Source organism: Zingiber officinale, chromosome 1A (assembly GCF_018446385.1).
Source record: "Zingiber officinale cultivar Zhangliang chromosome 1A, Zo_v1.1, whole genome shotgun sequence".
Lineage (NCBI taxonomy): Eukaryota > Viridiplantae > Streptophyta > Magnoliopsida > Zingiberales > Zingiberaceae > Zingiber > Zingiber officinale.
The window spans coordinates 156,396,946-156,469,034 of NC_055987.1; the positions used below are offsets into that span (position 1 = coordinate 156,396,946).

The 72,089-nt window shown below is 37.8% G+C and overlaps 2 protein-coding genes across 2 annotated transcripts; one reads left to right on the forward strand and one right to left on the reverse strand.

The window, feature by feature from the left end:
* Nucleotides 1–9,932: 9,932 nt before the first annotated feature.
* On the forward strand, nt 9,933–28,348 carry LOC122005584 (serine/threonine-protein kinase UCN-like). The gene is made up of 2 exons (XM_042560674.1): nt 9,933–11,156; nt 28,298–28,348. Exons 1-2 carry the CDS (start codon nt 10,047–10,049, stop codon nt 28,346–28,348), a joined length of 1,161 nt encoding a protein of 386 aa, XP_042416608.1. The 5' UTR covers nt 9,933–10,046.
* Nucleotides 28,349–28,755: 407 nt separating this feature from the next.
* On the reverse strand, nt 28,756–29,403 carry LOC122005598 (heavy metal-associated isoprenylated plant protein 47-like). Its single transcript, XM_042560698.1, has 3 exons — nt 29,316–29,403; nt 29,119–29,197; nt 28,756–29,024 (listed from the first exon to the last, which is right to left on the reverse strand). Exons 1-3 carry the CDS (start codon nt 29,322–29,324, stop codon nt 28,756–28,758), a joined length of 357 nt encoding a protein of 118 aa, XP_042416632.1. The 5' UTR covers nt 29,325–29,403.
* Nucleotides 29,404–72,089: the final 42,686 nt, after the last annotated feature.

Below are 72,089 nucleotides of genomic sequence, written 5' to 3' on the forward strand. Positions count from 1 at the left end.
TACTACTGTAAAACCCTACCTTACCAACGGAGAGACCCCCTTTATATACCACCTCTCATAACCTCTGCAATCATGAAGTGACAAATAATGTCAAAGATTGTCGAGTAAGGGAAGACATACAGCTTGGGATGATGTGCAGTAACCAACCGAGGAATCTTCAGTTACCCATATGTGCACTTCTTTTGTCTTTTGTAACTTGCGCCATTAATGAGGTGGTTGAAGGAATATGTTGCCATAAGTTATCAACTGATGGTAAGCGTAATTACTTTCGAAGAAGGTTTGGGTGAATGCTCACGTTATAATAGATGAATATTATTTGACCAGTGGTTATTATTCTGATAGGTTGTTGAGATTTTGTAACCATGTTGTTTGCTGAGTGTATCCCGGCCGTGTCTCTAAATCGACCGACTGCATATCCGTTCTTCCCTTAAGCTACTCGGTTATGTACTGGGTGGTGTTGGAGATCTGTTCTAGAAGTAATTTGAAGTTAAGTCCCTAGGTTTGATCGGTTTTTTGGCCGACTGACTATATACTAGGATACTTGCCTTTAAGAAATGGGGAACTGAGTTCCTAGAGATTAGATTAGTACTTTAAGCCGATCGCCCATATGAGAGAAGACTCGTCTTTGAGGTGAGAACCTGAGATCTAGAAATCTGGCCAAGTTTATAAGGAGAACTGCTTTTCTATATGTGTAAGAGGCAAGCATGCTCAACTGTGTAAATCTAACCGGAGTTGTTATCGACGGGCTATATGAAGGAGAATTGGAATGTGAGGAGACCCATAAGGTTGACTGATAATTCGGTCGACCGGTCATATGTTGAAAGTCTTGTACTGAGGGGGAAGTTGGGGCCCCTTATTCTAGCTAGACTTATGATTGGTTGTATCTGTGATAAGTTAGATGCCCCTTAAACTCGGTTAGATATAGACTACTTGGATATAGGTCTTTATATAGTAATTGGATACTAGGTTCTCTAAGTCCGACCGGCTCATAGGCCATCATCCTCCCACCAAAGGCCTTATGAAACATCCCTAGATATTTTTTTTTTTTACCAGTAATCAAACAAGGAACAACCCTTTGAACCTTTGCGATAAAAATAACCTACCCCAGGTAAACGGTAGCATCACAAGCAAGAGGTTATTAAAAAGGAACAAGGAAAATACCAATACAATTCCTTAAACAAATGAAAAGGGACACATGAGAGAACAAAGCCTATTCAACACTCCTAAGACATCCGAACAGTGTCATGCATCCATCCCGCCTCCTCGGCTACTCCATCTGCAAGCCGTCCAACGTATCCGAGGAGACATCTCTCTCACCTGTAACGTAGGCATCATGAGTCTACGAACCCAACATGTACAATCCAATATGAAAGATATGACATCCATAAAATAGTAGGAACAGTAACTAGTAGGCATAGAACATAAACTCAATTACAAAATAGAAAGGGAAATACGGTACGTAAAAGAGTCTACATAGCTAATAAGGGTGGATATGTCACAACGTGGTAACAACTATTTGAGCCAGTCAATCAGTACCATGACCCTAGAGGTACCTCCTAGAGAACATGCAGTCATATAGTCGAAGCTAACATAAATAAATTATCAGTCAAGTTTGGAAGTGTTAGAATGTATACTAAAAGTCTAGCTTTTTGTATAAACATTTATTTTGAAATGAGAAACACATTAGTCAAATGTCTACATTTAGTTAAATGCAGTTGTCCATTTAATTTATATTGTAGATAACATGGTGTGTGGTGTCACACAGAAGATCATGTTATCAGTTCCTTATAAATTATAAATAGAAGCTCACAACCAAAATGGATTGGGGCAAACCATTGGAATGGTTGTAGTGTAATTTGGTACTAATTTATCTTGACTATAAATTATACTAGTACACTATGTGTGTATAGAGCAGGACCATTTGAGGTTGTTCCTTTTATACTGACTGCATAAAAGAACAAAATCTCTGTTATTATAGATGTGCGTACTCTTAATCCTGATATAATAACAAACACATGTACTTAGTGTTTATTTCTTTAATTTATCAAAGCGTGAGATCTATTCGTTAAATCAATAGGCCTGATAAGTTGGGAAATAATATTATTTATATAGTGTTTTGTTGATTAAGAAAGAAATTGTGCCCTATTTATTAGGATGATGATGTCCCCTTGAGGAGCTCATAAGGATTGTCATGTAAACCCTGCAGGTGGACTTAGTTTCGACATGACAATGAAGTTGAGTGGTACTACTCTTGGAGCTAGATGTTAATTAAGTGAGTTGTCAGTAACTCATTTAATTAATGGACATTTGATATCTTAAACACAGGGAGATTAACGCACTCATGATAAGAAGGAGCTCATAATATACACTACAAGAAAAAAGCTAAACAACAACGCTTTTTTGGCGTTGTCGTATGTACTTAAAAAGTGATGTTGTAGATGGTGTTGTAGAAAGTCATATCAAAGACAACGCTTTAAAAGCGTTGTGGTTGGTCACAAAGACAACGCTTTTTAAGCGTTGTCTTTTCGTTCTTAAAAAGCGTTGTTATAGATGCTGTTGTAAAAATGCACATATCAAAGACAACGCTTTAAAAGCGTTGTGGTTGGTCACAAAGACAACGCTTTTTAAGCGTTGTCTATTCGTTCTTAAAAAGCGTTGTTAAAGATGCTGTTGTAAAAATGCACATATCAAAGACAACACTTTAAAAGCGTTGTGGTTGGTCTCAAAGACATTGTTTTTTAAGCGTTGTCTTTTATTACTTAAAAATGTTGTCTTTTTTAAAAAATAGTGTTTTTTAATTAAATAGCAAAATTATAAAAATACTCAAAATTTACATATAATTGAATATCCACAACCACAATCATTTTTATAATAAGACTATTTAACAAATAAATAAAACTTTATATTATACAAACAAAATGTATACATATTGATCCACAAATTAAATTTGTATCATACAAGTTATCCTTAACTTCATGACAATAATTTTTCAAACACACAAGTTTTACAAAACCTCATCATTGACTAACCCCTATTGTTGGTGTCCATCGCATGGAATTGCTTCTTTAAGTCCAGAATCTCTTCTTCTGAAAGGCTTTCAGCTATCACTCTTAGAGCCATCTTCTTCAACTTGTCATCAGCACACCGGGTTGTAGGCAATCAAGAAATTTTGTATGAAAACTTTCATACATATAAATCTCGTACTAAATAATATGTCAATGTTATATATACATGTAATTCATACAGTAAGTGTGTTTAAATAGTAAACGAACAGTTTTATTTAGGGCAAACTTCTACTCAAGCTCTTTAAACACTGCATAAAAATAAAAACATTGGCATTAGTTCTGTGCTAAATGAAAATCATATTTAGAGGAAAAAGCGGAGTGTTGTAGATGGATATATTAACCAAGCATATTAATGTTTGACCTGTCTTTACAAGTTCTAAGCATATATATTAACCAAGCATATAACCTAAGAGGAATAAGTTACAAAATGCTACTTGATGTTTGACCTGTCTTTATTGGATTTTGCGGCCCCGGTCTTCTTGTAGCTAGGCACAATGTAATACTTGATGTTGACTCTACCTTTGCAGTTGTTTCGCTTGAGGAGTGGCAAAGAATGGTGGAGTAGAGGATGGATTTCAGGTATTCATCCGTGCCATCGAGGAAATGACTCCAGTAGGTGACTAGCATGTTGACCAGGGCATGCTTGGAGAAGATGACTTGTTTCAGAAGCTTTTTAGATCAAAGATACAAAGTGCATTGTTATAAAACTAGATGCACGAACACTTGCTTATACGGTTCTTGAAATAAAATACATTCGTAACCGTCACTAGCCCAAGCTCAATAAGGAAAATTCACGGTAAATGTGCATAGTATACCTCAGATACTGCAGATGATAGGGAAGGCCAGAAGACAGTTTGACGCAAATATTGAGATTGCCCAAGCCAATCCATGGTACTAATCCTGACAACTCCTCCAAATCGCACTGACTTGATTGTGTCCACCCATCCTTGTTCATCAGCTTGGAACCTTTGAAATGAAAGCTGCATTGGGTACATGGAAAAAACAACAAAAAGGGAGGATAAATGATAGCCACCAACCTAATTGTTCACAAATATCTGTATAAGTTATTAAGGGTGTTCATAGAAGTTGATCCTTTAGCCGTGTCTGTTAGATGGTCAAATCTAGGCGCCAACTCAAAAATGTTGGCGTCCAAGTGTTAGTGTTCAACTACTTCTGATTTTCTTCATCTTTGAATTGTTAAATACATAGGGTATTTATAGGAATACTCAAGATGTATCTAAATAAATACATGAACCAATATTAAATGACATACATTCATCATCCGAAGAGTCATTCATGAATCCTCCAATATTCATGCTCCAGATGACCATACATTAGATTATAAGTCCAATTAATTTGATTGCAAGGTTGTAAACAGTCCTTGAGGGCTATTGATAGTGATTCCAGTACGTATTGGAAAATAATGGAACAAACCTATGAAACAGCTATCAAGGGATTCACTTCAACTTTCCTAAACCAAAGAAGAAACAGATGGATTACAAAAGAAAACAATTTGCACCATCAAACTGAAACTTATAATAAGCCTTAATAAATTAATGAAAAAAAAATTGTTTAGAAGTTCACTGAGAAACATATGAAAATACAACAAATGCAACTGCAAAAAAAAAATAAAAAACTAGTATCCAATTAACTTTTTTTATACTTTCGGATCAAAAGGTCAAATTTATATACTTTGGTTCATGTTCAAGCAAGAGGATAACAATCTCATCGATTAGTATTTCCTTTTAATATAGAACACTAAAAAGAAGGAATATCAATGATGAAACAAACCTGAAAATGCGAGCTACTGAGGCAGCGAGCAATCTGCTTGAACAAGGTAATCATGCAGCGTTGGAACTCTGTCGTGAGCATCAAAGACCAAATATTACCAAATATTAAGATCACTGACAAACCAAATAATACCTTATTTTTAACAGCTATCTAGAGGATCTCGCTTTTTGACTTGAAGTTGGTTCAAAGAAGACAAATCAAATATACAAATACTAAGATGAAAGCATAATGAAGTAGTTAACTTTTCTACTTTACCTGATTATAAGATCTACACTTCTTGCTCGAGATTTTCTGCACGGTAATTATTAGAAAAACAAACCCAATAGTGGAACAAAAGCTAGATAAAGAAACTAGATAATTTACACTGATAGAACTTTACGAATAACATATAATACATTGCTTTGTACTTGCATATTAATCCAGAAAACATCCTTTCACCTAAGTGACAATTTTTCCAAAACATCATCATTCACAAAACATCATCATTCACTAAAAATTTTCACAAGTTTTTAAACTTCAGTGACAACTTTTCTTTGGGGTCAACTGCTCAAGGTCGATCTGGTAACTATGCACTGCATCAAAAAAATTGGCATTAACTATGATTCCACCAAAAAAAACCACCATTCTATGAACTTAAATCTAAATAGAATTATGGCAACTATCATTCCATACCTATTCATAAATATGATCTTGTATGCACTCCGCCAACTCGGACCGAACCTCATCAATTTGTTCACGAGAGTACCCTATTTTTGTGAACTGTGAGCATACACAATTTATGTTAATGGAAAAATAATCAACACTGATCACTTTGCAATTTTAAATAGTTTATGTCAAATAATTTGAGATAAGCTAAATAATGTTACTATTGATTGCAGTGAATCTCTCTCAATAGTCTCAACTTCTTCAATAATTTCTCTCATAAATCGCATCACAAAAAAACCACATTGTTTCGCATCCGGTTGTTGAGGAGCCTATATATAGTAATTAGAGTCAAATTGTTAATGAAAATTATACACATTACAATATATGTTAAACAAAAGTACACATACCTTAACTACTTCCCACTTAACATTTTTCCTACCTTTCCTTCCCTTGGTTGAATTAAACAATTTTAAGGCCCTTCATACGTTAAGAATATTTGTTAAATAAGATTTTTATTATAATAAATATTTACTAAAAGAAATCTGAACTCACATTTCCATTACGTATTTTGAATCATCATCGCGAATGCGGCAACTTAGGGAATCCAGCAGGTAAATAACATCCTTGTAAGGTTCAATAACACTAAGATTCCAATGGAAACTAGGCAAATACATAGGATTAGATCATAAAATTGAATAAATTATCGAAAGGAAGCAATTGAAAGTGATGTTTTACTTCTTGCTTACCCGACATTACATGGCACTAACACTAGTTGATCTGTTGATGCACTTGTCAGCTTATCTGCTAAAAGAGTTGCCCTTTGATTCAGGGTTTCAAGCTTAACTGATTTGTCTTGTGCCGTTTTTGCCAGATATGGGAGTTTGTGAGGATTCATAAATCTGAATTTCTTTGTCTTGGTATCTTTCACCATCTTTTTATACAGACACCTATCATTGCAAAGAAAAAAATATTTAGATACTAAATAATAAAATTTAGATACAAAACACTCATAATAAGTTGGAAAAATAATGATCACTCATAACACTAAGTTATGGCTGATGATAGTAACATCCATATATGAGAACTTACTATGAACAGTCTTGCATATTAAACATACAGAAATGTATACATGCAAATTCTTTTATTTCTTGAGGACAAGCACATTTAAGATACTTAAAAATATACAAGAAAAAAGATATGAGCAAAGTACTTCCTGTCTAGAAGAACAAATGACAGAAGGCAAACATTAAGGGCCGGTTGAAAATGAATGAGCTATATTTATGTAAAGTGTACCACATCAATTGATATTAGTAAACCTCTCAATAGAAATGATGAACTATTAACTTAATGAGAATAACATGGTATGAGAAAATTACTAGAAGTTGAATTTTTCAAGAGTAAACTTGTTCACACAACAATATTAGTAAACTTCTTGCAGTTCAAATCAGGGATTTTCTGTCTTGCTAGATATTAGAATTTCCCAGCAAACATAAAGCAATGTAGTAATTTCCCAGCATAAGTAAAGCAATGCAGTTGCAACTGAGAAAATAATATTTAGATACTAAATAATAAAATTTAGATACAAAACAATCATGTGGATTAAAAAATAATGATCACTCATAATAAGTTGGTGAAATTGTAACAATAAACCATAATAAGTTGCTAAAATTGGGAAGCAAACATGTGATGAAAAAGTTGCTGAAATTGCTTAAATAAACTTACTTACCATATGTAGGCAACGATCAAATTTCCTGAAATTGACTCCAAATGATACAAAGAATTGATGTCCTCAAGGTCAAGAAAAAGTTCACAATCTTCATCAAACACTTCATTATCTAAGCACATTGATATACATTTTCCTCCATCTAGAGCATGCTTACTGTAACAATATAACATATGTAATGCTCTTGGGACACTTGTTGACAAAGTAGGTTTTGATTTTTTTCGTTCAAACTTCTTCCTTCTAGGCTTCTAATAATTTCAAATATAAACAAGTTAGATAGCTAGGTTGAATAATAATAAAGTGGCAATATAATTAGAAATATAATAATAAAGTGACAATATAATTAGAAATATAATATCTCATATACCTCATCTTGCTTCACAATCTGTTGTTCAGGCCAAGCCACAACAGTTCCTATGGCATCACCAATTACTTCACATTCACTTGGAATTGGATATGGCAAAGGAACAGATTTGTCCACTGCTTGATCAATGGAGACTCGAATGCAATTCTTGGGAAATGGAATACCATGAAGCATTTTTTCCATGCCATTGAAACAAACAATTGTACCATATGCAGCAATATTTGAGCAAGATTCCAATGTCAATGCAACTGATTAACCCTAAAATATTAAAAAAAAAACATGTTGATTATATTTAGTTTATAATGCTATAATAATAATGAATATCACTATAACTTGTATTTTACCTGTAAAACTTCGTCTTTACCCACAATCTGTACGTCATCTTCTTCAATATTCTTCTGATGAAACTTCACCGAGCAACTGCCTTTGTCATCAATTGAATTGTCCCATGCACCCCTTTTATGCATTAATGCTTCAAGTTTTTGGATGCGTACATCTTGTTCTAAAATTTGCATCTTCGCCTCCTTCAACTCCCTTTTATGCTCAGCGATTATATCTAGGGTAACATCATATTTCTTCCTTGTTCTACCAACATTGAAATAGATTGTTGGGTTGATATGACCTCCGATACCCCGGACACGCCCAGAATATTCCTGAGTTTCAAGTGCCTTGGTAAGAATATCCTCTTTTGCTCCTTCGCATTGCAGCTTACCCTCCCTCTTTTGCTGTATATATTCATCCTGTAATGCAACATTAAAAAGAATTATCAGTACTTTACCAAGGATAATTACCAAGGATATGCAATATTGGTTTAAAAAATACTGATGTCCAGGCCGATTCTTCCCGTGATAGCTCAAGTCAAGTGCTTAGTAAGTCATATTGAACAAATATGAAGTTGACTTTGAAATATTTTTTCCTTTTTTGGCATTCAATCATATATTTACTTCTGCACAGTTCTAAAAAAGGCACATATTTGATTGAGCAATTGACTACAAGTTTAATAAAATGACAAAATTTTAATAAATTTTCACTACACAAACCCATAAAGAGAGGACCACCACATAATTGAAGCTAATTGTCTGGAGTTACAGGAAAGAATAATCAAAAGTAAAGTTGTTCCCAACCTCTCAAGTTCCGATTCATGAATCTTATGCTTTAATTCAAACTAAAACAGCACAAAGAGAATGCTCAAGGAGACAAGGAGCTTTATTTGTCACCAATCAAGTGGGAAAACATAATAGAAGCTTCAGAGCAGTGGTCTGGGGAACAACTTTACTGGCCCTTGGGTTACTAAAGCTTACAAATTGCTTACTGCCAAGAACGTTTCAAACCTGGTTGATTTATCTGCATCTGTTCTATAGAAACTCTAGCTATCACCTCTAAGTTCTCAATGCATTCACCATTAATTGATTGCAGCAAAAGGAAACCACTGCATGTAATAGACTTTTCGACTTGATCTCTTCTCCAAGTAAGAACATTTCAAACCTAGATACCTAGTAAATCCACATCTGTTCTATATAAACCCGTCACCTCTAAGCTCTCAATGCATTCATTCACCATTTACTTCCTCAATACATGCTCTAGTACTGAGAATTCAAGCTATGCAAGGAATGGCTGTTAAACTCCTCATTGCACTGCTTGCCTTGGCTTCCTCACGCAAAGGGTATGCATGCATGCAACTTTACTCTCGAAAACTAGAAGATATATTGAAGTCATTATCAGAAGAACATGAAAATTTACTTACAATCTTGTGTACTGTGTCCACCAAATCTTCACCTTCAAACTCTCCTCCTTTGTTGGCGCGTCCTTTCTTCCACATAATAGCTCTATTGATGTCATTATCATCACATAATTCAGTCCCCTACAACAAAGAAAAATCAAATAACAAATGTGAAATAATTTAATGTGAATCAATTAGAGGGTTCTTAGAGGAAATATATTTTAAAAATACTTACAATTTCTTCAGCAAAGCGTGCATACCCTTTGCGTGAGAGTCGATGAGGATATCTATTTTTTTTCCTTCGCTCTTTTTGTTGATCACTGAGTTTCTAGTTATTTCAAACAGGCGACATATCAAATTTGAATAATACATAATGAATTATGATCGAATAGTTTCAAAAGAAAAAATTTAGAATCTTACAATGAAATCTTCAGAAATGCGACTAATGACAAACGCACGCCAATCTTCTCTTGTAATTTCAAAGCCAACAGGTGGCTCATTCAACTCCTCAGGTTTGTCACGCCTGCTTAAAATAAATTTTTGGGTGAGATGGGTCTTGTATTGCCTCCACTTACTGTTTGCAGACCTCAATTTTTGGGTGAGAGGAACACACAGAGCTTGAGCACTTGAGCTGCTTCAAGAAGAACAAGAATCGAGCGAGATGTGGAAACAGAGACCATTGAGGCAAACACTCAAACACGTTACCTGCATTGTATAGGTTGGTTGATCCAAATTCAAATGGATGAGGAGGTGGTGTTGGATTTGAACCAGATCAGGGCGGTTCGCGTCCTGGGCCGTGGAGCCATGGCCTCGGTCTTCCTCGTCAGCGCCGCACCCGGCAGTCGCCTCCCCACGCTCTTCGCCCTCAAGGTGTTCGACAAGCAGTCCGCCGCCAAACCCCACGCTCTCCGCCGCGCCCGCTGGGAGCTATCCCTATTGTCCCGCCTCTCAGCCGCTCCCGGTGATCACCACCACCCGTTTCTCCCTTCCCTCCTTGGCTCCGTCGAGACGCCGGACCTCCTCGCTTGGGCGATCCCCTTCTGCCCCGGCGGCGACCTCCACGCCCTCCGCCGCTCCCTTTCTCCTTCCAACGAGGAGGCGTTCTCCGCGGACGCGATCCGCTTCTACCTCTCGGAAATCGTCACCGCTCTCGCCCACCTCCACTCCATGCGCGTCGCCTACCACGACCTCAAGCCAGAGAACGTCCTCCTCCGTTCATCCGACCATATTATGCTCGCCGATTTCGATCTCTCCCGCCACCTCCCTGCCAGATCGACCACCCACTCCTCCCTTCCTCCTCCACTTCCCTCCGACAACCACAGCCACGCCCCCCGGAGGAAACTCACACGCGTGTTCTCCTTCGGCGCCGCGGACGACCAGATCAAGAAAGGGAGGTCGGCGAGAGTCTCCCCGGCGAGTCGCCGTAGGACGAGTTCCTCGTCCATCTCGAAATCCAGAGAAGGATCCGGTGGTGACGACGAGCGGTCGTTCTCGTTCGTGGGGACGGAGGAGTACGTGGCGCCGGAAGTGGTGCGCGGCGAAGGGCACGGCTTCGCGGTGGACTGGTGGGCGCTTGGGATCCTGGCGTACGAAATGGCATACGGACAGACGCCCTTCCGGGGGCGGAACAGGAAGGAGACGTTGCGCAACATTCTTACGCTGCCGCCAATGTTCCCAGGCCGGCGGCGCACCGATCTCACTGACATTATCGAGCGACTCGTGGTCAAGGACCCGGAGAGGAGATTAGGGTTTAGTGGGGGTGCGGAGGAGGTGAAGGCGCACCCTTTCTTCGATGGGGTGAAATGGGAGCTTTTGCCAGAGGTGGCGCGGCCTCCGTTCCTGGCGCCAGTAATTTTACCTTTCTTTCTTCCGTTCCTCCTACTCTCGAATCTGCTCTGCGAGGAAGGAACTAAGATCGAAGGGTTCAGAGGAGTTGAGGAGCCGTGAGAAGATTAGGAAGGGTAAGCTGACTTTGATTGAGGAGATGGGGAAATGCGAGATTAGGGATCTCGACTTGGAGGAGTTGGGCCGGCGTGAGGAGTTTTGCGTGAGGAGTTTGGGTCGAGATTAGGGTTCAGAGGAGATCACGCGGCAAGGAGAGGAGAAGGCGCTCGTGGAGAGGAGAAGGCGCTCGTGGAGAGGAGTGGAGAGGAGAAGGCGCTCGTGGAGAGGAGAAGGAGAGGAGAAGGCACTCGTGGAGAGGAGTGGTGAGGAGAAGGCGCGCGCGCGTTGAGGGTTTAGAGTTTAGCAAAGCGAGGGCTGCGAATTTATTTTAAGTGAGTTTAGGGGAAACATACACAACACTTTAAAAAACGTTTTTTAAAAAAATGTTGTCTTTGACCATAAACAACAACACTAAAGACAACACTTCATTAAAAACCGTTGTCTTTAGTAAAAAGTAAATACCATAGACAACGCTTTTCACTAAAAGTGTTGTAAAACAAAGAACGACAACGTTTTTATTAAAAAGCGTTGTCTATTGGGTGTTGTTGAATGCAAAAATTCTTGTAGCGATCGATTTAAGTTAGTCCTTCATTACCTAAAGAGGGAGTTTGCCCTCTAGGAAAGGGGGAGAATGAAGGAAACCCTCATTCATGCCTTGGCATGAAGGAAGTTGAGGCTATGAGATTAGCCTAACTTAAAGGTATTGTCAAACATCAAAAAGGGGAAGATTGTTGGTGCAATATTCCCTAGGTCAAGGTTGACTAAGCTTGAGAAGTCTCAAGCTTGAGTCTTGATGTTTGAGTTTCGATGTTTGACATGTTAGAGTGTATACTAAAAGCCTAGCTTTTGGTATAAACATTTATCTAGAAATAATAATCACATTGGTCAAATGACTACATTTATGATAAATGTAGTTGTTCAATTAATTTATATTGTAGATAACATGGTGTGTGGTGTCACACACAGAAGATCATGTTATCAGTACCTTATAAATTATAAACAGTAGCTCACGACCAAGATGGAAAGGAACAAACCATTGGAAAGTCGTAGTGTAATTAGGTATTAGTTTATCTTAACTATATAATTACACTAGTACACTTAAAGTGTATTGAGTAGGACCATTTGAGGTCGTTCCTTTTATACTGACTTAATAAAGGAACAAAGACCTCAGTTATTATGGAAGCGTGTGCTCTTAATCCTAATATAATAACAAGCACATATATTTGATACTTATTTCTTTAATTTATCAATGGGTGAGATTTAGTTCGATAAATCAATAAGCCCGATAAGTTGGGAAATGATATCACTTATAGTGTGTGTTGTTGATTATAGAAGGAAATTGTGTCCTAGTGATCTAGGTTGAGAATGTCCCCAAGAGGAGCTCATAAGGATTGTCATGTTAAACCCTGCAGGTGGACTTAGTCCGACATGACGATGAAGTTGAGTGGTACTACTCTTGGAGCTAGATATTAATTAAGCGAGTTGTCAGTAACTTACTTAATTAGTGGACATTTGTTATCTTAAACACAGGGAGACTAACACACTCATGATAAGAAGGAGCCCAAAATGTAATTTGGGATTGGTGCGGTAGTTCAATAATAGTTCTCTAGTGGAATGAATTATTATTGATAAAATTAAGTTGTGTGTTCGGGGCGAGCACGGGATGCTTAATTTTATCGGGAGACCAAAACCAATTCCTCCTCTCGGTCCCTATCGTAGCCTCTTAATTATAGAGTACTATACCTACCTATACCCACCTTCTTACCCATCCCATAAGGGGTCGGCCAAGTTAGCTTGGAGACCAAGCTAGGGCCGGCCAAAGTTTGGTTCATGGGTGCTTCAAGGTGGCCGGCCCTAGCTTGGGTTCAAGCTTGGTGTGGCCGGCCCAAATTAAAATAAAAAGGATTTTTATTTTTTTAAAATTTTTCTTATGTGGATAACATGTTTTAAAAGAGAGTTTAAAAATTTAAATCTTTCCTTTTATAAGATTCTACAAAAGATTAAGAGAAGAGCTAAATCTCTTTCCTTATTTGTAGATTAAAAGGTTGATTTTAATTTTGGTAAAAACTTTCCTTTTTAACCATGTTCATGATTTAAAAGAAAGTTTAAAAAATTAATAATTCTCTTTTATTAGTTTCTACAAAAGATTAAGAAAAGATTTGATATCTTTCCTTATTTGTAGATTAAAAGAGATTTTAATTTTTAGAGATAATTTTCTTCTTATCCACATGTTTAAAAGAAAGTTTTTAATTTATTAAATTTCCTTTTTATAAACCAATCATGAAGGGATTAAATTATTAGAGAAATTTTTATAAATTTCCGGAAACAAATTAGGAAGTTTTAATTCTTGTTTTAATTAAAACTTTCCTTGATTTGAGGCTTGAGGTGGCCGGCCATTGTATTTGAAAAAGAAAATTATTTTTAATTAAATAATTTTTCTTTTCAATGGAAAAAGAATTAAGGAAATTTTTATTAAATTTTCCTTATTTGCCAAGACCAAGGATTATAAAAGAGGGGGTAGAGGAGGCTTCAAGGGGAACGACTCTATTCTATTTTTCCTCTCTTTTCTCCTTGGGTGTGGCCGGCCCTTTCTTTCCTCTCCTCTCCTTTGTGTGGCCGAAACCTTCTCATGGTGGAGATAGCTTTGGTGGCCGGATCTAAGAAGGAGAAGAAGGAGAGAAAAGAAGCCTCTTTTCTAGCATCCCTTGGAGCATAGTGGTGGTGGCCGAACCTCTTCATCCTAGGAGAAGTTTTGATGGCCGAAACTTGTAAGGAAGAAGAAGGTGCTTGGTGGTTCTCATATCGGAAGATCGTTGCCCACACAACGTCCGAGGTTAGAAGAGGAATACGGTAGAAGATCAAGAGGTCTTTCTAAAAGGTATAACTAGTAATTTTTCTTTCCGCATCATGCTAGTTATTTATGGAAATAATACCAAATACAAGAGGCTTACGATTCTAGTGTTTCGAATATGTTTTTCGAAGTTGTGTTCTTTTTTTTTATTTTTCCTTGTGATTTGATTGTTCTTTTCGGTTAACCTAAAGTTATTTTAGGAAATTAAATATTAGATTTCTATAAAAGGTTTTGTCTAGTCGGTGGTGGTTGCTCCCATATCCAAGAAGGCCATGTGTCTCGCCACGTCAGTACTGGGAACCAATTATGGAAATTAATATTTAATGGAATTAATAACTTAAGGTGATTTGGGTCGAACGTGTTAAGTTCCGCAGGAGATCCAAGTCAAAACCTAAAAGAACAAATAGATTAAGTTTTGGATCAAACGTGTTAAGTTCCGCAGGCGATCCAAAATTTAATTTAAAAGAACACATGGTAGCTAGGAAAAGGTTCAAACCTTTGCACAAAATTTTTGTACAGTGGAACCTCTAGGTTTTCCGAGTAGCAACCAACATGACAATACATGGAAACTGATAATACTTAGAGATTGCAGGTGCAATCATTCATTTAGAGAGATTGTTGGTACAATTCTCCTCTGGTCAAGGTTGACCAGTTAGATATAAAGAAGAGTCAAGTAGGTCAAAACTGACTGGATACCTGACTGAGAAGTCCTGGTGAGTGAAGCCAGGTAGTGTGAAAATCCTGGTGAGTGAAGCCAGGTGAAAGACCTAGTGAGTGAAGCTAGGTGAAAGTCATGGTGGGTGAAGCCAGACAGATGGGAAGTCCTAGTGAGTGAAGCTAGGCAGAAGGGAAATCCTGGTGAGTAAAGCCAGGTGAAAAGACCTAGTGAGTGAAGCTAGGTAACAGTCCTAGTATGTGAAGCTAGACATATGGAAAGTCCTAATGAGTGAAGTTAGGCAGAAAGGAAATCTCGGTAAGTGAAGCCAGGTGAAAAGACCTAGTGAGTGAAGCTAGGCAGTATGAAAATCCTAGTGAGTGAAGCTAGGTATAAGTCCTGGTGAGTGAAGCTAGGCAGATGGGAAGTCCTAGTGAGTGAAGCTAGGCAGAAGGGAAGTCTTGGTGAGTGAAGCTAGGCACGTGGAAATCCAGGTGGGTCAAAGAAATTGACCAGACAATTGGTGAGAAGTCTAAGTAGGTCAAAGGGTTGACTAGATAATTGGCATAAGGAGAAAAGTCCAAGTGGGTCAAAGGGATTGACCGGACACTTAGTGAGGAGGCCTTAGCAGGTCGAGGGTGACCGAATGCTAGGAATGATGTCCCAACAGGTCATGGTTGACCAAATGTTGGGTTTTAGGGGGCTTGGGACTTGATTAGGGCAAATCAAGTTGAGCCAATCGATCAACTGATCGATTGACTTATGCCCAATCGATCGATTGACGATTGGGTGTGTCCCGCGACAAACTCTCCTCCCAATCAATCAGTGGATCGATTGGGAAGCTGAGTTTGTTGCACAGAAGCCCTCCCAATCGATCACCTGATCGATTGGGAGCCTCTAATCGATCGAGTGATCGATTGAGAGACTGGAATCGCGCGAGGGTTATTGAATCGATCGGGCAATCGATTCAAGCGATTTCCAGAGAGCACAGAGGCGCTCTGGATCGATCGACCGATCGATCCAAAGCCTCCCCAATCGTTTGGGAGTAATCCAATCAATTGGGATCCGACCGTTGGCGCAGGTTATATCCGTTGGAGAGCGTTCTTCTTCGCATAGATCACACGACTATAGTTCTTCACGCGATTCTTCTTCGATCTTCACAGCGTCTTCTCCACGACTCACCGCCATTTCTTGAAGCTTCTTGGAGCAAGGTGTTCTTGCATTTCCAAGGTCAAGAGGCAACAACAAGCAAGAAGAAAGGCAAGCTAGGGTTTCTACCATGTAAATCTTGTAAGGTTTACTGTTTTATCAGCTTGTATGTTTTTTCTTCTTGTGTATCTTTATGTGTGAGTCTTGTACAGGTTTCTCCGCCTTCGGTAGTTACCGTAGAGGAGTGTTTTCATAGTGGAGAGTGGGTGGCATGTGTGGATCCTTGGATTAGTCACCTTTTCTTGAGGTGAATACCAAGTAAATCCTTGTGTTAGCGTTGTAATATTTGTTTCTTGTACATTTCGCTACATATCATCACCAAGAAGCAAGACGACGAGCGCACGACGACCTATTCACCCCCCCTCTCTAGCACATTTCGACCCTAACACTTCTCTCCCTGGTGAAGTCTCCGACCAGTCAACCACATTGCCACATGCCCAGTGTCATCTCTCTAGTTTTCAGACAGGATCATAACTCATGGTTCTGAGGTAACTTTTTTTTTTATCATTAGTTTTGTTAATTTTAATATTATATGCATATCTAATTTTGATTGTTGACTTCTTTTCAGAAATAATGTAGATAAATTTATATTCTATCACCATCATCATATATCCAAACTCTTATTAAGGTATATTTTTTAAAAACATGTCAAACTTGTGTTTATTGTTGGTTAATCCTAGGAAAACGTATCGATTCCACTGTACAAAAATTTTTGTACAAGAGTAATACCTTTCCTTAAATAACCTATTGTGTTCTTTAGAAGTTAAATAAGGAATCGCAGACGGAACTTAACATCAATGATTCCAAATTTAACTTATATGTTCTTAATGGTTTAGATTTGAATTGCAAGCGGAACTTAACACTATTGATTCAAATCTACCTAAGTTATTAATTCCATAAATATTAATTTTCAAAATTGGCTTCCAGGACTGCATGGCGAGGCACATAGCCTTCTTGGATATGAGAGCAACCACCACCGCCTAGGAAAAGCCTTTTAAGGAAAACTAATATTTATTTCCTTAAATAACTCTAGGTTAACTAAAAGGAACAATCGAATCACAAATTCGAAAAAGAAGAAAACACAAAATTGAAAAATAAATTCGATTAAACTAGATCTAATTGCCTCTTGTATTTAGAATTCTTACAAAGAAAATAATTAGTATGATGCGGAAGAAAACTACTAGTTATACCTTCTCTTTGTAAACTAATGACCTCGAGATCTTCTGCCGTATTCCTCGCCTCGCATTGGACGTCGTGTGGGCGACGATCCTTCAAGATGAACACCACCCAAAAGAGTCCTTCCTCTTCCTCTAGAATTCAACCGCCACCACCACCAAGGAGAAGAGAGCAAAGGGAAAGGGAGAAGGGAGAGGGCCGGCTACCAAGAGATCACCCAAGCAAAAGAATAAGAGTTGTGTCTCATGAAGCCCCCTCACCTCTTCTTTTATATTACTTGCACGAGACAAATAAGGAAAAACTTTTTACAAAAAATAAAATCATCCAAGAGTTTTTCATTTTCCCTTTTATTTTTCCTTTCTTTCCTTTTGATTAAATCAATCACCAAAATTAATTGGATGATGATTTTATTATTTTAATATGGCCGACCACCTTGCTGGGGAACCAAGCAAGGTTGGCCAACCCCCACAAGAGAAAGAAATAAATAATTTTTATATAAAATTTTACAAGAAAAATTCTTATAAAATTTTACAAGCTCTCTTTCCTAAAGTAAGAGTTAAAAAAAGGAAAGTTCTAAAAATTAAAACCATGTTTTAAAATTTAAAACTTCTCTTATAAAATTTCCTTTTTTAACATGGTGATAGAAAATTTAAATTTTAAAACTTCTTTTCCTTTTTTTTCTTAAACTATGAGGATGGTTAAAAAAGAAAAGTTTTAAAATCTTTTAAACTCTCTATTTAAACATGTGACCTAATTCAAATAAGGAAAATTTTAAAAATTAAAATATCTCTTTTAAAATTTATAGTTTTCTACAAAGAGAAGATTTTAAAAATTCAAAACCACCCTCCCTTTTTGAATTATTGTGGCCGACCCCTTCATGCTTGGTCACCAAGCAAAGGGTCGACCCCTATATGAAAGGATGTGGCCGGCCCTTACTTGGTCACCAAGCATTAGACCGGCCCACTTCTTGGACACCAAGAAGAGCCTTACATTTGGATGGACTTGAGGCTATAATGAGGCTACGACAGGGACCTAGAGGAGAAATTGGTTTCGACCTTCCGATGAGCTTGAGTATCCCGTGTTCGCCCCGAACACACAACTCAAGTTCATCGATAATAACTCATTCCACCAGAGAGTTATTATTGCACTACCGCACCAATCCCAAATTACATTATGGGCTCCTTCTTATCATGAGTGTGTTAGTCTCCCTATGTTTAAGATTACGAATGTCCACTAATTAAGTAAGTTACTGACAACTCACTTAATTAATATCTAGCTCCAAGAGTAGAACCACTCAACTTTATTGTCATGTCGGACTAGTTCCACCTGCAGGGTTTAACATGACAATCCTTATGAGCTCCTCTTGGGGACATTCTCAACCTAGATAATTAGGACACAAATTCCTTCTATAATCAAGAACACACACTATAAGTAATATCATTTCCCAACTTATCGGGCATATTGATTTATCGAGCTAAACCTCACCCTTTGATAAATCAAAGAAATAAATATTAAATATATGTGCTTGTTATTATATTAGGATTAAGAGCACACACTTCCATAATAACTAAGGTCTAGTTCTTTTACTAAGTCAGTACAAAAAGAACTTACCTAAATGATCCTACTCAATACACTTAAAGTGTATCAGTGTAATTTATTAGTCAAGATAAACTAATACTTAATTACATTACGACTATTCTGATGGTTTGTTCCTTTCCATCTTAGTCATGAGCAAATTGTTTATAATTTATAGAGAACCGACAACATGATCTTCTGAGTGTGACACCACACTCCATGTTATCTACTATATAAATTAATTGAACAATTACATTTAACAAATAAATACAGATATTGACCAATGTGATTCTTTTATTTCAACAAATAAATATTTACAAAAGATAGGCTTTTAGTATACACTCTAACATTTATCACTTGGTGCATTTTTTTGATGAGTATTTTTGCACTTATGTGTATCTATTTTAACTTTAGGTTCATAGCAAAATTTTTTTTCATATAATTAGTTTTATCCTTTTTTTAATAACTTATCATATCGTATTTATTACAATATTGGATGATGATGAATGCACTATTGAGTATGATGTGAGATGTGTTGGTTTTGAGTAGGATGCAATATTTGTTAGGACCAAAAGTAGCTAGAGGGGGGGGGGTGAATAGCTCGTCGCGTTCGCTCGTTGCTCGGCGTTGCTTGTTCCTTCAAAGATGTGCAGCGGAAATACAAAGAAACAATCACACAACGCTAACACGGTTGGTTTACTTGGTATCCACCTCCAAAGGAGGTGACTAATCCAAGGATCCACACCACGCACGCACCCTCCACTATGAAACACTCCTTTTCGGTAACTACCGAGGGCGGAGAAGCCCTACAAGACTCTCGGTACAAGAAGAAGGAAAGGGAAACAAAATACAAGCACAAAGCTTACAATGAATGCAGAAAACCCTAACCCTAGCTTCTCTTCTTGCCTTTGATCCGCCTCTTGACTCGGAGAGCTTCCAAGAACCTTCAAGAACTGGCGATCACGAGCTTTGAGAGTGCTGTGGAGGAGCTGGCGAAGATCTGAGATGAAACGGTGAAGAGATGCCGAAGGAAATGAACGCCTGCGGCCTTTATCGACGCCAACGGTCGGATCCCGATCGATTCGAATATTCCCAATCGATCGGGAGGCTTTGGATCGATCCACGGATCGATCCGGCGCTTGTGCTTAGAAACACGGATCGATCCACGGATCGATCCAGCCCTTATCGCGCGCAGCGTCCCAATCGATCCACCGATCGATTGAACATCTGATCGATCCACGGATCGATCCGAGGCTCTGATCGCTTAGGAGAGCCCGGATCGATCCAGCGATCGATCCGGATCTGGATCGATCCATCGATCGATCCAACACTTGGTTTTGCCCAAACCAAGTTCCAAGCCTCTCAAACCAACATCCGGTCAACCTTGACTGTTGGTACATCATGCCTAGCATCCGGTCACTCCTTTGACTGCTAGGACTTCCCACCAAGTGTCGGGTCAATCCCTTTGACCCACTTAGACTTTTCTATTCATGCCAAGTATCCGGTCACTCCTTGACCTACTTGGACTTCCATCGATGTCCGGTCAACCTTTGACTCTATCAGATTTCCTCGTGCCAAGTATCCACAATCCTTTGACCTACTTGGACTTCCAACACCGATGTCCGATCATCCTTGATCCATCTGGATTTTCCTGCCCGGCTTCACTCACGGGACTTTCACCTAGCTTCACTCACTAGGGTTTTCCATCCGCCAGCTTCACTCACTAGGGCTTTCACCGCTTCACTCACCGGGACTTTCACCTAGCTTCACTCACTAGGGTTTTCCTTCTGGCTTCACTCACCGGGACTTTCACCGACTTCACTCACTAGGGTTTCACCTGGTTTCACTCACGGGACTTTCACCTAGCTTCACTCACTAGGGTTTTCACCTGGTTTCTCACCGGGACTTTCACCTAGCTTCACTCACTAGGGTTTTCCTTCTGCCTGGATTCACCACCAGACTTCCTGTCAAGTATCCGTCAACCTTGACCTACTTGACTCTTCTTCAATCAATTTCTTATTGTCAAACATCTAAACTCAAACCAAGACTCAGCTTGGTCACCCAGTCAACCTTGACCTGAGGGATGTTGCACCAACAATCTCCCCTTTTGATGTTTGACAATACCACAATAACACTTACAATACCACATGTAAGTTAGGCTAATCCTATAGCCTCAATCTTCATGCCACTAGGTAATGAACATATAAATTAAGCTCTTCATTCTCCCCTACGAGGGCATGAAAGCCTAACTTACACCCATTCATAGGTCCTTTCATTCTCCCCTATTGGCACACATCAACCCATCTTTGGGCACACATCAACCCATGCCCCAATTTTGGGTACACATCAACAAATCCATTTGTTGATGACTCTCCCAAGAGTTACTCATCATTGTTCACAACATCACTCGTTGTGATCAACACGATAATGAAGGTCCCATACCCTTTATTTATCCTTAACTTCTCCCTCAATGTAGACAAATACCCAACCTTGAGCATTATCTAACCACTTGAGTTCCCACTTGAAATAATGAGGATATCCACTCCCCATTTCAAGTTCAAAAGCTCATACATGAGCATTTTCTTTAAAGAAGGTTAACCACCTTCCAAGGTTCATGAAAAGTAATTTTTCATGTCTTTAAAGAGTCCCTCCCCCTAAAGACATGGTGGTGACTTCTGTCATTGCACCAACAATGACTTGGAATCCCTAAACCTTTAGGAAACCCAAATTTAGAAGTTTTGAGGTTCAAATACTCAAAATTTGAAACAAACCTCAACCTAAACTTCAATGAAGCCTTTCTTAACCAATCCATCATTGTTTTCACATGAAAACACCCTTTGTATGTATACAAATGTATTTTAGGGGTTTGGAATGGTTACCTAGACTCAAAGAGGTTCAAAGATGCTGAAATGAGCCTTCCCAGCCAAAATCAGCAACTTGGATCGATTGGAGTTGGGTTCCAATCGATTGAACCTTTCTGAATCGATCCACTGATCGATTCAGACTACCTGGATCGATCGGCTGATCGATCCAGCGAGCTTCTGCTCGCGGGAGACTTGCCTTCTGAATCGATCCACAGATCGATTCGGGCACTCCAATCGATCCATGGATCGATCGGAGCTCTGATAGTTGCTGAAATTCCATTACAGTCAACTTCAGAAACCCCTAGAAAATTCTACAAAAATCTAAAAATCATGAAATTTCGTGTAGACATTATTTAGGGCATACTTAATCATGAAAAAATAGCTTTCTATGAAAATACATCATATTTTCAAAGATTGACACAAACTTGAAAACTTGCAAAAACTTTAGTGTTTTTCTTCAAGTTTGTGTCTAACTATTCAATGGTGATTACTATCAAAAGATAGCCTTCACCAAGGTTTTCCAAAAACATTTTAAAAACATTTTCAAAACCAATATCCCATCATGTTCCTTGGGCTTAATGCACATGACTTATACATTAGCTTTCCCAATGATGGGAAAACACATAACTATGTGTTTTGATGAACCTAAAACTCAAAAGAATGCACTAAATCAACATCTTGAGTTTTGTTCATCTTTCTAACATCTCACTTGTATCTAATGTGCACTAAAACACATACAAGTCACCTTATAGTCCTTGTGAGATGTGAGATTTTAGTTTTGCCCTATTCTAGGGATCATGCATATCTATCTAGGCATTTTAGAGATATTAGACATCCACCTAGGATGTCACTTGTTAATAAGTGTTGTTAAATGCCATTTGTCCTTAATTACAAGGAATTAAACTTAATGCATGATTATGTTATGGCATACATCAAAAGAAAATAATTTTCAAAAGAAAATATCCTATTACTACATGATGTATGAATGTCATGACATGGTATTTTTGGAGTTTTCATAATAAAACATGAATGCAAAACTAGACATGATGTCATGGCATATGATGGGCAAACAATCATGGCAAGATTTAGCATAAATAAAATATACCTAGATTAACTATCTAAGTATCCTTAAAGTCTTAGCTAAACTTACAACTTAAACCTAGATTGCCCTAAAGTGCTACAAGAGAATGCCAAAGCCTAAATTGGCATTTCTAATTTCCTTGATTTAATGTATGCCAATTGAAAATAAACATGTCCTCAAATGTTGGCATATTCCATTTTTCCTCAAGAGTGATTACATAAATCAAGGCCCGGATTGCCTTAAATTTCCAAGAGAATACCAAAATCCCAACTTGGTATTTCTCAAGATTTTCCCAATTTGTGACATTTTAGATTAAAATCAATTCTTCCACCATTAGGCACATTTTACTCTTTCAAGGAGTAAACAAAGATCCACTTCATTTTCAAAGGTTAACAAAAAAACCTTGAAAATGCTCCTTGAGTGTCAATTTCCTCAAAGTTAGGTTAACTACCCTTCTAATCGGAGTTGACACTCTCTAACCCATCTATGGGGTAGAGAAGATGCTCCTAGGAACCCAACACCTATTGGTGCTCCTTGGATGCTCTAGGTACTCACTAGGGATAACTTCCCTAGATACCTTCCTAGTGACCTTATTGGGCTTCTTAGAAGCCTTGGTCACACTTTCTAGGTCAACTCTAGGGATAGCTTCCCTTGTAACCTTCTTTGTGACTTTCTTAGACTTCTTAGAAGTCTTAGTCACATTTATTACAAAAATACTCTTAGGGATGACTTCCCTAGTATTCTTGGCTTGACCACTAGACCTAGGGTTTGTTCCATAACTATATGGAACTCTATGGTAAGAGGGCACATCCTTCTTAGCCTTTGGTTTGTATCCCAAACCTCTATGGGCATTAGATGACCTTTGTGCTCCTAGACCTAGGCTATGCTCATTTTGCCCTTTTAGGATATTTTCCATCCTTTTTAGGGTCCTTTCCATTTTATCAAGCCTTGACCTCAAGACTTGATTTTCTATCACTAAGTCCTTAGTTTTAGATTTTTCATTTGATTCATGAGCATATTTGTTCTTGGGCTTGTATCTAAAATCTTTAGAGTTATTGCCCAAGTGTCTATCTACCTTCCTAACCTTAGGTTGGGTAGTTTTGGCATGTAGGGCCACATGTTTTTCCTTAAAGCCCTCATGCTTTCTATTCTTATGGTAAATTACATTAAAATGATAAAAGTTAGAACTATCATGCTTTTCACCATAATGTAAGGGGGTAGGCTCAATAAATGTTACCTTCTTCTTTATCTTGGAGGCTCCCCCTTGACGAATGCCTCCTTGAGCCTTGACCATCTTCTTCCCCTTGGGGCATTGACTTCGGTAATACCCTTTTTGATTGCAAGAGAAGCACACAATGTGCTCCTTGCTCTTCTTTGTTCCGGGGATGGTCTCCTTGAGCTTCTCCTTTCCTTTTTGTGCCATTTGGCCCTTTTTCTTGGCCAATTTGGGGCACTTGCTCTTGTAGTGCCCATGTTCCCTACATTCAAAGCATATAATATGATTTTTATTATTAATTGAAATGTTTATACCTTCGCTTGTAGAGATGGCATCTTTTCCTTTGGATCCGGAGGTGGAAGCTTCCTCTTGATCGAACCTTGATTCCCCTCCATTTGATTTTTCTTGACTTGTGGAGGTAGAAGCTTCTTCATCCTCTTCTTCTCTTGACCCGGATGTAGAGGATTCTCCTTTATCTTGATCCGGCGTCACCAAGGATTGCTCCCCCTCAATCCCAGAGGTGGAGGCTTCATCATCTTGAATATGAAACAAGGAGTATGCTCCCTTCTTGTTCCCTTCGTTGCGTTCCCTTGAGGATGAAGCTTCTTAGATTTCTTCTTCTTCGGAGGTTGAGCATCTCTCAACCTTGGAGTCCTCCTCTTGATCTTGCTCCAAAGAGTCACCCTCTCCGGATTCTTCATGACCTTGTACAGTGGAGGGGATCTCTTCATGAAGCTTGGCCAATTTGCTCCATAGTTCCTTTGCATCTTCAAATTCTCCAATTTTGCAAAGGATGGTGCTTGGCAATAAATTGACCAAAAGCTTGGTCACTTTGTCATTGGCCTCGCACCTTTGGACTTGCTCTTGGCTCCACTTGCTCCTCTTGAGAACTTTGCCCTTTGAGTTTGTTGGAAACTTGAAGCCTTCCATAAGAGCAAACCATTGCTCTATCTCCATCATAAGAAAATTTTCGATTCTTGATTTCCAAGAATCGAAGCTCGTGGAAGTGTATGGAGGAGCCACCCTCGTGTCGAATCCGAGCCCATCTCGGAATTCCATTGTAGAAGTTGAGCTTTTGAATTTCTTTGACTTTGACAACTTTGCTTCAACTTCTTCACCCTCTAGCTCTTCTTGTTATGCTTGACCCTTCCGGCGATGATTCCGGTGAAGAGCGGCCTCGCTCTGATACCACTTGTTAGGACCAAAAGTAGCTAGAGGGGGGTGAATAGCTCGTCGCGTTCGCTCGTTGCTCGGCGTTGCTTGTTCCTTCAAAGATGTGCAGCGGAAATACAAAGAAACAATCACACAACGCTAACACGGTTGGTTTACTTGGTATCCACCTCCAAAGGAGGTGACTAATCCAAGGATCCACACCACGCACGCACCCTCCACTATGAAACACTCCTTTTCGGTAACTACCGAGGGCGGAGAAGCCCTACAAGACTCTCGGTACAAGAAGAAGGAAAGGGAAACAAAATACAAGCACAAAGCTTACAATGAATGCAGAAAACCCTAACCCTAGCTTCTCTTCTTGCCTTTGATCCGCCTCTTGACTCGGAGAGCTTCCAAGAACCTTCAAGAACTGGCGATCACGAGCTTTGAGAGTGCTGTGGAGGAGCTGGCGAAGATCTGAGATGAAACGGTGAAGAGATACCGAAGGAAATGAACGCCTGCGGCCTTTATCGACGCCAACGGTCGGATCCCGATCGATTCGAATATTCCCAATCGATCGGGGAGGCTTTGGATCGATCCACGGATCGATCCAGCGCCTTCGCTCGAAAAACACGGATCGATCCACGGATTGATCCAGGCTTATCACACAGCTTGTCCCAATCGATCCACCGATCGATTGGAACATCTGAATCGATCCACGGATCGATCCGGAGGCTTGTTCGCTCTAGAAGCTCCGGATCGATCCACCGATCGATCCAGATCTGATCGATCCACCGATCGATCCAACACTTGGTTTTTGCCCAAAACCAAGTTCCAAGCCTCTCAAACCAACATCCGGTCAACCTTGACTGTTGGTACATCATGCCTAGCATCTGGTCACTCCTTTGACCTGCTAGGACTTCCCACCAAGTGTCCGGTCAACCTTGACCTGTTTCTATTCATGCCAAGTATCTGGTCACTCCTTTGACCTACTTGGACTTCCCATCAAGTGTCTGGTCAATCCCTTTGAGCCACTCATACTTTTCTATCCGTGCCAAGTATCCAGTCAATCCTTTGACCTACTTGGACTTTCCAACACCAGATGTCCGATCATCCTTGATCCATCTGGATTTTCCCTTGCCTGGCTTCACTCACCAGGACTTTCACCTAGCTTCACTCACTAGAGTTTTCCATCTGCCTAGCTTCACTCACTAGGGCTTTCACCTGGCTTCACTCACCAGGACTTTCACCTAGCTTCACTCACTAGGGTTTTCCTTCTGCCTGGCTTCACTCACCAGGACTTTCACCTAGCTTCACTCACTAGGGTTTTCACCTGGTTTCACTCACCAAGACTTTCACCTAGCTTCACTCACTAGGGTTTTCACCTGGTTTCACTCACCAGGACTTTCACCTAGCTTCACTCACTAGGACTTTCACCTAGCTTCACTCACTAGGGTTTTCCTTCTGCCTGGCTTCACTCACCAGGACTTCCCTGTCAAGTATCCGGTCAACCTTGACCTACTTGACTCTTCTTCAATCAATTTCTTATTGTCAAACATCTAAACTCAAACCAAGACTCAGCTTGGTCACCCAGGTCATTCTTGACCTGAGGGATGTTGCACCAACAATATTTTTGTGATAGAATTGTTTAAGAATAATGCATGATGCTTTATATGAATGATGTAATTGTTTTTGAATGTATCGTGGATGATTTGTGAATTGTTTGTTGAATTGTTTCTGGATGTTTTTGATCCTATTTTTGCATTGTTTGTGGATGTTTTTGAATTGGTTATGAATGTATTGTGTATTGTTTGTGAATGTGTAATGAATCGTTTGTAATGCTGTATCATAATGTTAGATTGAAATTTGAATGTAAATAGGATTTAAATGGTGGAATTAAAGAGGGTGTTGTCAAATTTTATCCCAAATTAATGATGGAAATAAAAAAAATCATCGTTGAATTTTACCCTAATTTAACGACGAAATTTTATATCTGTCATTAAATTAGTGACAGATATAAAAAAAAATTGTTATATAGGGATGATTTTTTTTTATAGTTAAATTAGTGATGGAAATAAAATCAATGATCGCTAATATAGTGATAATTTTTTTATCTATTGCTAATTTATCGATAGAAATAAAATACTCATTGCTTCCATTGCTAAAGTTAGCAATAGAAATAAAATTTCGTCACTAATTAGTGATTGAAACAAATCATATGTAGCTAAGTGATGTCAGTAACAAACAATATTATGATTGAAATTTTTAGTTGTTAATCGATGTTTTCCTTTTAGTAAATAATGACAGATTTAAATAAACTATGTTTGAAAATGAATGAAACGGTAATTACTTTAAAAACATAATAAAAAATCTATTTTTTCTTAAAGTTTTTACTAGATTCAAGGGCGTAGTCATATTACTAGGGGTCCTCTGGAATAAATGGAATTAAAAAATAAAAAAGATTAATACTATATATTTAAAAAGTCCTCATCGCTATTTTGACCAATTGATTTATCATTGCTCGTCATTGAAAAACTAAAATTGATTACATATTTAAAAAATCTTTGACCTAACTTATCCATTAGTACCAGTTTTATGAGAAAATAACATGACTTGAAATATTAAATATTAAAATTTAAAAATAAAATATATAATAATAAATGGATAAATTAAATGTAGAACACAAAGTGATGACACTAAATAAAAATTAGATCGGATTCGAACTAAATCCAACGGATAGATATGGAGATAATTATTGCGTTAGTTTTTGGTTTAAACTGAGATTGAGTTAGAGTTGATTTGGTCAAGTTATGATCAAATCAAATTTAAGGTTTTTGATTAGTATTTTTGAGAAAATTTTCTCTTTCCCTACACATAATGTAATCTCTGCCATGTCTTACGATATAGGAATGTTAAATATTATGAAAAAATTATATCATAAATGATTTTTAGTATATTTATGAGGAATGACAGATAGTGATTCAACTAGAACTTAGGACTAATATTGAAAGTTTCAAATTTAAGTTCATTTTTGGTTTCTTAAATTCAAAATTTAGATTTTACATTATGAAAATCAACCTTAAACTTAAAAAAAATTAAAATCACCTCTCCTAATTTAAAATCCTAACTACGTGACTGACTAGACTAATCAATAAATTTCTTAGATGATTACTGATCGTAAAAGATAGAGACAAACATCACTCATCTTCAACTATCGACGTCGGATAGAAAACTTCCACTAAATTGATCAATCGTGGTACAAAAAGGCGGAATCCGCCGCCCCGACGGCCCCCTACGCCTGCCCCATGGTGATGTAGGAGGAGGGTTAATCAGGGTGAATGCTGGGTTGACAAGTGACTGAGGGTTCGAGGCTTTAAGCCGGCAGACGGGGATATTATCCCACATTGTAACCGTCGACACTCAAACCTGCTGCTTCATGGTACAACTTCCCAGTCACTTACCAACTGATCCAGCCCCTGGGGGCACTAAACTGATCAATCGTGATCCTGCAAATGGTGGACGTGGGTCTAGTTGAAGGAAAGGCAACTGTATGAATTTTAAACAATTTTTTGTTGACAGTCTCAAATTTTATTTACAATAAATAAGTGAGACAGATTAATAATTCGATATCAAATCCGCCGGCAGTACTGATTTACATAAATTTAAAATATTTTTATTTCGATTTTCGAAAATCTGTTTTCTTATAGTGTGCGGCCTTTAAGCTCTACAATATTATGCAACCTGGTCCTCCAAACCCTGGCTCCTCCGGAATGGAGTAAACGTATTGGGGCACGAAACTGACATGGTTGGGCCAACTCATTACTACTTTCTCTTCCTTTTTCTCCTCTTTCTCCTCTTTCTTCTCTTCTGCCACGCTGAGGAGCTCCACGTAGCTGCAGATCTTCTTCCTCATCAACTTCGTTAGATTCACCGAGTCGACTCCATCTCCCACCACAACAATCTTATCGCCTTCCAGCTTCACCGATACAACGCCTGCATGCATGCATGCAGCAAACCAGGCTTGATCAATTACAACGTACGAATTGAGAAGCAGAGCAAACAAGAGGAAATGATTACAAGTACGCACCACGCATGCTGACAGCAGTTCGGAGAGCCTTGGCCCGCCTCTTGTCGTCTGCCATCGACAGCCTCAACACCATCTTTTGCTGAAAAAAGTTAATATATCATGCAGTAACGAACTAAACCGAGAAGAGAAGAGATCAGAGAAGAAGAAGAAATTATTAAGTATTCCGTATACAGAGCTGCAGTGTACGTACTACTCACCTGAATCATCTTGAAATAGGAGGATCTGCCCGTCAACTTATTGCGTTAAGTGATGAACTGGTGAGGAATATCCTGACGCGGATTGTGTGCGTCTGATGATTCTAAGTCTGGCAACTACTCTCTTCTTTTTTTATAAGCAAAACAGAGGAACGAGTGAATGTGAATGGGAGTGCTGTGCCACCCGCCAACCACACGTTCCTTCGAATGCAAGGTCATCTTGAAAGAAGATATACTCGATAGTATTTTAGTTAATTTTGTTTATTATATATCTACCATAATCATATAAAAATATAACATACTATAAAAGTGTAAATGAATAAATATAATATTGTAACTAAATAAATATATATATATATATATAACTGAATAAAAGTAGTGACTAAAACTAAGTAAAAGAACTTCTCTGTATACAATTTATATTCTGATTATTTTTTATAAAAAAAATAAAAAATTTGGCTACAACTTAATAAAAATATCTGTTACAATAAAAAATATTTATCTCTTTAAAAATAATAAAAATATTCTAGGAATAATATTATCAAAATTCCTGTGGCACTTAATACAAACATCTCTGCGTCATCTTAAATGAAGGACCCTCGTGTAAATTTCATCCGTTGGATTAATTATAACAAGCGGCGTTACCGTTGATTTTTTCCATGATCTTGTGGTCGGGAGATGATTTGATTAGTTGAAATTAACGAAGACAAAGTCCAAGTCTACGCGTTTGCAAATTGCAATAGGTTGGATTGAAGAAGAAAAGTCTCATTAAAAAAAGACTTCGAACGTCTTGCAGAATTGACAAATTTGGACGCTGTGAGACCACGTGGTTCCAAGTTGGACTCGGGCGTCATCAAAGCGGTCTGGTTTATTATCCACCTGGGATGAAAATATTCTCTTTTTTTTGTTTATATATATATATATATATATATATATATATATATATATATATATAATTCTTTCCTAATTCGGCCGAGTTTCCTAGAGTAAAAAATTTCTTTCCTAATTCGGCCGAGTTTCCCAGAGTGACTGCGTTGTCCGACCTTTGAAGACCCAACCAACATGACCTGTACAATTATTGGAAAATAAAAAATGGTGAAGGGAAGATGACTCTATCTCATTGGGATTGGGCATGAGATGTTATTTCTACATTGAAAGATATTAAGACCGATTTAAAATAAGTCACAACTGTAGAAGTTGTGGATGAGCGCTCGCATCACCTGTAGAAGGTGGTGAGCATTACTAACATGCGTCCAATATGTATGTCCTAGTTAAATCAGTCAATATTTGTCATCCAATTCTTTTGTCATCTGCCGCTCAAGAATGTAATGGATGTATTAACATATGATTAATAGTGAATTTGTTGATGGTCAGGATTGTCATTAAGCTCAAGCATTGAATAATCATTATGTAGTCTTTCAACACAACCTAGGGTTATTGTTGCTTTATACTGAGTAGGGGTGGGCATCGGCCGGTTTGGTCCGGTTTTACCTTACTACGGTTTTATTTTTTCGGTTTCGGTTTTAAAGATTTTTGATCTAAAACCAAACCATTTTATTACGGTTCGGTTCGGTTTTTATGTAATACGGTCCGGTTTATACGGTCGGTTATATACGGTTTATACAATGAATTAAATTAATTTTGTGCTACTACAAATATTAGTTTAGAGACAAAGAAAAAGTATCAATTTATTAAAATAATTATGAATTTAAAGTAATACTAAAATTTTGTTATCCGGTAATAATAAGTAAATATAAATATATAATTTGATTATGCTATTATATTATAAATAATTAGAAATTAATCCACTTGTATGATCAAATATCTATAAAAATAATGTTTTAAGTATAATACGGTCGGTTCGGTTTTTTCGGTTTTTTGGGAGTCAAAACCGGAAACCGAACCGAATAACCGAATTTTAAAAAACTTAAACCGAAACCGACCGAAACACCGAAAAAACCGAACAAAAAAAACCAAAATTTTTCGGTTCGGTCGGTTTTTCCGGTTTGAACCGAATTATGCCCACCCCTAATACTGAGGTCGTGGTCTTGAGCAAAGGGCAGATGCTTTAGCAAAGAAATGAAGATATTCCATCGACTTTGTTCCCCCTGTTTTCTTCTCTATCGTGCACTTCGCTTGTCAAATTCAACTCGTGATATCATTTCGGTATATATTAAGTTTGCCATGACAATCTGTGATAGGTTGAGGTTGTTGTTTCACCGTTGTATCTTAGGAAACAGATGTCCAACGTGACCTTGTAATACCGTCGGAGGAGGCAAATCTGTTTTAAGAAAACTATGTTAAACACAGACCTCAACATCTTCCTTTCCTGACTAGGTGCAAATACCCACTTGGGGTCGGGCAACTCTGGCAGTCAGGCCAGTCAGTCGAACGACATGCTGTAGTCAGCCGACTTGGGAGTTCAGGCCAATCGACGAGAGTACTCAACAACCCACTTAGGAGACACTTAGAAGTCGGGCATGTAGTTTTCCGACTCAATATTGCTCTGTCGACTCGGTAGCTCAGCAACTCAATAGCTCAACGACTCGATCGACTCGATAGTCAGCTGACCTAGCATGTTGTCACTCGACCAACTCGACACACGACTGACCTAATAGCTCAGCACACAACTAGCTAGAACTCGACAACTTAGCTGACTTGGTAGTTGGAATTAGCTTCCCACTCAAGCTCAGGAAGCCACAAGCAATCAAACCTCACGGAACTTGGAGAGTGACATCCACTCGAACTTGCCACTTTGGAACTTTGACTAGCTCAAACACTTGACAACTTGAGCAATCGAAGATGTGGGCACTCAGCAACTCATCTCGGATAATCAAGCAATGCTGAGTTTGGTAGCCTAAGATTATCAGCACAGATTATCTTGATAGATAAGTCTAAAATTGATTTCTTTTGTAATTTCAATTTAGCTCTATCTCGACGAAGATTGTCCAACAATCTTAAAACAAAATTGTTCTGTTGAGATGATTACATAAAAACATTGAGATGTAACAGGCTTAACATGTGAAGGTCCCCTCCATCCTGATTAGAAATGTTCGAATCAACCACGGGGGAAAACCAAAGAAGTTCACCGGATTGAAATTTAAGCAGTGGCAGTAAAAGATATTCTTTTACCTGACCATGCTAAATCTGACATGGTTCCTGACAGAGGAACCTTCCAAGCATGTTGAGGATGCTACACATGTCCAAACATCAGTGTAGTGGAGGCATGAAACCATTTTGAGTTCCTATTCCAAAACTACATCTTCAATTGTCTTACCGACTCGTTGTACATTGTGTACAATATGAAGAGAACGTTTAAAGAGTTGTGGTAGTCCGTGAACAAGAAATATAAAATGGAGAATACATGGGCTAATAAATTCATTATGAGTCGATTCCTAGACTACAATATGATTGACTTAAAGACACTAATCAACCCAATCTAGGAGTTTCAGTAATCCTACACAAGATTCACTCGAAAGACATGATACTGAGTGAAACTTTCTAAGTGGCATCTATCATTAAGAAGCAGCCTCTTAACTAGAAGGATTTCAAGAACTACCTGAAGTATAAGTAGAAGGAGATGAACGTAGAGGAACTCATTCTTTCAAATTAAGGAATATAACAAAAGTTTAAAGAGAAAGTCATTCTCTCAAGCTACCATAAAAGTCAACATGGTCAAGTACAGTCAAAACTCATAGTAAAAGAATTCTAAATCTTCCAAGATGGGACCTAAAGGAGACATAATAAAAAGAAATTATATGAGAAATGCTTTAATTGTGACCGAGTCAGACATAAATTTTTAGAGTGAAGGAAGTTGAAGACGAAGTAAGAGGCCAACCTGGATAAGGGACTAAACATGGACCTCTACGTCGTTGCCTTCGAAGTGAACCTAGTGGGTTCAAATAAGAAACAATGGTAGATCAATACCGATGATACCAGACATGTTTTCTCGAATAAAGAGTTGCTTCATAACTTTTAAGAAATCAAAGGTGGGGAAAAGTTCATGGGGAACTCAACAACCTCAGACAATATGAGCCAAGGGAAAGTGGTATTGGAGATGATCTCGGGCAAGGAGCTAACTCTGAACAATGTGTTGTATATTTCAAAGATTTGAAAGAACTTGATATTCAGATCATTGTTAAGCAAGTATGACTTTGACATTATTTTTGAGTGGAACAGAGTTGTACTGTCCAAGAATAGAATATTTGTTGGAAAGGTTATATAACTGATAGACTGTTTAAGCTCAGTGTAATGACCAATAGCCTAAAGTTAATAAAATTGAAAACTCTTCCATTTATATGCTTGAATCTTCGTGTTTATGGAATGATATACTAATATATATTAACTACGATCTATTACATAGATTAATTTACATGCAAAGCATACCTACATTCCACCTAGACCCGAAACACAAGTGTGAGATTTGTTTTGAAGCAAAAATGATAAGGGTACATTGACACGCAATGGGAATAAATACTTCATCACTTTTATTGATAATAATACAAAATGTATATTTTATGTATCTTCTTAAAAATAAGGATGAAGTTATAGATATATTTATTCTCTATAAGAATGAGGTTAAAAACTAACTTAATAAAAAGATTAAGGCGGTACAGAGTGATTGAAGAGTTGAATATGTATCACCGTTCATTGAGTTGTATGATAAACATGGGATTAGAGGCTCAGAGGATTTACTTGGTTACAACCGGGGAGGTTGTTAATCCAAGGAATAGAGTAACACTAAATTCTCTTTCAAGCGGAGAAGCCTCTTTACAGCAGTGTAAGCACAGAAAATGAGAAGTTAAACTAATAAAGAGAAGCATACAAGTGTTGTTTATTAAAATGATTATTGTTCTAGCTTCTGGACCAAGGCTGTATTTATTGTCTTGGTCGAGATGCCTGGAAGGGTTCTAGGCACCTAGAATGGGTTAGAATTCTATTCCCGACACGTCGGTCAAAGTCCACGTTGAATATGATAATATTTGAGTTCTGGGCGCCCAGAAGGGTTCCGGGCCCTCTGCTCCAGTGTTGCTCACCTCGGTCACCTCGGTCCGGGTCTTCCGCTCTGGCTCAGCTCGCTTGGATGATTTCGGCCATCCGGAATAGCGCTCACCCGAACCCAACTTCCAGCCTTCTTGTGCAACCTTCTGCTCCGACTTCTCGTCCCTCAGAAACATCTCGCATCTCCTTCTCGTCTGCCCGCGTACTCTTCCGCGGTACCTCGTCCCTCGGACGCACCGAGCCCGTCAGCTCTCTCCTGTGCCGTCCTTCTCGCTAGCTGTGTCTTTTGCTCGACTTCCTGTGCTCCTAAGCTTCTGCACACTTAGACACAAGGTTAAATACAACAGGACCTAACTTAACTTGTTTGATCACATCAAAACTACGACAATCTCCCCCTTTTTGATGTGAGGAATCCAAGTTAAGTTAGGGTAAACAAATATAAAATAAAAGAATTAAATTTGTATAAATTTGCAATTCAAGTGCAAAAATAAAAAAAATAATCTACCTCCCCCTAGACTTAATATTCCCTTCTTCCCCTTTGATCACATAAAAAAATGGGGTACCAAAAAAAACCTAAGGGTAACTTTTATAAAACTATGATTTTTAAATAATTTTAAAAAATTTATCAAGATTTTAAAAATATTGAAAATAATTTTGATAGCATTAAAAATGTAAAAAATTTCTAAATAAAATTTTTTTAGAAACAGTCAATAATTTCCTTTGTTAAAAAATTTTTCAAAAATAATTTTTTAGAAATTTTGGTAAAGTAAGTCTAATATTTAAAAAAACTATAAGTAAAAAAAATTCTAAGTAAGAAAAAATTTTCTCAGGAAAAAATTTCTAAGTTTTTTAAAAAATTTGTGCAACATATAAAATACATTTTGGTAAAGCACAAGTTTATAAAATAACTTTAAAAACTTTAAGTTAAAAAAATGAGAATTTTTTTTAAGTTAAACAGATTTGCATAGAATAATTTAAGAATTTTCAAAAAAAATTGAATAACTATTCAAAGAATTATCTAATTTCAATTTTAATTCTTTATTAGTTAGTCAATTAAATATTTTATTTCAATATTTGGCTTCCAGACTGTGGCGAGCCACTAGGCCTTCTTGATTATTGGAACAACAACCACTTTCTAGACAACCTCATAAGGAAATTAAACGTCTAATTTTCTCGCTGAAAGCACTAAATTTAATTAAAGTTCAAGTTAAACAAGATTTTGGAACCTAATATAGGTTCCTTCTAACTAGGTTAATTAGGAATTTCTTTGGAATGTATTTTTGAGAGATTTTTCTAATTTGTCCTTTGTGATATTTAAAGTATCAGTTCAAATTATATCTTCTAATAAAAGGTAGATCCGCTACCTTAGCGGCCCCCCTAGTGCCGGCCTCACGGATATGGAGGGAGGTTCATGCAGGTACACAGGCCATAGGCGCATGGCGGGGTAAACCCCAAGTCGTCAGTTCTTGAGAATCGACCCCTGGCCATTACAGGAGAGATACCATGCGCCCACCATCTGCGCTACGCCCTGGGGGCCAAATTATATCTTCTAATACTTGTACTATATGTGCATGTATGATTTTTTTTAATTTTTTATTCCTGTTTACAAATTGTCATTTTCAAGCTTTAATTTATCAAAATCTTCTAATGGACAACATTTGGTTAGAATTAATTTTATTTTTTTAATTTCTTTTTTTAATTTACAATAATCTTTAGATAATAATTTAATGAATTTAAATATTTATCGGGGAGGAAGATATCGTACCTGACTTACCTTGTCGATTTCATTGTCCATGGCTCCTACTGAACTGCTGCTTTCTTCCGATGTCACTCCCCCTTCATCGATGCTCTCGATGCTCATTTCATAAGAGCTTTCTTCATGTTCATCTTGATGACTTGCCATCAACACAAGCCCGAAGAAAGCCTCAACTTCTGATTTGAACGACGTTTCATCCCACGTCGCATTTAAAGCCTTGTACTTGTTCGTTTGGACAGACTTCTTTCCTTTATCCTTGTTCCTCAACTTAGGGCAGTTGTCCTTAACCTGCCCTTCTTCGTTACAGTGGTAGCATCTGATTATCCTTTTCTTTCTACCTTGAGGATGATTAGTTTTTCTTGATTTAAATAACTTTTTAAAATGCCTTACCATCATTATCATGTCTTCATCGTCGAGAGAGGATTCTGACTCATGTTCATCTCTCATTGCCTTGAAGGTGATGTTGTGCTTCGACTACTTCGTACCTGCACATCTCGATTCATGCACTTCAAAAGTTCGAAAAAAAAATTCTTCTAAGGTAATAGATTCTAAGTCCTTAGAGATATAGAAGGCATCTACTAGTGATGCCCATTTTCTATTTATAGGGAATGCATTAAGAGCCTACCTTAGCGAATCTCGGTTGGTTATATTTTTTCCAAGATTCGAAAGTCCGGTGATGAGCTCCTTAATTCTCGAGTGAAGTTGTGCAATCGTTTCATCTTCTTCAAATCGTAGGTTGGTGAGCTGGTTGCTAAGTAAGTCCCTTCTCGCGAGCTTGGCTTTGGACGTCCCTTTGTGTAGCTCAAGGAACTTCTCCCAAAGCTCCTTTACTAAGTCATAGATGCCGATCCGATTGACTTCTTGTGGCGGAAGGACACTCAGCAGATAGAACTCTGCTTTGCCGTTTGCCACGTAGTCGGTCTGCTCCTTCTTCGTCCACTGGTATTCTTCCATACCCTCAGGTGCTACAAAACCGAACTTCATTATTAATAGTAATTCAAAGTTGGTTTTAAAGAATACCTGCATTCGCTTTTTCCAGCTAGCGAACTCTCCCTCAAACTTCGATGCGTATATGCTTGGTCCGACCATTGATTCGGTGCTTCGATTGGCGGTTAGTCCTCCTGAAGCATCCTGGCTCCGATACCACTTGTTGGGACCATTAGCCGGCTAGAAGGGAGGTTGAATAACCCTGCACAAAATCAAAACAAACCCTTCTCGGACTTAAAAGAACACTTTCATAAAATAATTAAATAAACTGAAAAAGCAGAGGCTCAGAGGATTTACTTGGTTACAATTAGAGAGGTTGTTAATCCAAGGAATGGAGTAGCACTAAATTCTCCTTTAGACGGAGAAGCCTCTTTATAGCAGTGTAAGCACAGAAAATGAGAAGCTAAACTAATAAAGAGAAGCGCACAAGTGTTGTTTATCAAAATGACTGTTGTTCTTTAGCTTCTAGATCAAGGCTGTATTTATAGCTTTGGTCGGGGTGCCAGGAAGGGTTCCAAGCTCCTAGAGTGGGATAGAATTCTATCCCCAATATGCCGATCAAAGTTCACGTCGAATATGATAATATTTGAGTTCCGGGCGCCCGAACCCTAAAAGTCAACAAGGTTGACTTTTTCTGTCTGGGTCCTTTGCTCCGGTGTTGCTCACCTCGATCCGGATCTTCCGCTTCGGTTTCGCTTGCTTGGGTGATTTCAGCCATCCGGAATAGGGCTCACCCGAACCCAACTTCCGGCATTCTCGAGCAACCTTCCGCTCCATCTTCTCATCCCTCCGACGCACCGAGCCTGTCACCTCTCTCTCGTGTCATCCTTCTCGCTAGCTGCGTCTTTTGCTCGACTTCTTGTGCTCCTAAGCTCCTGCACACTTAGACACAAGGTTAAACACAACATGACCTAACTTAACTTGTTTGATCATATCAAAACTACCTTGGGGTACCAACACATACCTCGATCCACAAGTCATGAAGTTTGATTTCCTGCTCCTCTAAGATCTGCTGCTACTTGTGGAATGCACAACTCTTATGCTATGTTTACTCCAAAGCACGGATGAGGAAAGGAAAGGAATCTATGATAGAAAATTATCCTCGGAGGAAGAGAAGAGAAAGGGTGAAGAAATCTCTTCCTTTGCATGCTTGTTTATCTTGTTAGAGGAAGGTGTATACATGTACTGTAATTTTGTAAATAAAAAAGGGTACATACGTCATTTTTTAGGTACATGGTGTAATTTTGTTAGTTAAAAATGGTACATGCGTTATTTTTTAGGTATATGGCGTAATTTTGTAAATGAAAAGGGGGTACATGTGTCATGTTTTTTCCATCCACTGCTTTCCGTCCGATTTTGAGATGATCAATTTTGACTTCAAATCATTCGTTGATGGATTGTGTTTCTTTTTCATTTGAAAATTTTAACGAAGTAAACAACGGAAGCTTTTCCACTGCAGAAACTTTTCCTTAGTTTTGATTTCCATTCTCCCAAGTAAACTGACCATTAGTCTTGGGGTGGCACATAAAGGTTCTCTTTGGGATAAACAGTGGCGATGGTTGAGGGGGTGGAAAGGGTTCTTCCAACAACTTTATCTTCTTCGTAATCATTGTAAACAACTTTATAAATAAAAAATCTTCTTTGTGAATAAAAGCTATTTACTCCTCGAGAAGACTCCATTAGTATGACTTAACTTTGATATCAAATTAATGTAGCACTATCAAATTCATTAATTCACATACGAATATTGGAAGCGACTATCAAATCCGTTGATTTGCGCACGAATACCGAAGGTGGTCTTCTAGTCTTGTTGATTTGTACACGAATATCAGGAAATATGTATCCAAAAATTGCTTGAAGCTTTGGAGAAAAAAGCAGCGTGATTGAATTATTATTGATCAAAAACATCTTATATCAATCCAATACTATAATACAAATTATAGACCTTAAAATTTAAAGAAATGAAAGAAATTTTAATACATAAACTTCAATTTCTATCTTGTAAAAAAAATTAAAAAAGAGAGAAAATTTATAATAAAATTTTTAAAAATACTCTAAATATTAAAAAAATATCAAAAATAAAAATTATATAATAAAATTTTCCATTCCCGCATCAGTTTTAAATAGAAATAATTTCCATTTTTAATTTATATAAATTAGAAAGAAATTTGTTAAATAGTTCCTATTTTATTTTAATAAATTATTCTATAAATATTGTTTTCGTTTTGGTTTGTGTAGGTTGTCGACCTATTTTCTCCCGTGGATGTACTTGTTGAGGATATCTCCTGCTCTCTTAATCCCTAATTTATTCATCTTCCAACTGTCACGCTGTACATTTTTCTTATCGGTGGCCACTGCCATGGACGTACACGAAAAATTAATTAATCAGGCTAGGTAACGTCGAGTCTAGAATGATCGGCTCAGTCCCACAAAAGTGTTTATCGACCACCAGAATAAATCGGGAAGCGCTCGCAATGGACAGCCTAGAAGCCCAACATCTTTTAGTTGCGTGTCCCATTTGGAGGAAAAAGTCTTATAAATTTGTCATAGTTGGGGCTCGAACCACGAGTACCTGAATAACAATCTAAATACCTTATCATTGTACCATAATCCCTGTTGAAAATTGACAGTAATTCAGATTGCATGAGATGAAGCACCGCTCTTAAAAAACTCACTCTTGTATTCATAAGATATGTTACAAAGAGAGTATTACAAAGAGGAATAAAAAACTTCTCTCACAAGAAGGGAAGATTGTCCCTCTTGTTTGAGGATAAGAAAACGTGGACAAGGAGATGCTTAGCCTTTTTGTAGAAAATAGAAAATAGAAAAAATAGAATTTCTTAATCCATCCAATGAGAGATGCAACTCCCATTTTATAAGGGATGAAATGATTATTTAGCCGTTGTCATCCAGCCAAATATTAATTGTATTATAGTTAAAATAATGGCAAGCAATTAATGGCTGATGTGACACCGATTAATAGCCGATAAACTTGCCAAAAGAAGCTGATTTAACAACCAAACAATGGCTAGGTGGCTGGCCAAATAATGATTTGCATAATGGTGGATTTCCATCTGTTTTATCTTCCTTATTTTCAACACTCCCCCTCAAGTTTGGCGAATAGATATCCATGGTGCCCAACTTGATGAGGATGTTCTACATATGGTTAACTGTAGTCCCCTTAGTGAAGATGTCAGCAAGCTGCTCATGACTTCGTATATAAGGCGTGATTATGGTTTTGTCTTCTATCTTTTGACGCACAAAATGGCAATCAACTTCGATGTGTTTGGTTCACTCATGAAAGACTGGATTTGAAGCAATATGGATGGCTAATTGGTTGTCGCAATATAGTTTAATAGGAGTGGTGACCATAAATCCCAACTCTTCGACTAAAGCCTTTAACCAGACTATTTCACTAGTTACAGTTGCCATTGCCCTATATTCTGCCTGTGCGCTTGATCTAGATACAACTGATTGCTTTTTACTTTTCCAAGATATTAGATTTCCTCCAACAAACATGCAGTATCCTGTCGTTGATTTTCTGTCTTGAGTGTCTCCAACCCAGTCTGCATCACAGTAGCCCACAATCTCTGAGCTTTTGTTGTTCTTCATGCATATCCCTCTTCTTGGAGATTGTTTGAGATATCTGAGGATCCTTTCAATGGCCTTCCAGTGGCTCATCTTAGGTGTGTGCATATGCTAGCTGATTTGGCCAACTGCATATGCAATATCTGGTCTGGTAATAGTCAGGTAGATGAGTTTGCCAACCAACCTCTGGTACCTCTGTATGTCATCAAAAGACTCATCCTTATCCTTCTCTTCATTATACGTAGAGAATGGACTATTGGCTGGCTTTGCTCCCAGCTTACCTGTCTCCTGTAAAAGGTCAAGAACCTATTTTCTTTGGGATAGAACTAGCCCTTCAGGAGAATAGGCTAATTCTATACCTAGAAAATACTTTAATTTTTCTAAATCTTTAATTTCAAATTTAGACATTAAGAAATTTCTAGCTTGATTAATGCAGTTCATACTACTTCCAGTAATAATTATGTCATCTACGTATATAAGTACTATAGTGGTTTCCCTAACATTATTTTTAATAAAAAGAGAAGAATCACTATAATATTTTCTGAAATTGAGACAAATAAGTGCAGAACTTAATTTTGCATACCAAACTCGAGGAGATTCTTTCAGCCCATAAATAGCCTTTCTTAGTCGACAAATGTTTCCTTCCTCTCTTGAATGAATCCCTTGAGGTAATTGCATATATACTTCTTCTTCTAACTCCCCCTGGAGAAAGGCATTTTTGACGTCCATTTGATACATTGACCATCTATTGTTGGTGGCCAATGATAAAAGAACCCTTACTGTGTTCATTTTAGCCACGGTAGCAAATGTTTCTATATAATCGACACCGTAAGTTTGAGTGTATTCTTTGGCCACTAGTCTGGCTTTAAAGTGATCTATTGAACCGTCACTTTTATGTTTGACTTTGTAGATCCATTTACACCCTACTACCTTTTTTCCCTCGGGTAAGGTTGTAATTTCCCATGTTCTATTTTTTATAAGGGCATCTAGCTCTTCTTGCATTGCCTTTTTCCATTCTGGATTTTCATTAGCTCCATTATAATTCTTGGGTTCCTGTACTTGATCAATGCCACTCAAGAATACTTGATGACTTAGGGAAGTATTATTAGTAGTGTAATAATTAGCAATTGGATGAGATATAGTTTTAAGATTGTAATAATATACCCATTTAGATGAAGGGAACCTTTGTCTCGTGGATCTTCTGAGGGAAGGTAGAGTTGAACCAGAAGTTTCATTTTCTGATGGTGTTGAGAAACTTTGAGATTGATCTCTCTCTTGCTCATTTCTTGTTTCAATCTCTAAGGAGTTTGGTTTATCATTTTCTCTTTATTCAAGAGTGTTGTGTCTTCCTTCCTCAGAGTTCGTAATATTTTCCTCCTCGCTTGATTGTGGAGGAACATAGTTGGCTCTTCTGGAGTATATAGGAACATTTGAAAGTCCTCTTTTTCTTGTTCTTGCTCCTTTTCTTGACCTGCAAAGTAAAACTCATTTTCTACGAATATCACATCCTTCTATGTGTATACTTTATTAGTAACAAGATCATGACATATATATCCTTTCTGAAATGAACCATATCTAATACAAACACAACATCTACCCTTTTTATCGAGTTTGTCCCTAAGTTGTTCAGGTACATGAACATAACAAACACAACCAAATACTTTCAGGTGTGAGATGTTTGGTTTAATGTTAGTGAGTAGTTCTAAAGGAGATTTACCTTTGAGTACTCTGGAGGGTAAATAATTGATAAGATGAGAAGATGTACTAACTGCATCACTCCAATAACTTTTTGAGATGTTTGCATGAAATAGAATGGTGCTAGCTATTTCTAATAGGTGTCGATTCTTTCTTTCTGCTACGCCATTTTGTTGTGGGGTATATGGACAAGATGTTTGATGAATAATCCCCCTTTCTTCTAGATAATTTTTAAATTCATGACTCCTATATTCTCCTCCATTATCAGTTCTAAGTATTTTGATATTAGCATTATATTGCTTAGAAGTGTATCGAAAGAAATGCTTAAATGCCTCGAATGCTTGTCCTTTAAATGTAAGCATGTATGTCCAAGTGTACCTAGTTACATGATCAATAAAATATATAAAATATTTAAAACCTCTTCTAGACACAATCGGAGAGGTCCATATATCAGAGTGAATAAGATCAAATACATTTTTATATATTGTTTCAGAAATAGGATAGTACGTTCGAGTCTCCTTTCCAAAAATACAAGCTTCACATGATCTTTCTTCATAAATTTTAGATGGGAACAATTTTTGTAAGGCTTGTTTATGTGGGTTACCTAATCTAGCATGCCATAAAGAGTAATTATCTGTTTGACATGTTGTGAGCGCATGACTATGTTGGTCCAAAAAATAAAGATTATTTCTTCTCGATCCATTACCAATCACCTTGTTCGTTTTGAGATCCTGAAAAGTAACAAAGTTAGAATCAAAAACAACCTCGCAATTATGATCTTTAGTGATTTTGCTAATGGATAGTAGATCAGAAGTAAATTGAGGAACATATAACGTATTAGTATTTTTTCCAAAAAGTTCTATCTCTCCTAGTTCTTTAATTTTTAAATTATGCCCGTTAGCTACTTTTACCGTCATATGGTTGACTAGTGGTTTGAGATTACTAAGTTTATTCTTATCCCTTACCATATGATAATCACAACCTGAATCAATTAGCTAACTTTGAAAACTAAAAAATTTAGAAGAGTTTGAGCAATTACCTTGATCATTTATAGATGTTTTTACTTGCTTGAGTAGTTTTGAGATGTCATTGATGGCGATTTCCAGAGTTGCAATCTTGGCCGAGTTGTGGGATGATTGATCCTTTTTCTTTAAGTGATCAGGCCTTAGGTGTGGATGAAGTCGCCAACATTTTTCCTTTGTGTGATTCGGCTTCTTGCAGTATCCACACACAACTTTGGATTCTTGGACTTTATTCGCCTTTTGTTCTTCTAGGCCTATATTGAAGTCATGACCCTTTGATTGTGAGGCTTCAAGTCTCATGCTTGCTGCAGCTCTTTGAATCATAGCCCTTACCTCTTGATAGGGAGGAAAACTTTTCATCCTCAGAATCTCTCGACGTAGAGGAGCATAAGTTTCTTCTAGCGACATAAGAAGGTCAAATATCATATCTTCCTCTCTTTGTTGTTGTAAAACTTTGAAGTCGGTTGTAATCGACCTCAAAGTATTATATTCATTCCATAGATCTTCGTAGTCACCAAATAGCTCGGAAAGAATCTTTTCTTCCATTTTGATACCTGCAAATTTTCTTTTAATTTCGAAGATCCTTCCCAGATTTGATTCTTGTCTATACAAATTACTCATTTGTTCCCAGATGACCTTCGACGTTGGGGCGCAAGTGACCATTGTCATATGAGTTTTATCCATAGAATTTGATAGGAGAATAAATACTTCATCATCCTTCTCTTTCCAAGCTTTGAAAGAAAGGTCCGACTCTGCAGGATGATCATTTGTAATATACTTCAAAAGCTTCCTTAAGTTTAAAGATCTCTTAATATGAGTGGCCCAAGAGAAGTAATTGGATGAAATGAAAATCATAGATGAAAAAAATATAAGGTTGTGCTGAACTTGCTTGCAAATCTCCCATATTTGTACAACATATAAAGGTTCATCAAGGTTGATCGAACTAGTGCCCAGAATAAGCTTGCAACGTCCTATCAGAATCAATTAACTTGCTCAGATACCATGTTGAAAATTGACAGTGATTCAGATTGCATGAGATGAAGCACCGCTCTTAAAAAACTCTCTCTTGTATTCATAAGATATGTTACAAGGAGAGTATTACAAAAAGGAATAAAAAACTTTTCTCACAAGAAGGGAAGATTGTCCCTCTTATTTGAGGATAAGAAAACGTGGAGAAGGAGATGCTTAGCCTTTTTGTAGAAAATAGAAAATAGAAAAAATAGAATTTCTTAATCCATCCAATGAGAGATGCAACTCCCATTTTATAAGGGATGAAATGATTATTTAGCCGTTGTCATCCAGCCAAATATTAATTGTATTATAGTTAAAATAATGGCAAGCAATTAATGGCTTATGTGACACCGATTAATAGCCGATAAACTTGTCAAAAGAAGCTGATTTAACAACCAAACAATGGCTAGGTGACTGGCCAAATAATGATTTGCATAATGATGAATTTCCATCTGTTTTATCTTCCTTATTTTCAACAATTCCGAAGTGCCATGGATGCACACGAGCAACCAAATCACAGTGACTAGTCACCTCCTTGGCCCGTTCAACCAAATTTTATCCTACCACCTTCTTGGCTCACGTGACCACATCGTGCGGCGGTCACTGCCTGGGCACTGTCACCGCTCCTGAGGACGGCCCCTGGTCCTAAATCCGCCCCCGATAGAGGCAAAAGCTACGCCCCAGCTTCACTGACATGTTTACGTAAATAAAGGAACTTAATTTCTAATTTACCCGGTGCAATAGGGTTCGTTGTGCCTAGCCTAACACAGTTCTGACCACACATCACCAAATTATCTTAATCAAAATTTATTTTTTATAAATATTGTTATAATATTTGCAAAAATCTGATTCCTTGTCAACTTAATCATATAGATTATAGCGAGTTGGATGTCATGTTCTGCGTAAAGTTGATATGAACCTATCAAATTCATGCAATCGAAGACTTGGAGTACTAGAGTCCATGAAAGATTATAGATCTGAAAGTACATCCGATCTCTACGATCTCCAATAAGATAATAAGTTCTTGACTCATTCTAGCCATTCCTAAGCACGAGCTTTGACTTAAAAAGTCAAAGTCATAAGTCACCAACGAAGCAAAGGTCAAGTTTGCCAGTTTGATCAGGACTATTTTAATTGATCGATTACGGTGGCGGCGAAAATTCTGGTACTGCATGCTAAAGGAGCGCGCGTCGGCTCTCTTCGTCATCCTGGTCACGTCATTCTCCTGCATGATAAATTAAGGCAAATGAAACCTGTAAATCAGTTTTGTCAATCGCTAAATGGCGATTACTGGGTGTTGATACTTGGTTGGCAGATTGATTAGGGTGTTGATACTTGGTTGGCAGATTGATTAGCTGATTAACTAAAGTTGATCTTTTAATCATCACTACATACCTAAGACTTTTGATGCGTTGCATAAATAAAGTCAGGGTAATTGTCTGGTTGATATATTTTCCTGCAGACTAACTTCCACAAATAAATCAACGAAAGCAATATATTTTATACTACATGCCACCCTTGGCACAGTTTTTTCTTTGCGAAAAAAATATATATTTTGTCTTGGCACAATTAAGGTAGTAATTAATATCGATCAATTATGGTTAGCAAGACCAATTTGCTGTTGATATGTAGTTGAATCATGGCCCGCGAAGAGGCATCCTTATAATTATTTGTGAGTACTGTGTTACGTAAAAATTGTGATATTGTTAAAAAAAATACCACGAGAGTAATAACTTGCTCAAATTCCTTTATACTCTGTTTCATAATAAATAATAGACAGATGTAAAATTTACCTACATACCTTAAGTCGAATTTTCTTGCATGTTTGATTGTCATCTCAATATTTTGTAGAATTAATTTCTTCCATATTTTTCTTGTATGTTTGTGTTTGTGATCTCACATTTTTTTAGTGTGATTTCAGATACCCTGAAGGTGAATGCTATTAATATTAAATTAAGAGGTGAAAGTGAGATATATATTAAAAAAATACATCTTAATTTTTTACATCTCTAAATTATAAGGGTTTTTTTTTTGTTAAATATATATACGATGTTTTATACATTTAAGTGTAGTGTGTTGGTATTTAATTAAGATTAGATCAAACTATTTCTCAAATGGTATCAAAATCAGGTTCATTATCATGACAAGCTCTGATGCCATGCCTATTTGCTTTTAATTGAAGTGAGTTCATTTTGCACCTTCCACATAACAACCGAACAAATCTATGAAACAAAGAGCATATTATTCTGCCACATCTAATATCAGCAATTCTATATATAATTGTATGATTGAATTGATCCACAAATACATACTACTATATTCAATTAAGGTTCTACGGCCTTTGGAACTCTACAGTGTTATGCGACCTGATCCACGGGTATCCTCCGGAATGGCGTAAGCAGCACATTGGGGCACGAAACTGATATGGTTGGGCCAGCTCACTACTGCTTTCGCGCTGGTGTTCTTTTCCTTTTTCTCCTCGGCCACGCTGAGGAGTTCCACCATGGACGGAGCCACCTTGGGGCTAGGATGGATTTCAACTCCACCAATTTTAAAAAAATAAAACTAAAAAAAAAAGCCCTATACATTTTTTTTCTTAATTATTTCCTATTTTTCCGCATACATTTTCCATTAAATCAAAAATTTTAATTTTGTTTAATTAAAATTCCAAAACACATCTCAATTTATTAGAAATTTTAATTAAATTAAAATTTTATAAACTTCACGCACGCTACCCCTTATTTTTCCTCTTATCCGCAAAGCCGCAAGTGCCGCCGTCTCTCCACCCCCTTGTTTTTTCCTCTTATCCGTAGAGTCGTAGGTGCGAAAGATTTTAATTTTAATCCTCTTTTTCCGTCACTAGGTTCTAGTAGATCTGTTCATTTTTAGAATGGATTTTCTTCGAGCAATCGAGCTTCTTTCTCGACGACGTAATCTCTCAATTTTTCGAAGATCTTTACATTATCTTTCACATAATATTTTATATTCATGTCCTATATAGGTGTTCGGTAGTAACTCGACGAGTACAAGCGCGACATCCCTTCTCTCGAATAGCACACGATATCGGTATGACCAGTGTTGTACGTATATTTTCTTTTGATATTATCTGTACGAGTCAACTACTATTTTTTTCTTTTAATAAATTGATTAAATTTATTAACAGATTTATTAATTAATTTGATTAGTTTTATTTATATAATTGATTTTTTTTCTTTATTGTTTGCTTGATATTATCAAGTAGAGCTTCGTACCGTGTTATATTAGATTGATCACTAAGGAGTATTTTTTTCATAGATGATAATTTATATATTTATTCACTTTAATATAGCAAATTCAGGGAATGAAGAAAAGAAAAACTATCAATTCATTTTTTAAAACAAAAGAGCAAATATTGATAAGTCAAGGGCATTCTCCATCCAATATTGATATTGTTGGAACACCAAGGTTGTTTTGATGTGATCAAAATAGTTAAGTTAGGTCCTGTGGTATTTTAACCCTGTGTCTAAGTGTGCAGGAACTTAGGGCACAGGAAGTCGAGCGGAAGACGCAGCTAGCGAGAAGGACGACACGGGAGAGAGCCGATGGGCTCGGTGCGTCTGAGGGACGAGGAGTTGTGGAAAAGTACATTGGCGGACGAGAAGGAATCGTTCGGAGTTTCCGAGGGACGAGAAGCTGGAGCCGAAGATTGCTCGGGGAGCAAGAGATGCAACTAGCGAGAAGGTCAGTACGGGAGAGAGCCGACGGGCTCGGTGCGTCTAAGGGACGAAAAGCTGTAGATGAGTACGCTAGCGGACGAGAAGGAAGCACGCGACGATTCCGAGAGACGAGAAGCCAAAACGGAAGCCTGCTCGAGAAGGCCGGAAGTTGGGTTCGGGTGAGCCTGGGATAAAAAGAAAATAGGAGAATATTAGTATGAGTCAAAGATATTTCAAGAATTGAATCACATCTAATAAATTCAACATTTGGTACCTCTATGAAATTTTATGAAAAATCACAAATAATACTCACCTTTTCATCTTGAAAGGTACCTGGAGTGGTGATTGTTACCTCCTGTTCATCAAGATATGGCTCAAGCTTTTGATCTAGTGAATGTTCAACCTCATGTAGTGATTCTTGGGTGCTTGGCTCTATAGCACAAGTCTCTACACTTACATCTTCATCTTCATCAAATCCAATGATTCTTGAGGTAATGCTTCCAGTAAGCAATCCCCTACACTTAAATCATCTTCCACATCAATTCCTGCATCATTCACAACATCTAGAGCAAAATCATTAGTAGAATCAAAAGTATGATCAACTACATCATCACAACAATAAAAAGTACTTAAAGGGTCTAGTGAAGAAATAGATGCAGTGTCAGGCCTAACAAGAGTTCCACAATCCAACTCCTCACTGGCGTTTTTGTTCGTAACTGATGAATGGATGATGCAATCTGATCTAACTGATTCTGTATGTTCTGTACCCTTGAGAATTGCTGCTCTTGATGCTCAATCATTTGTTGCATAATCTCTCTGAGTTTCCATGTTGACTCATCCATCTGAGGGTCATTTTGTTGCAAAGAATTTTGCATAAAAGATGTTGAAACCTCTTGAAACCCATATGAATTCTGGTAGGTTGGATATGGTTCAATAAATGGTCCTTGTGCACTTTCATACCTGAAACATGAATTATCCACCCAATTAGCATTAAAACCATTTGAAAATGACTCATACCTATTTTGTTGATCCATGTTTGGGTAAAATTGATACTCAGGATGAAAATGATAACTCTCCATTCCCCCTCCAAAATTTTGAAAATATGGATCCATGCTAAAGAAATCTCCTGTTCTTCACTACAAGCACTAAAAATCAAGATTAGAAAATTCAAGAGCATAAAGTTTCAAACACATGAAAATATGAACAGTAAAAGCACTTAATAATTCAAAAACTAATCAACATGAAAATACAAAAGAAATAAGCAATTAAATCAATAAAGATGCTAACAAAATAAAATCATCCCATGTCAATCTAAAGCAAGCACACACTACTAGTTAATTCCCCGGCAACGACGCCAAAATTTGGTGTCGTCCATTTTGAATGTCACGTGGTACATCAAATTAATTAAAATTGAAACTCATTAAAATTAAGACAAATGTTGTAGTAATGAGTCCCAAATCGTATTTTTTTCAAGGTTAACTAGTGAGTGTATGTGAGAATTCTTACATCAACAAGTTTCGTATAGCATTTCCACTTGATTCACATAACAAATTGGCTTCATTTAATAAAATCACTAATAAAATCAGGGAAGGACTATTCTCTTCTAAATAGGATCCAATTCTTCTCATCAGATTAGTTTCTATTAATTCGGATTCTAACATTCACAATTCAGCAACAATAGATCTAATCACCAATAAAACTTGTAGAAGCAAAAATAGCATTCCATTCACATTTATAATCAACATCAACAATTAAACTCAAATGCTTAAACCAAAGAATGTTGAATAGGATTAACAATCTAAACTTAAGTAAAGCATTCAAAACCTTTAACAACATATTCCAGTGATAACATATCCAGTGCAGACATCAAAGTCAAGCTAACTAAATACTCTCAACTAAACAACTAATGCTAATCAGAATTTCTACTTCAAATTAGAAACGAATTTGCATACGAATTGAGAATTTTAACAAGATTCAGATTGCAAATACTCTACAATATCAGAATTACAAGTTAGAATTCAGAACTAGGGATTACGAAAGAAAATTCAATCAAAAACTGAAATAGGAAATGGAAAATGCAATATACTCTATCAGATCTGAGCAAGGTAATGAACAATTCTAAGACAAGAATTAAGAAATCAAAACCCTAAACATTCCTCAACCGAATCCTGGAACAAATCTCATCAATCTGTTGTGCAACAGAAATGCAATCAGAAACCTCCCCTCAAGCATTCAACAACGATCACCAAGCTTCCAACTATCACCAAAGAACACTCACAGCTCTTGGAAACCTCCCCTCAAGCTCGCATTCATCTGGCAATCCCATCGGCCAAGAAACAGAGCATGGATCTGTGAATTTTGCAAACCGGATTAAACGGCCAAATCGACTCAGTTTTGCTATGGAATGGAAGTCGGAAGAAGATCTGACACTCAAAGAAACCTCCCTCTGAGCTCAGTTGACTGTGAAAATCGCTGAACAAGAAAACTCCCTTGCACAGGATCGCGGCGATGAACAAAACCAAGGCGCACCGAGAAACCTCCCCTTAGCTCTCTCTGATCATCGGAAGATGGACGCCGGCAGCTTAGGATCGTCGTCGGTGAAGAAGCATGCCCCCAGATCTGGAATCGGGAATGGGAGCGTCGGCGTCGCGCGGAGAAAACGAAGGCACTGTCGCACAAAATCGTGAATCGAGCTCGAGTTTACTGTAGCTTCTCGCGGCCTTTTAAATCTCCTTAGATTTGATCGGACGACTGGGATGCTTCGGGGCTAAATCAACGGTGAAAGATGATCTAAAATCCGATCCAAGTGTATTGATCTTCATCTACGGTCCAGATCTGCTCCTCATTAGGTCTGATGGACCAGATGCTTGACGGATGGCTCAAATCTCTCCAATCTTCAATGGACGGTCCAAATCGATCCAAATCTCGATCGCCTCGTTTAGCCCTAGATTTAAGCCCAAATGTGGCCTGATCTGATCGGGTCCATGACTCTTTTGATGCCTACAAAATAATAAACTAATATTAGTATCAAATACCATGAAAATAGGTTAATTTGCAATTAAGTCCAAGATCACATGCAATTATGAAATACAATGTAAAATGTGAGATTAAGCTATGAATAGATCATCAAAAATATGTATTATGAATCAAAATAATATAGCTAAATCATGAAAGTTGTGGAAAAGTACACCGGCGGACGAGAAGGAAGCGTTCGGAGTTTCCGAGGGATGAGAAGCTAGAGTGGAAGATTGCTCGGGGAGCAAGAGATGCAACTAGCGAGAAGGTCAGTACGGGAGAGAGCCGACGGGCTCGGTGTGTCTGAGGGACGAAGAGCTACAGATGAGTACGCTAGCGAACGAAAAGGAAGCACGCGACGATTCCGAGGGACGAGAAGCCGAAACAGAAGCCTGCTCGAGAAGGTCGGAAGTTGGGTTCGGGTGAGCCTTATTCCAGATGGTCGAGATCACCCAAGCAAGCGGAGCTGGAGCGGAAGACCCGGACCAAGGCGAGCTGAACCGGAGCAGAGGGCCCGGATCGAAAAAGTCAACTCTATTGACTTTCTTGGTCCGGGCGCCCGAAACCGTTCCGAGCGTCCGGACAAGTTCGGGGCAACCAGAACCCTTCCGGGCGCCCAGACTTGGATTTCATCTAGATCACGGTCAAACACGATCTATTCGAAAAGGGATAAAGTTTTATCCTCTCCCAAGCGCCTGGAACCCTTCTAGGCGCCCCGACCAAGGCTATAAATATAGCCTTGGTCCAAGAAACTCAATAAGACAAGCAATTCTGATTACAACACTTGTATGATTTCTTTGTTAGTTTAACTTCTTATTTTTCTGTGCTTGAATGCTGTAAGAGGCTTCTCCGCCCGAAAGGAGATATCTATTGCGCTTCATTCTCCTTGGATTAACAACCTCCCTGGTTGTAACTGTTGGTTGCTACTCGGAAAACCTATAGGTTCCACTGTACAAAAATTTTGTACAAAGGTCTGAACCTTTTCCTAGCTACCATGTGTTCTTTTAAATTAAATTTTGGATCGCCTGCGGAACTTAACACGTTTGATCCAAAACTTAATCTATTTGTTCTTTTAGGTTTTGACTTGGATCTCCTGCGGAACTTAACATGTTCGACCCAAGTCTCCTTAAGTTATTAATTCCATTAAATATTAATTTCCATAAAAGGTTCCCAGTACTGACGTGGCGAGGCACATGGCCTTCTTGGATATGGGAGCAACCACCACCGACTAGACAAAACCTTTAATAGAAAGCTAATATTTAATTTCCTAAAATAACTTTAGGTTAACCAAAGAGAACAATCAAATCACAAGGAAAAGAAAGAAACAAAAGAACACAACTTCGAAAAAATATATTCGAAATACTAGAACGTAAGCCTCTTGTATTTGGTATTATTTCCATAAATAACTAGCATGATGCGGAAATAGAAATTACTAGTTATACCTTGTAGAAAAAACTTCTTGATCTTCTACCGTATTCCTCTTCTAACCTCGGACGTTGTGTGGGCAACGATCTTCCAAGATGAGAAACCACCAACCACCTTCTTCTCCTCCAAGCAAGGTTCGGCCACAAAAGAAAAGCTTTACCAAGGAGAAAAACCAAAATACTAACCAAGCTCCAAGAGATGCTAGCTTTCTCTCCTTCTTCTTCTTCTTCTTCTCCGAGTAGTATCCGGCCACCACAAGAACTCCAAGGGAGAGGGAGAGGTTCGGCCACCACAAGAGGAAGAAAAGGAGATGATGGCCGGCCACACCAAGGAACAAAAGAGGGAGAGGAATAATAGATGTTGTGTCTTGTGAAGGCACCCTCACCCCTTCTTTTATATTCCTTGGCCTAGGTAAATTAGGAAATTTAATTACAATAAATTTTCCTTAATTTCCTTGACATGATTTAATTGAGAAAAATAAAATAATATTTCCCCAATTAAACAATGATGGCCGGCCAAATCAATAGGAAGCAAATTGGACAAGTTTCAATCAACAATTAAAACTTTCCTTATTTGTTTCTGGAAATTTTAAAAAAAAATTTCTCTTTAAAATCTCTTCATGGTTAATAAAAGGAAATATCTATAATTTTAATTTTATTAACATGTGAATAATTTTAAAGAGAAAATAAAATATCTCTCCAATCTACAAATAAGGAAAGAGATCTAATCTCTTTCTTTAATCTTTTGTAAATCTTTTACAAGAGAGATATTTTAATTTTAATTATCTTTTAAATTAAATCTTCCACATAATAATAAACATTAAAATTAAATTTTCTTTTTAATTAATTATGGCCGGCCCTACTAGCTTGGGTTCAAGCTAGGGCCGACCAAGCTTAGGCCCTAGCTTGGTTCCCAAGCTAGCTTGGCCGACCCCCTTTAGGTGGGTATAGAAGGTGGGTATATGTGGGTATAATACTCTATAAATAAGAGACTACGATAGGGACCGAGAGGAGGAATTGGTTTTGGTCTCCCGATAAAATTAAGCATCCCATGTTCCCAACACACAACTTAATTTTATCAATGATAATTCATTCCACTAGAGAACTATCATTGAACTACCGCACCAATCCCAAATTACATTTTGGGCTCCTTCTTATTATGAGTGTGTTAGTCTCCCTATGTTTAAGATATCGAATGTCCACTAATTAAGTGAGTTCGACAACTCATTTAATTAATATCTAAGTCCAAGAGTAGTACCACTCAACCTTATTATCATGTCGGACTAAGTCCACTGCAGGGTTTAACATGACAATCTTTATGAGCTCCTCTTGAGGACATTATCAACCTAGTATCACTAGGACACGGTTTCCTTCTATAATCAACAACACACACTATGAGTGATACCATTTCCCAATTTATCGGGTTTATTGATTCATCGAACTAAATCTCACCCATTGATAAATTAAAGAAATAAATATCAAACATATGTGCTTGTTATTATATTAGGATTAAGAGCACACACTTCCATAATAACTGATGTCTTTGTTCCTTTATAAAGTCAGTATAAAAGCGACCTCAAATGGTCCTACTCAATACACTCGAGGTGTACTAGTGTAATTATATAGTTAAGATAAACTAATACCTAATTACACTACGACCTTCTAATGGTTTGTTCCTTTCCATTACGGTCGTGAGCTACTGTTTTACTGATAACATCATCTTCGTATGTGACACCACATACTATGTTATCTACAATATAAATTAAATGAACAACTACAAACAAATGTAGATAATTAGACCAAATGTGATTCTTTATGAATGTTTACAAAGCTTAGGCTTTCAGTATACACTCCAACAATCTCCCACTTATACTAATGACTAAGCTGCCATATCTTCTACCATACATCTGATTCTCATTCCCTCCACATGCCGATCGAAAGCTTTCGCCGGAAGGGCCTTAGTGAAAGGATCTGCCAGGTTATCCGCTGATGCAATCTTGGCGATGACAACTTCTCCTCGCTTCACGATATCTCGTATCAGGTGGTACTTGCGCTCTATATGTTTACTCACCTTATGAGCTCGTGGTTCCTTCGAGTTTGCAACTGCACCGCTATTATCACAATAAATTGTGATGATCTTGGGCAAACCAGGAATCACATCTATGCCCATTAGAAAGTTCCTGAGCCATACTGCTTCTTTAGCTGCCTCAGAGGCTGCTACATACTCAGCTTCCATGGTTGAGTCCGAAACGCATTTCTGCTTAACACTCCTCCATGAAATGGCTCCACCTCCTAAAGTAAACACATAGCCTGATGTAGACTTACTATTGTCCCTATCTGATTGAAAATCTGAATCCGTGTAACCCACAGGGAGCAAATCATCTGCTTGGTAAACTAGCATATAATCCCTAGTCCTTCTCAGGTACTTTAATATATGCTTTACCGCAGTCCAATGTCCTTGTCCAGGGTTACTCTGATATCTGCTGACCATGCCTACGGTAAAACAGATATCAGGTCTCGTACATAGCATTGCATACATTAGGCTTCCTACAGTCGAAGCATAAGGAACTGCTTTCATGTCCTCTATCTCTTTTGATGTCTTTGGAGACATCTCTTTAGATAGAGCTACTCCATGTCTAAAAGGTAAGAAACCTTTCTTGGAGTCTTACATGCTAAAACGAGCAAGGATTGTATCTATATATGAAGCTTGGGATAGACACAACATTCTTTTCTTGCGATCCCTTATAACTTTGATCCCAAGAATGTGTGCACATTCTCCTAAGTCCTTCATATCAAATTGTTTGGACAACCATACCCTTACGTCTGATAATACCTTGACATTGTTGCCAATTAACAAAATATCATCTACGTATAGTACAAGAAATACCACCACGTTTCCGTTACACTTCTTATATACACAAGACTCATCCGGACTTTGAATAAATCCATATGACTGGATTACTTCATTAAACCGGATGTTCCAAGACCTTGAAGCTTGCTTCAGTCCATAAATGGACCGATTGAGCTTGCATACTAGATGCTCTTTGCCTTTTTCAATAAACCCTTCTGGTTGCTTCATATGGATGTTCTCTTCAAGACTTCCATTAAGGAAAGCTGTCTTGACATCCATTTGCCAAATCTCATAATCCATATGAGCAATGGATAAGAGTATCCGGATAGACTTAAGCATGACTACCGGAGAAAAGGTTTCCTCATAATCGATTCCCTCTTTCTGAGTGTACCCTTTCGCAACAAGCCTAGCTTTGAAGGTTTCTACCTTCCGTCGTCCCTCTTTTCCTTTTGTAGATCCACTTGCATCCAACGGCTTTTACACCATCGGTGGTTCTACAAGCCCAGATCTTATTAGAGTACATGGACTCTATTTGAATTCATTGCCTTTTGCCAAGATCTTGCATCTATATCTTGGAGTGCTTCGTCATATGACCGGGGATCGGGTTCATGTTACCAGGGATCAAGTCGAAGACTCTCCCAAAATATGAATCTTTCAGTCGCCTCACAACCCTCCCACTATGACGAGGCACTATCCGTGGTTGTGTATCATGTGTGACACGTGTTGCGTCTCTTGTGGTACTTCATCTTGTCTTGTTGGTACTGAAGTAGACATGTCCTCTCTAAGTTCTTCTAAAACAACTTTACTCTTGGGCTTGTGATCCATTATATAGTCTTCTTCTAAAAGCGGGCATTGGTGCTAACAATGACCTTCGGTCTTTAGGACTATAAAATAAACCACCTTTCGTTCCTTTGGGATATCCTACAAACACGAACTTCATGCGAGATTCTAACTTATGCATAGGTTTCAGCACATGTCTTGGACTACCCAAATCTGAATATGTCTTAGGCGGGTTTCGCCCATTCCACAATTCTATGGGAGTAGAAGAAACGATTTAGAAGGTACTAAGTTCGGAACATACTCTGTTGTTTCAGAGCATATCCCCAAACGAATTTGGTAATTGAATAACTCATCATCGATCTAACCATTTTCATAAGAGTCCTATTCCTTCGTTACGCTACACCATTCTATTGAGGTGTTCCAGTGCAGACAATTGGGATTGAATCCCGACCTTCGATAAGTAATTCCTAAACTCTCTAAGAGGTATTCGCCACCACGATCGTCGTAGTGTCTTGATACTTTTACCTAGTCGTTTCTCCACATCAGCCTTGTATTCTTTGAACTTATCAAAGCACTCAGACTTGCGGCGCATTAGGTAAATGTATCCATATCTTGAATAATCGTCTATGAAAGAGACGAAATATTCAAAACCTCCTCTTGCCTGGACAGACATAGGACCACACAAATCAGAGTGAACCAACTCTAACACTTCTTTGGCTCTATACCCCTTGGCCTTGAACGGCCTCTTGGTCATTTTACCTTTCAAGCAAGATTCACAAGTTGGAAAATTTTCCAACTCAAATGAACTCAAAAGTCCATCGGCTATAAGCCTCTGAATCCTACTTAAGTTAATATGTCCAAGCCTTAGATGCCAAAGATATGCTTGGTTTATTTGCGAAGGTTCTTTTCTCTTATTAGAATTAGAAGATGAGTTATAAATTTTCATGTTTTGCTTTGTGGTAGAAATTAGATTTAAAGTATACAAATTACCAACTAATGTACCAGAACAGATAATCACTTTATTTCTTTTAATAACTACATCGTTACTGAAAGAAACTGAATATCCATCTAAAAACAGTTTAGAAACTGAAATTAAATTCTTTCTAAAACTGGGTACATAAAGACAATTTCTTAAAACCAAATTTTTATTTCTACTAAAAGATAAGTAGACGTCTCCCACTGCAACAGCTGCCACCTTAGTAGCATTGCCCATGTAGACGGTAATCTCCCCTTCAGATAGTCGTCGGGTTTCCTGGAACCCCTGCAGGGAATTGCAGACATGATCAGTGGCTCCCGTATCTACACACCAGGTGCTGGTAGATAACACCGCTAAACATGTTTCAACAACTAGAGCATGAGATATACCTTTGTTTTGGTTCTTACGAGGACAATCCGCCTTCGATGTCACCTTGCGAGATGAAGCACTTTCCTTGACTTCTTCATTCCGACTTTAAATCCGTACTGAGATTTATTCACTTTCTTTCCTGAACAGTTTGTTTCTTCTTCTTCTTTCCTTCGGTTTAGAAGTAGAACCATTTTCAAGATAGTGAATTTGAGCATTGTGACGAAATAACCCTTCTGCTGTCAGTAGTTTCCCTAATGAATAAATCCTTTTATTCATATTATAGTTCAGTGAACGGCTCAAAACTTCTAGGTAGGGTTTGGAGGATCATATCGATCTGGGTTTCCCATCAATTTCTCCTCCAAGGATCATATTTCGTTCGGATAAGCCATCATCTTTAGGATATGATCCAGAGTATCCTCTTGCATGGTGGCTGTCATTATCTTTCTCATGACTTCTTGCCTAGAAGCCCGATCCTGATGACCAAAGAGTTCCTTGAGATTGTTCATAATATCATAGGCTGTTGGTAAATCTTGATGCTGATGTTGCAATACATTTGACATTGAAGCCAAAATGTAACACCGCGCCATCTCATCTACTTTTACCCATTTCCTATGATATTCAATCTCCTCTTGGGTAGATTCCCCAGTGGGTGCATCAGGACAAGGTTCAGTCAGTACAAACTTATAACTTTCAGCAGTAAGAACAATGTCCAGGTTCCTTTTCCAATCTATGTAGTTAGGACCAGTAAGTCTATTCTGTTATAGTATGATGGACAGTGGGTTGAAAGTTATCCTAAGAATCACAAATAACTTTTGGTCAGAACTCTAAATTTAGAATAATATTGATTCCTCAAACAATACTATTTTAAATTAACCAACACCTCAAAACACCGTGAATTTTGTATGCCACGTTAGTGTGGACGTATACAAATTCAACATTTGTAAAAGGAGGGTTTTAACCCATTAATTTTATTATCTTGTCAACCTAACTTTTTGACAAATAAAAATAATAGTTGGTATCATTTGGTCACACAAATAATAGCAGTGACTCCGTTGGGGAGGATACTATTAGATGTGTCTAAGTGTATACCATTACTTGACACTAAGTCCATTAATAAGATTATGCCCCTTCCGTTGGGGAAGATCACACGCTCTTAATTAACTTCCTATAGTCATCCAAAATAGAAGTCTGTTCTAGTGATCCGCAAACAAGCTCATCCGTTATGAAGGAAGGCACTCAGAGCCAACGCGCAAGCTTGTTTGCATCACTTACAAACCAGTAATGGAGACCATGGGATTTATTTAAAAATCCCTCTCCCACTTAGTTATTTATAAATGAGGAATTTTAACTATGCTATCCTACTTAAACTTGTAAACTAACATGCACACATATAAAAGCAATAAATAGAAAATTTAATTTTCAACTATTATGGCTTTTATCTCTAATTGTCCTCCGTGTGTTGTCATCCCAAGCTGCTGCCATATTTGGCCACCGCCTCCGGGGCTGTCGCATCCATCTTGCTCCTAGTTCGGCTGCGCCTCTGGTCCTTAGAAGGTTCCACGCTTTGCAAGATTCGATCCGCGACATAAATAGAATTTTACATTTTTGATCCTATATTCCATAAAAGGAATGTACATGTATCTATATCAAAAATAAAATCCTAATAAAAACTAAATACAGCTCCTGCTGTATTTTAATACAATCATGCACACACATTAAATGCCCTTGACATGTCCAAGGGTCCAATCACACACATAATAACTAAAAGCCATAATAGTTGGATCCTGCATCCACAAAGTTAGCACATCCTACTATTATCCTGCCTAAATTATGTATGACATGTGCATAATTAAACTAAATACCAAATACACAGAGGCAAAACCCTAACTCTGATACCAATTGTTGGTTGCTACTCGGAAAACCTATAGGTTCCACTGTACAAAAATTTTGTACAAAGGTCTGAACCTTTTCCTAGCTACCATGTGTTCTTTTAAATTAAATTTTGGATCGCCTGCGGAACTTAACACGTTTGATCCAAAACTTAATCTATTTGTTCTTTTAGGTTTTGACTTGGATCTCCTGCGGAACTTAACATGTTCGACCCAAGTCTCCTTAAGTTATTAATTCCATTAAATATTAATTTCCATAAAAGGTTCCCAGTACTGACGTGGCGAGGCACATGGCCTTCTTGGATATGGGAGCAACCACCACCGACTAGACAAAACCTTTAATAGAAAGCTAATATTTAATTTCCTAAAATAACTTTAGGTTAACCAAAGAGAACAATCAAATCACAAGGAAAAGAAAGAAACAAAAGAACACAACTTCGAAAAAACATATTCGAAATACTAGAACGTAAGCCTCTTGTATTTGGTATTATTTCCATAAATAACTAGCATGATGCGGAAATAGAAATTACTAGTTATACCTTGTAGAAAAACCTCTTGATCTTCTACCGTATTCCTCTTCTAACCTCGGACGTTGTGTGGGCAACGATCTTCCAAGATGAGAAACCACCAACCACCTTCTTCTCCTCCAAGCAAGGTTCGGCCACAAAAGAAAAGCTTTACCAAGGAGAAAAACCAAAATACTAACCAAGCTCCAAGAGATGCTAACTTTCTCTCCTTCTTCTTCTTCTCCGAGTAGTATCCGGCCACCACAAGAACTCCAAGGGAGAGGGAGAGGTTCGGCCACCACAAGAGGAAGAGAAGGAGATGATGGCCGGCCACACCAAGGAACAAAAGAGGGAGAGGAATAATAGATGTTGTGTCTTGTGAAGGCACCCTCACCCCTTCTTTTATATTCCTTGGCCTAGGTAAATTAGGAAATTTAATTACAATAAATTTTCCTTAATTTCCTTGACATGATTTAATTGAGAAAAATAAAATAATATTTCCCCAATTAAACAATGATGGCCGGCCAAATCAATAGGAAGCAAATTGGACAAGTTTCAATTAACAATTAAAACTTTCCTTATTTGTTTCCGGAAATTTTAAAAAATAAAATTTCTCTTTAAAATCTCTTCATGGTTAATAAAAGGAAATATCTATAATTTTAATTTTATTAACATGTGAATAATTTTAAAGAGAAAATAAAATATCTCTCCAATCTACAAATAAGGAAAGAGATCTAATCTCTTTCTTTAATCTTTTGTAAATCTTTTACAAGAGAGATATTTTAATTTTAATTATCTTTTAAATTAAATCTTCCACATAATAATAAACATTAAAATTAAATTTTCTTTTTAATTAATTATGGCCGGCCCTACTAGCTTGGGTTCAAGCTAGGGCCGGCCACCTTAAAACCAAGCTTAGGCCGGCCCTAGCTTGGTTCCCAAGCTAGCTTGGCCGGCCCCCTTTAGGTGGGTATAGAAGGTGGGTATATGTGGGTATAATACTCTATAAATAAGAGGCTACGATAGGGACCGAGTGGAGGAATTGGTTTTGGTCTCCCGATAAAATTAAGCATCCCATGTTCGCCCCGAACACACAACTTAATTTTATCAATGATAATTCATTCCACTAGAGAACTATCATTGAACTACCGCACCAATTCCAAATTACATTTTTGGGCTCCTTCTTATTATGAGTGTGTTAGTCTCCCTATGTTTAAGATATCGAATGTCCACTAATTAAATGAGTTACTGACAACTCATTTAATTAATATCTAAGTCCAAGAGTAGTACCACTCAACCTTATTATCATGTCGGACTAAGTCCACCTGCAGGGTTTAACATGACAATCTTTATGAGCTCCTCTTGAGGACATTATCAACCTAGTATCACTAGGACACAGTTTCCTTCTATAATCAACAACACACACTATGAGTGATACCATTTCCCAATTTATCGGGTTTATTGATTCATCGAACTAAATCTCACCCATTGATAAATTAAAGAAATAAATATCAAACATATGTGCTTGTTATTATATTAGGATTAAGAGCACAGACTTCCATAATAACTGAGGTCTTTGTTCCTTTATAAAGTCAGTATAAAAGGAACGACCTCAAATGGTCCTACTCAATACACTCTGAGTGTACTAGTGTAATTATATAGTCAAGATAAACTAATACCTAATTACACTACGACCTTCTAATGGTTTGTTCCTTTCCATTCTGGTCGTGAGCTACTGTTTATAATTTATAAGGTACTGATAACATCATCTTCTGTATGTGACACCACATACTATGTTATCTACAATATAAATTAAATGAACAACTACAAACAAATGTAGATAATTAGACCAAATGCGATTCTTTATGAATGTTTACAAAGCTTAGGCTTTCAGTATACACTCCAACAATCTCCCTCTTATACTAATGACTAAGCTGCCATATCTTCTACCATACATCTGATTCCCATTCCCTCCACATGCCGATCGAAAGCTTTCGCCGGAAGGGCCTTAGTGAAAGGATCTGCCAGGTTATCCGCTGATGCAATCTTGGCGATGACAACTTCTCCTCGCTTCACGATATCTCGTATCAGGTGGTACTTGCGCTCTATATGTTTACTCGCCTTATGAGCTCGTGGTTCCTTCGAGTTTGCAACTGCACCGCTATTATCACAATAAATTGTGATGATCTTGGGCAAACCAGGAATCACATCTATGCCCATTAGAAAGTTCCTGAGCCATACTGCTTCTTTAGAGGCTGCTACATACTCGACTTCCATGGTTGAGTCCGAATTCGCTTAACACTCCTCCATGAAATGGCTCCACCTCCTAAAGTAAACACATAGCCTGATGTAGACTTACAATTGTCCCTATCGATTGAAAATCAGAATCCGTGTAACCCACAGGGAGCAAATCATCTGCTTGGTAAACTAGCATATAATCCCTAGTCCTTCTCGGTACTTTAATATATGCTTTATGGCATCCAATGTCCTTGTCCGGGGTTACTTCGATATCTGCTGACCATGCCTACGGCAAAACAGATATCGGTCTCGTATATAGCATTGCATACATTAGGCTTCCTACAGAAGAATAAGGAACTGCTTTCATGTCCTCTATCTCTTTTGATGTCTTTGGAGACATCTCTTTAGATAGAGCTACACCATGTCTAAAAGGTAAGAAACCTTTCTTGGAGTCTTGCATGCTAAAGCGAGCAAGGATTGTATCTATATATGAAGCTTGGGATAGACACAACATTCTTTTCTTGCGATCCCTTATAACTTTGATCCCAAGAATGTGTGCACATTCTCCTAAGTCCTTCATATCAAATTGTTTGGACAACCATACCCTTACGTCGATAATACCTTGACATTGTTGCCAATTAACAAAATATCATCTACGTATAGTACAAGAAATACCACCACGTTTATTACACTTCTTATATACACAAGACTCATCCGGACTTTGAATAAATCCATATTGGATTACTTCATTAAACCGGATGTTCCAAGACTTGAGCTTGCTTGAGTCCATAAATGGACCGATTGAGCTTGCATACTAGATGCTCTTTGCCTTTTCAATAAATCCTTCCGGTTGCTTCATATGGATGTTCTCTTCAAGACTTCCATTAAGGAAAGTCTTGACATCCATTTGCCAAATCTCATAATCCATATGAGCGAATGGATAAGAGTATCCGGATAGACTTAAGCATGGCTACGGTGAAAAGGTTTCCTCATAATCGATTCCCTCTTTCGAGTGTACCCTTTCGCAACAAGCCTAGCTTTGAAGGTTTCTACCTTCCGTCATCCCTCTTTTCCTTTTGTAGATCCACTTGCATCCAACGGCTTTTACACCATCGGTGGTTCTACTCAGACCTTATTAGAGTACATGGACTCTATTTGAATTCATTGCCTTTTGCCAAGATCGCATCTATATCTTGGAGTGCTTCGTCATATGATCGGGTTCATGTTTACAGGATCAAGTCGAAGACTCTCCCAAAATATGAATCTTTCAGGCCTCACAACCCTCCCACTCTGACGAGGCACTATCGTGGTTGTGTATCATGTGTGACACGTGTTGCGGTCTCTTGTGGTACTTCATCTTGTCCTGTTGGTACTAAGTAGACATGTCCTCTCTAAGTTCTTCTAAAACAACTTTACTCTTGGGCTTGTGATCCATTATATAGTCTTCTTCTAAAAGCGGGCATTAGTGCTAACAATGACCTTCGGTCTTTAGGACTATAAAATAAACCACCTTCGTTCCTTTGGGATATCCTACAAACACGTGAACTTCTGTACGAGATTCTAACTTATGGTTTCAGACATGTGTGGACTACCCCAAATCCGAATATGTCTTAGGCGGGTTTCGCCATTCCACAATTCTATGGGAGTAGAAGAAGCTGATTTAGAAGGTACTAAGTTCGGAATGTCGTTGTTTTTAGAGCATATCCCCAAAACGAATTTGGTAATTCTGAATAACTCATCATCGATCTAACCATTTTCATAAGAGTCCTATTCCTTCATTCTGCTACACCATTCTGTTGAGGTGTTCCAGGTGCAGACAATTGGGATTGAATCCCAGCCTCTGATAAGTAATTCCTAAACTCTCCTAAGAGGTATTCGCCACCACGATCTGACCGTAGTGTCTTGATACTTTTACCTAGTCGTTTCTCCACATCAGCTTTGTATTCTTTGAACTTATCAAAGTACTCAGACTTGCGGCGCATTAGGTAAATGTATCCATATCTTGAATAATCGTCTATGAAAGAGACGAAATATTCAAAACCTCCTCTTGCCTGGACAGACATAGGACCACACAAATCAGAGTGAACCAACTCTAACACTTCTTTGGCTCTATACCCCTTGGCCTTGAACGGCCTCTTAGTCATTTTACCTTTCAAGCAAGATTCACAAGTTGGAAAATTTTCCAACTCAAATGAACTCAAAAGTCCATCGGCTATAAGCCTCTGAATCCTACTTAAGTTAATATGTCCAAGCCTTAGATGCCAAAGATATGCTTGGTTTATTTGCGAAGGTTCTTTTCTCTTATTAGAATTAGAAGATGAGTTATAAATTTTCATGTTTTGCTTTGTGGTAGAAATTGGATTTAAAGTATATAAATTGCCAACTAATGTACCAGAACAGATAATCACTTTATTTCTTTTAATAACTACATCGTTACTGAAAGAAACTGAATATCCATCTAAAAACAGTTTAGAAACTGAAATTAAATTCTTTCTAAAACTGGGTACATAAAGACAATTTCTTAAAACCAAATTTTTATTTCTACTAAAAGATAAGTAGATGTCTCCCACTGCAACAGCTGCCACCTTAGTAGCATTGCCCATGTAGACGGTAATCTCCCCTTCAGATAGTCGTCGGGTTTCCTGGAACCCCTGCAGGGAATTGCAGACATGATCAGTGGCTCCCGTATCTACACACCAGGTGCTGGTAGATAACACCGCTAAACATGTTTCAACAACTAGAGCATGAGATATACCTTTGTTTTGGTTCTTACGAGGACGATCCGCCTTCCTGCCCGCTTGCAGATGAAGCACTTGCCCTTCGGCTTTTCATTCCAACTTTACCCGTACACTGAGATTTATTCACTTTCTTTCCTGAACAGTTTGTTTCTTCTTCTTCTTTCCTTCGGTTTAGAAGTAGAACCATTTTCGATAGTGAATTTGAGCATTGTGACGAAATAACCCTTCTGCTGCCTTCAGTAGTTTCCCTAATGAATAAATCCTTTTATTCATATTATAGTTCAGTTGCTCAAAACTTCTAGGTAGGGTTTGGAGGATCATATCGATCTGGGTTTCCCATCAATTTCTCCTCCAAGGATCTATTTCGTTCGGATAAGCCATCATCTTTAGGATATGATCCCTTACAGGAGTACCCTCTTGCATGGTGGTGTCATTATCTTTCTCATGGCTTCTTGCCTAGAAGCATCCGATGACCAAAGAGTTCCTTGAGATTGTTCATAATATCATAGGCTGTTGGTAAATCTTGATGTTGATGTTGCAATACATTTGACATTGAAGCCAAAATGTAACACCGCGCCATCTCATCCTTTTACCCATTTCCTATGATATTCAATCTCCTCTTGGGTAGATTCACGAGTGGGTGCATCAGGACAAGATATTTATAGCTTTCAGCAGTAAGAACAATGTCCGGGTTTCTTTTCCAATCTATGTAGTTTGGTCCAGTAAGTCTATTCTGTTGAAGTATGATGGACGATGGGTTGAAAGACATCCTAAGAATCACAAATAACTTTTGGTCGAACTCTAAATTTAGAATAATATTGATTCCTCAAACAATACTATTTTAAATTAACCAACACCTCATAACACCGTGAATTTTGTATGCCACGTTAGTGTGGACGTATACAAATTCAACATTTGTAAAAGGAGGGTTTTAACCCATTAATTTTATTATCTTGTCAACCTAACTTTTGACAAATAAAAATAATAGTTGGTATCATTTGGTCACACAAATAATAGCAGATGACTTCGTTGGGGAGGATACTATTAGATGTGTCTAAGTGTATACCATTACTTGACACTAAGTCCATTAATAAGATTATGCCCCTTCCGTTGGGGAAGATCACACGCTCTTAATTAACTTCCTATAGTCATCCAAAAATAGAAGTCTGTTCTAGTGATCCGCAAACAAGCTCATCCGTTATGAAGGAAGGCACTCAGAGCCAACGCGCAAGCTTGTTTGCATCACTTACAAACCAGTAATGGAGACCATGGGATTTATTTAAAAATCCCTCTCCCACTTAGTTATTTATAAATGAGGAATTTTAACTATGCTATCCTACTTAAACTTGTAAACTAACATGCACACACAGCACAATATAAAAGCAATAAATAGAAAATTTAATTTTCAACTATTATGGCTTTTATCTCTAATTGTCCTCCGTGTGTTGTCATCCCAAGCTGCTGCCATATTTAGCCACCGCCTCCGGGTCTAGCTGTCGCATCCATCTTGCTCCTAGTTCGGCTGCGCCTCTGGTCCTTAGAAGGTTCCACGCTTTGCAAAATTCGATCCGCGACATAAATAGAATTTTACATTTTTTGATCCTATATTCCATAAAAGGAATGTACATGTATCTAGATCAAAAATAAAATCCTAATAAAAACTAAATACAGCTCCTGCTGTATTTTAATACAATCATGCACACACATTAAATGCCCTTGACATGTCCAAGGGTCCAATCACACACATAATAACTAAAAGCCATAATAGTTGGATCCTGCATCCACAAAGTTAGCACATCCTACTATTATCCTGCTTAAATTATGTATGACATGTGCATAATTAAACTAAATACCAAATACACAGAGGCAAAACCCTAACTCTGATACCAATTGTTGGTTGCTACTCGGAAAACCTATAGGTTCCACTGTACAAAAATTTTGTACAAAGGTCTGAACCTTTTCCTAGCTACCATGTGTTCTTTTAAATTAAATTTTGGATCGCCTGCGGAACTTAACACGTTTGATCCAAAACTTAATCTATTTGTTCTTTTAGGTTTTGACTTGGATCTCCTGCGGAACTTAACATGTTCGACCCAAGTCTCCTTAAGTTATTAATTCCATTAAATATTAATTTCCATAAAAGGTTCCCAGTACTGACGTGGCGAGGCACATGGCCTTCTTGGATATGGGAGCAACCACCACCGACTAGACAAAACCTTTAATAGAAAGCTAATATTTAATTTCCTAAAATAACTTTAGGTTAACCAAAGAGAACAATCAAATCACAAGGAAAAGAAAGAAACAAAAGAACACAACTTCGAAAAAACATATTCGAAATACTAGAACGTAAGCCTCTTGTATTTGGTATTATTTCCATAAATAACTAGCATGATGCGGAAATAGAAATTACTAGTTATACCTTGTAGAAAAAACCTCTTGATCTTCTACCGTATTCCTCTTCTAACCTCGGACGTTGTGTGGGCAACGATCTTCCAAGATGAGAAACCACCAACCACCTTCTTCTCCTCCAAGCAAGGTTCGGCCACAAAAGAAAAGCTTTACCAAGGAGAAAAACCAAAATACTAACCAAGCTCCAAGAGATGCTAGCTTTCTCTCCTTCTTCTTCTTCTTCTTCTCCGAGTAGTATCCGACCACCACAAGAACTCCAAGAGAGAGGGAGAGGTTCGGCCACCACAAGAGGAAGAAAAGGAGATGATGGCCGGCCACACCAAGGAACAAAAGAGGGAGAGGAATAATAGATGTTGTGTCTTGTGAAGGCACCCTCACCCCTTCTTTTATATTCCTTGGCCTAGGTAAATTAGGAAATTTAATTACAATAAATTTTCCTTAATTTCCTTGACATGATTTAATTGAGAAAAATAAAATAATATTTCCCCAATTAAACAATGATGGCCGGCCAAATCAATAGGAAGCAAATTGGACAAGTTTCAATCAACAATTAAAACTTTCCTTATTTGTTTCCGGAAATTTTAAAAAATAAAATTTCTCTTTAAAATCTCTTCATGGTTAATAAAAGGAAATATCTATAATTTTAATTTTATTAACATGTGAATAATTTTAAAGAGAAAATAAAACATCTCTCCAATCTACAAATAAGGAAAGAGATCTAATCTCTTTCTTTAATCTTTTATAAATCTTTTACAAGAGAGATATTTTAATTTTAATTCTCCTTTAAATTAAATCTTCCACATAATAATAAACATTAAAATTAAATTTTCTTTTTAATTAATTATGGACGGCCCTACTAGCTTGGGTTCAAGCTAGGGCCGGCCACCTTAAGGCCGGCCCTAGCTTGGTTCCCAAGCTAGCTTGACCGGCCCCTTTAGGTGGGTATAGAAGGTGGGTATATGTGGGTATAGTACTCTATAAATAAGAGGCTACGATAGGGACCGAGAGGAGGAATTGGTTTTGGTCTCCGATAAAATTAAGCATCCCATGTTCCCGAACACACAACTTAATTTTATCAATGATAATTCATTCCACTAGAGAACTATCATTGAATTACCGCACCAATCCCAAATTACATTTTTGGGCTCCTTCTTATTATGAGTGTGTTAGTCTCCCTGTGTTTAAGATATCGAATGTCCACTAATTAAGTGAGTTACTGACAACTCATTTAATTAATATCTAAGTCCAAGAGTAGTACCACTCAACCTTATTATCATGTCGGACTAAGTCCACCTGCAGGGTTTAACATGACAATCTTTATGAGCTCCTCTTGAAGACATTATCAACCTAGTATCACTAGGACATAGTTTCCTTCTATAATCAACAACACACACTATGAGTGATACCATTTCCCAATTTATCGGGTTTATTGATTCATCGAACTAAATCTCACCCATTGATAAATTAAAGAAATAAATATCAAACATATGTGCTTGTTATTATATTAGGATTAAGAGCACACACTTCCATAATAACTGAGGTCTTTGTTCCTTTATAAAGTCAGTATAAAAGGAACGACCTCAAATGGTCCTACTCAATACACTCTGAGTGTACTAGTGTAATTATATAGTTAAGATAAACTAATACCTAATTACACTACGACCTTCTAATGGTTTGTTCCTTTCCATTCTGGTCGTGAGATACTGTTTATAATTTATAAGGTACTGATAACATCATCTTCTGTATGTGACACCACATACTATGTTATCTACAATATAAATTAAATGAACAACTACAAATAAATGTAGATAATTAGACCAAATGTGATTCTTTATGAATGTTTACAAAGCTTAGGCTTTCAGTATACACTCCAACAGTAACCAAGTAACTCATGTGTATCTTCTTTTAGTTTATTATCTTGTAAATTGTATGCAAGTGTTAGTTTAAGAAGTCAGAGAAGGGTTTGTTTTTTATTTTTGCAGGGCTATTCAACCCCCCCTTCTAGCCGACCCAACGATCCCCAACAAATGGTGTCAGGGCAAGGATGCCTCCGGAGGACTAACCGCCGACTGAAGCAACGAGATGGCCGGATATAACATCTACCAACCAACGTTCGAGGGGGAGTTTGCTTTTTGGAAGCGATGAATGCAGGTTTATTTTAAAACTGACTTTAATATGTGTCTAACAATGAAATATGGTTTTGAAGTGCCCAAAAGCAAAGAAGGAGAAGAACTTGAGGAACATCAATGAACTGACAAGCAACGTAATGATGTTATGGCAAATGGTAAGGTTGAGTCCAGCCTTTTGAGCGTACTACCTGCCAAGGATCTCAACAGAGTCAGAAAATACAAAAGTGCAAAAGAACTTTGGAAAAAGTTCTTGAAGCTCTACGAAGAACCAGTTGAAGTTGAATCCAATTCCACGATGGACCCCAAGTCATCGTCACAAGAGCCCGAGATCAAGGAAATTGCCGGAACATCTCTAACAACCGAATTCCATCTCGAGGACACAGAAAACTCATCCCAGATGAACATCGATGATGGGGGAGAGTCTTCAGAAGAAAACAACTCAACAGAGGGAGAATCAACAACCGACAAGGTAAGTCAGGTATGGTCTCCGTCTCCTGATCAATTGACTAATTCAATCAAAACATTGTTGAAAGATTTTTGCGAAGGAAAAGTTATATTGTCGAAAAAAAAAATTTTAATTAGAAATTATATTGTCAAAAGATTTTTGCGAAGTAGAAGTTATATTGTTAAAACATTTTTTTCGAATAAGAAATTATATTGTCAAAAATTTTTTGCGAAGTAGAAGTTATATTGTCAAAAGATTTTTTTCGAATCAGAAATTATATTGTCGAAATATTTTTGCAAATTAGAAATCATATTTTTGAAAATTTTTTGTGAATTAAAACTGTAAAAGCTATTAACAAAGAATAGTGAGTTAAAAGAAACCCAAGTAACAGTTTGGCGATTAACGGATTTTGACAAACTAAAAATAGAAAATAACATGTTAAAGGAACAAATACAGAATTTTAAATTTTCTGTAAGTTCAAAAGTCTTTGCTTTAAATTTGAGAAATTATAATAAACTAAAATGGAAATTTAAGTATCACAATGAAAATAATTGACAATAACTTAAAATTTTCTTGCATTCAAAAGTATGCTAGTATTATTCTTTTCACAATTTTTTTACTACAAACAAAAATTCATTTAAGTTTATTCAATTGCTTTAAAGGCTTATCTCTATACAATTTGTTTAAATCTTGAAAATATATTTTCTTCTGTCAAAATACATGTTCTATTTTTCAGAAAATATTTCAAGATTTCAAAATTGACTTAAGGCTTTCACTATCATTTTTTTAACTTATGTTTGAGATTAACAATTTTTTCAAGTCATTTTAACTTGATAAATTCAGAATTTAAATTCTCTTATTTGTCTTGAAAAATGTACCTTTAGATGTTTTAAGAAACCTTATTTTTTATGTGATCAAAGGGGGAGAAGAGAATATTAAGTCTAGGGGGAGGTAACTTTACAAATTTTTATCATTTTGCACTTTCATGCAAAATTTATTACCTTTAATTTATGTTGGTTAACCCTAACTTAACTTGGGTTGCTCACATCAAAAAGGGGGAGATTGTTGGAACCCCAAGGTTGTTTTGATGTGATCAAACAAGTTAAGTTAGGTCCTGTGGTGTTTTAACCCTGTGTCTAAGTATTCAGGAACTTAGGAGCACAGGACGTTGAGCGCATTGGAAGACGCAGCTAGCGAGAAGGATGACACGGGAGAGAGCCGATGGGCTCGGTGCGTCTGAGGGACGAGGCGTTGCGGAAAAGTACACCGGCGGACGAGAAGGAAGCGTGTGGAGTTTTTGAGGGACGAGAAGCTGGAGTGGAAGATTGCTCGGGGAGCAAGAGGCGCAGCTAGCAAGAAGGTCGACATGGGAGAGAGCCGACGGGCTCGGTGCATCCAAGGGACGAAGAGCTGCGTATGAGTATGCATGCTGGAGGATGAGAAGGAAGCACACGACGATTCTGGGAGACGATAAGCTGGAACGGAAGCCTGCTCGAGAAGGCCGGAAGTTGGATTCGGGTGAGCCCTATTCCGGATGGCCGAGATTACCCAAGCAAGCGGAGCCAGAGCGGAAGACCCGGACCGAGGCGAGCCGAACTGGAGCAGAGGACCCGGATAAAAAAAATTCAATTCTGTTGACTTTCTTGGTCCATGCACCTGGACCAGTCCGGGGCGCCCGGAACCCTTCCGGGCGCCTGGACCTGGATTTCATCCAGATCGCAGTCAAACGTGATCTATGAGAAAAGGGATAAAGTTTTATCCCCTCTTAGACACCTGGAACCTTTCTAGGTGTCCCGACCAATGCTATAAATATAACCTTTGTCTAAGAAGCTCAATAAGACAAGCAATTCTAATTACAACACTTTTATGCTTTCATTGTTAGTTTAACTTCTTATTTTTTGAACTTGAATACTGTAAGAGGTTTATCCGCCCGAAAGGAGATATCTATTGCCCTTCATTCTCCTTGGATTAACAACCTCCCCGGTTGTAACCAAGTAAACTCCTGTGTCTCTTCTTTTAGTTTATTATCTTTTAAATTATATGAAAGTGTTAGTTTAAGAAGTCCGAGAAGGGTTTGCTTTTTTATTTTTGGCTATTCGACCCCCCCTCCCCTTTAGCCGACCCAACGACGATCCCCAACAGATATATCATATTTCAGTGATCAAGTAGATATTAGTTCTCTTGAGCCTGATCCGGCATTACGTACTCCGATATGAAAATATCCTATTAATCAAAGGAATGAAATCAGACGAG

What these genes read in the sequence shown, in the direction of transcription:
- LOC122005584 (XM_042560674.1), top strand. Translation starts at nt 10,047, where the DNA reads ATGGATGAGGAGGTGGTGTTGGATTTGAACCAGATCAGGGCGGTTCGC. An exon ending in GGCCTCCGTTCCTGGCGCCA is followed by an intron (nt 11,157 to 28,297) that starts GTAATTTTACCT and finishes TGGTACAAAAAG; the next exon opens with GCGGAATCCGCCGCCCCGAC.
- LOC122005598 (XM_042560698.1), bottom strand. An exon ending in AACTGCTGTCAGCATGCGTG is followed by an intron (nt 29,025 to 29,118) that starts GTGCGTACTTGT and finishes GCATGCATGCAG; the next exon opens with GCGTTGTATCGGTGAAGCTG.